The sequence below is a fragment of the Canis aureus genome, chromosome 29 (assembly GCF_053574225.1).
Source record: "Canis aureus isolate CA01 chromosome 29, VMU_Caureus_v.1.0, whole genome shotgun sequence".
Taxonomy (NCBI): domain Eukaryota; kingdom Metazoa; phylum Chordata; class Mammalia; order Carnivora; family Canidae; genus Canis; species Canis aureus.
Window position 1 is genome coordinate 4,038,012 of NC_135639.1, and position 72,089 is coordinate 4,110,100.

At 47.2% G+C, this 72,089-nt stretch overlaps 1 long non-coding RNA gene across 4 annotated transcripts; it reads right to left on the bottom strand.

Annotated features, from left to right (window-relative positions):
• Nucleotides 1-20,041: 20,041 nt before the first annotated feature.
• LOC144300758 (uncharacterized) lies at nucleotides 20,042-51,029 on the bottom strand. 4 transcript variants are annotated; one of them, XR_013367537.1, is made up of 4 exons: nucleotides 22,818-23,193; nucleotides 22,417-22,563; nucleotides 21,616-21,693; nucleotides 20,042-21,400 (listed from the first exon to the last, which is right to left on the bottom strand). It is a non-coding gene; the product is annotated as an uncharacterized LOC144300758 (long non-coding RNA). The 4 variants fall into 4 exon arrangements; XR_013367536.1 differs by lacking the exon at nucleotides 22,818-23,193 and having other exon boundaries at nucleotides 20,043-21,400; nucleotides 22,417-22,804; XR_013367539.1 differs by lacking the exons at nucleotides 22,417-22,563; nucleotides 22,818-23,193 and adding an exon at nucleotides 50,916-51,029 and having other exon boundaries at nucleotides 20,044-21,400.
• Nucleotides 51,030-72,089: the final 21,060 nt, after the last annotated feature.

Sequence of the window (72,089 nt, forward strand, 5' to 3'; positions counted from 1 at the left end):
CCATCAGGAAGAAGGAAAAGACAAAAGGAAAACACAGGCGCAGCTCCCAACTAGGTTAACAATCTCTAACTGCCTTCTCATTAGCTGAAACCAGGCAGCCCCTGGTTACAAGGGAGTTGGGAGAAGAGCCTTTGTCTTGGGCACATTGTTACCCCCAATAAAAATCTGGGTTCTCCTGCTAAGAAAGAAGGTGCACGTGGACGTTTGGTGGCATTTAGCAACCTCTGCAAGGTCACACCTAATAAGTAGATATATAATACTACAGTCAACCAGAGTGCATCTGACTCGAAGCTCAAGTTGGTTCTTCTATATGACATGCCCTAGGTCACCCCACCGCCATGTCCCATGGAAGGAGCTGACTCAGATCTGTTTGTAGAGCCCACACCACAGCCATGCACCTGTCCAGCACCCCACTCCCTCCCTGCAGCCCGTCACTCCTGAAATGCCAAGAGGGAAGAAAGAAAGCACCTCAACGTGTCTCAAGACCACCTTCTCACCAGTCTTGGGCACTTTCTTGGGCACTTTCCTCTGGTTGGTACAAAACACCTCCAAAAACCTGCAACCCAGAGAGGGCAGTGTCACCACCCCCACTGGCACATGAGAAAACCTGAGATTAAGAAGGTAAGTAGCCTTCACACCCTCGAGTAAGAGGAAGACTGGGATCCACCTTGTTCTGCGGTTCCTGAAGCCTGATTTCTTCCTGCATTCCAGAAAGCCACCACCTCTGATTTTTCTGCACAGGAAGAAGGTTTCCCATGGGCCCAGAACACTCAAGTGAGTCTTTGTGGTCTGACTTTCTGGAAGCCATGGAGAGATATGGGCAGTGTCTTCTGCTGCCCACCACCCTCCCGAGTGAGTGCTTCCTTTGAACGGGGCTAGTATGCTCTGGTGGATTCTTCTAATGTACCTGATGCATTGCAATGAGCCAGTGAATTTGCACTGAGCCTCAGAGAAGATTTGTCCTTTGTGTGTCTTCTTTCGTGAATGAGGCTGGAGAAATTAACTTTCTGGATAACTGAGGTTTCTGGATAACTATAGCAACTTAAAAAAATACAGCCATTTATATGGAAAACTTTATAAAATGTAGCATATGAGCCCTTACAAAGAACAATATAATTAAGCAGAGTATGAACATCATTTAACTTCCTCTTAATGACAAGGCCATAATTAGGAACATCAATTATAGTACTGAGCTCTGCTTTACGGGCGCCCTCAGGAGTTGCTGACGTGTGTAGGGCCGTTTGTCCCCACACAACATGGCCCCATTTGTTTTGCTTTCGTAAATCCTCTGGCTATTTTTTTTATTATTAATTTGGCCGGATGCCTCCCACCCCTGTAAATGGCTAAGACTTCTTGATGCCATCACTGAGTCCCGATAGCTCTTGGTTTGTCACGTTGCTTTCTTGGTGTTGCTAGGCCCTGGGCCTTCAGTTCTCTCTCCTCTGGGGGAAAATCCTGGGATTCATGCCAGAGCCCCATGCAGAGGCCCACTCTGTCTATTCCCTTGGCCAAAGTCATGTTCTGGATTTCTGAGACTGGTCCAGGATTCAAGGCTGTGCTGCAAGGAGCCCACTGACCTTGGAGGCCCCACTTGGATCTACTGTGGCTGCCGTTGACTGTTTCTCAATAGATGTGATCCAACAGGAACCTAAGCCAGAAATGAAGAGATGGGGCAAGGACATCAGCCACTTGCTATGGCCAGCTCTTTGTTCCCACGAAGATGCCTTGAATGTCCCAGTTACACTATCATCTGTATTTGGCTTTCCAACTCATGCCAAGGAGAGCTTTGAAAAGCATAACCAGTTCCCATCCTTCCTCCTTAATATGGATTCTTGTTATCTATGAGGAAGTAAAATTGAAGATAAACCTGGAATCTAAGCTTCTTCAAATTCTGAGCTATTCACATATTCATAAAACAGTAGCAATTTGCAAGCTCTTGCTTTTCCCTTGAAGCAAATGAATAGGTAACGATCCATCAATGTGCCGAGTTAAATACAGCAAATGCAAATCACTCTAATGATCATATTTACAAAATAAGTTACCTTTATTTGGAAATAATTACCATGTGCTTTTAGCTCTCCAAGTGAAATCAAGAAGGTTTGCCATTCAAATCTGATCCGCCGTAAGAAACAGATGATGGGAAATTGATACTGATCCATGTGTGCTCCCGACTCGCCCTTTCATTTCTTTTTGATACTTTGCCAATATTTGCATGACAATGAGATCTTTGGTTCTTTGGAATCCCTGGTCTGGGGGTTCGTTCCTTCACTGAGAGGTCTGTGTTGTGAAGTATCACTTCTGGGATATGCTGAGGTGCCCACCTGAGGATGATAAGGAGAAGGTACCGAGGTCCTGTCTTTAATCCGAAGTTGGTCACTAGTACTGCTGTGGCTGCAGGCAGAGGAGAAGGGGATATGGCTCCAGGGTGGCCCCAAAAGCTCCATAGCACACCCCCAAGGCCTGGGGCACAGTCCACGTGACCCAGATATGGAATCCCCAACATCTGGGTTCCTTTTAGCTCATGTAGGCATATGCACAGACATGTGGACATGAACATACTCCAGTCTTTTTCTTTTTAAGATTTTTTTATTTACTTATCTATGATAGACATACATATATAGAGAGAGGCAGAGACACAGGAGGAGGGAGAAGCAGGCTCCGTGCCAGGAGCCCGACCTGGGATTTGATCCTGGGACTCCAGGATGGCGCCCTGGGCCAAAGGCAGGCGCTAAACCCCTGAGCCACCCAGGGATCCCCGTACTCCAGTCTTTAATAGATGAAGGGATAAAGGAGAGGCAGTTTTAATCAGACTTCCTCCCTCACGCTACTCACCACTGGATTTTTTCTCATCCTTATCACCTAAATGAAACCAGCTTAGGATTCTAAATATATTTCTAAATAACAAGACAGGTTCTAAGTCATCTGTAGAGGAGAAATGTTACTGGTTTTGAAGGGCACCCCGCTTCTCCCCTGTGGTCTCCTTTCCTGGGCTGCACTGACAAGTGTCCAGGAAGCCCAGGATGATCATGGGGGCTCGTCTAACAGGTATGATGGAATCATGTGACACCTTCAACAGCCTACTTTCTAAACTAAAGTGTCATTTTGATATAAAAAAAAAGGACCAAAAAAGGCACATTAACAGACATCAGCAGAAATGTTGGTCATAGGAGAACTCAGGAAATTATTACATGATGAGAGAATGAGGAATGATGATTATTTCAAACAAACAAGAACAGCAGAACATTAGTCTATATCTTGCAGGAGAGGAAAGACATTTTTAAACTGATTCAAGATTTAACTATAAGAAATGAGGGATGAAACGTATTTATTGCCGCCTGAAAAGCAAAGCCATGACAACCTGGAGTGTCAACTTGCTTTGTGCTAAGTTGTCTTTTACTCAGAAAAGTCATCTTAAATTAAATATTAAAGATTAATAAATATAATACCCATAATAAATGACATTTACTAATTTAATTAAAAATAGATGGTGAATTTTACAAATGGGGCATTATCGTAATGATACTGAATGGACTTGTTATGCTAAAAATGTACAGTCTTGAAAATGCAATCTCCATGCACATTTTATCCTTATTGTGTCTCATTAAAATTTTAAAAATAGCTATTTTAATTGTCAAGCGTTTGACAGACTGCTATAAAAACTTGACACTTAAGTTTCAATTTTACAATATGCATTTTAATGACTTCTGTCGCCGCATGTTTTGTTATCTACAATCCAGTTTTTCAAAAGAAGAATTAAAATGTCATTTCCCGATAGTTTTTAGAGAACAGAGTCGAGCTTGCTGCAGGGCTGCAGGAAAACATGTTTAAATCTTTACAAATAAATATGAAAATTAGAACTATATTTTATTTCCACTGCAGCCTGTGGTTTAGTTGTTGATTTCAAAGCCTTCGGGGGACCAGGGAAGGAAAGGAAGAGACTCATGGGAGCCCAAGCCAGACCGGAGGGAGTGGGGACTGTCAGAGATTTTAGCACCAGCTTTTTACAAGGATTTCCCATTTCCTCCACTTGGGATTAAGACAAGGCGACAGAGATGACTCACAGTAGCCAGTGCAAACCAATCTTCTAGTAGGGAAAAAGGACCCTGGTGAGTGGAATCGTGGATGCCACTGCGGAATACGCCTATGTTACCCAGAAAAACAGTGTGAGTCCTTGAGGGCATTATGATTCCTTTGGGGTATTCGAGGAGGAAAATTGTGCAAGTTAGGGCTTTCCAATGCCCGACCACTAGAGGAAATTGAGTTTCCTAAGATCTCACCTGATAATATCCCGGCAAACAATCCATCTGTTGGCAATCTAGGAGCTGCTTTGGAAAAAAAAAACAAAACAAAACCATTATTTGGATAAGCGAAGGAGAAAAACATATATTGACATAGTCGCATGGTTGATACTGATGACGACTTGACTCGCATCCTCAGGGTACCAGGCAAAGCATGTGCTTCAGCTTCTTACCTTCCCAGCAACCAGAGACGTGGGTGTTCGTATTCTATCTCTAGTTGGCAATACCGTGGCTCACAGAGATAGAGCAACTTATCCAACAACCACATCAATAAGCGACCATATCTGGGTGCAACCAAAGCCTCTGACAGCAAGGGTCTAGGAAGCCCCTACCTGGAAGATGTTTTGAAGGTACGATGATGCCATGCATGGGCTGACATTGGGAAAACAGGTGTGCTACTCCCAACTCTCAAGTCTATGAGCTCATTCATCAAGGTTTTCAGCCACTGGTGGCTGGTTAAGGTCGGTGGGGACCTCACTTGACTATCCATCTACTGCTGCCTCACCACATTCTTTTCTAAGCAGGGATGAGTCCCTGCTCTGGGTACCACTATTAGAGCCCTGGGCTCCCTGGGGTGTGGGAGGTGGGCTTGATGCTCTGTTGTGGTGATGCACAGGCCATGTTTTGGCTTCCCTGCACTTCGGGTTCTTGCACGCATACCAACCACAGAAAGAGCATCATCCTAGGCCAGCACAGGGCTCACCTGTTTACAGCTGGACAAGGAGGGGGGCATTTGCAGAATAACAATAAAAAGGAAACCCACATCATGGCACTGAACTCCAGTTAGTTCTGCAGAATTCCTTGCAGGCCACTTTTTAAAGTCTGATGTGAAATGTGAGCACATCAGGGCTGCCCAGTGCTGTCTTAGAGACAGTGGGGAGTATAATGCGGAGCTGCTTCTAGAGATTCCTGTGTTGAGGGGTCTTCATCCCCTGTCAAAACAGACACTACAAAAGGGCCCAGAAACAACCTTCTTGGTTCCTGGCAGGATACAGGAACAGACGGCTTCCTAAGAAGATCCAGCTTCTCCTGCTGTGGGCAAGGAGAGAGCACAGCTTATATACACAGTACACAGTAAGCCTACCACCAAGATATGGGTGCTCCCCAGGCAAGGAGGTGGCCCCACTCCATGCCACAGATAAAAGGACGTTTCCAACCTTGCCATGGTGCCCTGGAGTCATGCAGAGCCCCAGAGCAGCTCTGCGCTTGGAGATCCACTTGCCGCCCTGCTCCCACCACCCAGGATTATTCTACTGTGCAACCCATGAATGTTGCCAGAAGCTCACTTTAAAACTCAAGAATGAAGTCAAGAACCACCATGGGCATCAGGCTACTCAAGGTGCCAGGATTTTGATCTTTTGTGCTTGTTGTCCTGTCTGGAATGCTTATTCGTCTCCTAGCTCCCCCAGAGATGTCCCTTTCCCAGGGGGACCTTTACTGACAGCTGGACCAGGCCAAGATCCTTACACTAGCAAATCCAGCCAGTATCTGGAAGTATAGTGCTCGTCAGAGTTGGTGATTGGTAGATAGATAGATAGATAGATAGATAGATAGATAGATAGATAGACACAGAGTGATGGTTAGATTTGTATGTCAACTGTCAACTTGCCTGGGCCATGGAGTGCCCAGCTATTTGGTTAAACACTATTTTGGGTATATCTGATGAGATTAGCATCCAAGTAGGTAGATTGATTGAAGCACACCACACTCCCCAGCGTGGATGGAACTCCTTCGATCTATGATGGCCTGAGTAGAAGAAAAAAGCTGAGGAAAAGACCATTTGCTCAGTGACTGACTGTATTCAGGCTGAAACATTGGTCTCCATCTGCCTTAGGACTGGGAGCGGGACTAGACGTTACAACATCAGCTCACCTGGCTCTCAGGACTTCAGACACAAAGAGGAACTACACCATTGGCTCTGCAGCTTTCTTACTGCAGATCCTGAGCTTCTATAACCACATGAGCCAATTCCTTATAATTCTGTGTTGATAGACATGATATAAAAATTTTATGAAATGTACTTTTTTTCCATTTGTTGGAATATGGTCTCCAAATGTGTGCTATTCCCATCATACTGTACAGGGCATGCGAAGGGCTTCTCTACGTTCCCACACAGAAGAGGGTCTCCCTGGTCACCACCTGTGTGTATCTACAAAATTTCTCTTCAGTGATAGTTTTGCATCACCTTGTGCAAACTTTGAAAGTTCCTCTGATCCATGCCTCCCCACCTCTCATTATTACAATTTCAGGTGTTGACAGTTTGCTTTTCTTTGCATTGGCCCTATTTTTAGTTAACATTTTTCACATATATATCATGATTTCTACATCCTTGACTAACAATTTTCTCTTGAGATTGCCCATTTTACTATTGGGTTGTTCCTAGTTTTATATTTGATCTTAAAGCATCATTTAAAAAGTGAGTAATATATATTGTAAATGATTCTTCCCAGTCTTTGGCTTAAGCTTTAAATTTCTTTATTTTGGGAGACTACATCCCCTTTAAAAAATATGATCAAATGCATCAACTGTTTTCTTTATAGCTTAGAGTTTTCACATCTTCTTTAAGAAATCCTTCCTTACCCCAAAATTGTGACAATATCTTCCAAGAGTTTCTTTTATTTTTTTATTATTTATTCTACTTTATTTATTTATTTATTTATTTATTATTTATTTATTTATTTTAATGATAAATTTATTTTTTATTGGTGTTCCATTTGCCAACATACAGAATAACACCCAGTGATCATCTGTCAAGTGCCTCCCTCAGTGCCCGCCACCCATTCACCCCCACCCCCCCGCCCTCCTCCCCTTCTACCACCCCTAGTTCGTTTCCCAGAGTTAGGAGTCTTTATGTTCTGTCTCCCTTTCTGATATTTCCTATCCATTTCTTCTGCCTTCCCTTCTATTCCCTTTCACTATTATTTATATTCCCCAAAAGAATGAGAACATATAATGTTTGTCCTTCTCCGATTGACTCATTCCACTCAGCATAATACCCTCCAGTTCCATCCACGTTGAAGCAAATGGTGGGTATTTGTCTTTTCTAATGGCTGAGGAATATTCCATTGGATACATAAACCACATCTTCTTTATCCATTCATCTTTCGATGGACACCGAGGCTCCATCCACAGTTTGGCTATTGTGGACATTGCTGCTATGAACATCAGGGTGCAGGGGTCCCGGCGTTTCACTGCATCTGTATCTTTCGGGTGAATCCCCAGCAGTGCAATTGCTGGGTCGTAGGGCAGGTCTATTTTTAACTCTTTGAGGAACCTCCACACAGTTTTCCAGGGTGGCTGCACCATTTCACATTCCCACCAACAGCGTAAGAGTTTCTTTTAAAAGATATGAAGCTTTGTTCTTTATAGATGAGTATTTAATTCTGCTGGAATTTACTTTTGTATGTATCTAAGGTGAGCATCTAATTTTATTTTAGTTTTCCATGGGAATAACCAGTTGGTACAGCTCTGTCTATATAATGATCTAGTGTCTCCTATTAATTTATAGTGCCCTACTATTGTATATAAAGTCCCCAGGGACATGCCATAGGGGTCTCTTCCTGTGTTCTCTGCAATGACCCACCGGACCATCCTCCCCATTACAGTTATCAAGATCTATAAATAGTCCCAAAAGCAGGCAGAGGGAATTATCCTACATTGTTCTTCTTCAAAATTATCTTGCCATTTCGCTTTATAAATATTTATTCTTTTTAAAAAAGATTTTATTTATTTATTCATGAGAGACAGAGAGAGAGGGGCGCAGAGACACAGGCAGAGGGAAAAGCAGGCTCCATGCAGGGAGCCCGATGTGGGACTTGATCCTGGATCTCCAGGATCACACCCCGGGCCAAAGGTGGCACTAAACCACTGAGCCACCTGGGCAGCCCTCTTTATAAATATTTGGATCAGCTTGTCAAATTCCACAGAGTATCATTTTAGAAGCTTTGTCAAAATTCTTATGGGTAGACTTGGTCCTTTTAAGAAATTTAGTTTTCCCATCTATAAGCATGAAATAGTTCTATTTTTATGTCTTTCAATATTTTTTATTGTTTTCTTCATCAAAATTATTTTTACTTTTTCTATCAGTTTACCCCTTTTTCTCAAAGCTTTTTATTTTGATTTATTCTAAAACTACAGAAAAAATGAAAAAATGTAGCATAATGTATACTCACATAGTCTCCACCCAAACTCATAATTATCAATAGTTACCACATATTCACTTTTAATGAACAATCAAAGTAAGTTGTAGAATCATGAAAATCACCCACAGATTTTTGTCTCTTTCCTGTCAGAGAGCTTTCTTCCATATAACCACAGCACAATTCTCTTTGCCAAGACATTGAACCTGATTGAATATTACCTGATATGTGATTCACATTTAAATTTCTCTATTGTCCAAAATATGTTTTATTTTCCTTCTCCTTGTGTCCAATAGAATATTACTGAGCAACATAGTAATTAACTCATTTTGAACTACAACATCACCTTACCATTTTTCATCTACCATTCATGGCACTAACACTATCCATTTCATAAGATATCTTTATCATTAGTTTTTACCCAAATTTTATTTTACATTTATTAAAATTGTGGTTTTCTTTCTTTTTAAGCTGTTAGTATGAAAATTATTCTCTTAATGTCAAAATATTTGTATAAATACATGATGGAATAACCTGCATGATATACATCCTCTCAATACATCTAAACTAGAAAATTAGACAAAATAGACAAACCAGCTCCTTTCAGACATCAGACAATGGGCACCCCAGATCTAAGAAGCCTCAGGAAAAAGAAATAGATAATCCCCACAATCACCTTGAGATTCTATCTCAAGGCCCTTTTTAGTTTGATATAGGAAGGCAAATGCTAAATAGAGCACAGGGGTCTTGCTGCATTGAGGAAACAGATCAAAGTTCCTTAAGGCTAAAGGAACTGAAATATGTGGGATATAGAGTCAAAGACAAAGGGGCTACACAGAGAAAGATTCTAGAACTCTGTACAGAACTCTTTTAGATTTTGCTCAATAAGATAGATAGATAAATTTCAGAGACTGACTAAGAAACTATAAGCATAACTATGCTGAGAATTCATACATGCCTGGGAGAACTCACAAGTGCTCCAGAGATCCAGATTATAGGGTCCCCATTGAACACTCAGAGTAGAGAAGGGTCCAGATGAGTTACACTCTGGTAACAGAGAGAAACTAGATCAGACTCTAACACAAGTCCATTAAAGTTTAAAAACAAGCTTTGTAATAATCAAGTTGATCCTTAAGTAACTTAATTTTCTGCAAGGAAAATAAAATCCCAACATTATTTGAAGGAAGACAACAAAAGCCAGTATGCAACAACACAAAATGTAGTGTCTAACTTAACATTTTTTAAAAAATTTGAAAATGGGAAGAAGCAGAAAAATATTACCCATATGCAGGAAAGAAATCAGAAAATGGGAATACAGACAATTGCATTCAAACACTTCCACAAAAACTACTATAAAAATATGCAACCTACAGATAATGAGAAAGAAAAGAATAACAACAAAACTTTTAGAGATAAAAATGCACTATCTGAATTGAAATATTCACTGACTGGATTACGAGCAGAAGAGATCAAAAGCAAAGATCAGAAACACTGAAGACAACAATAAAGATACTACCCAATCTAGGCAAGGAGATAATAAATGACTGGGGGAAAAAAACCCAGCTACAATGATATGTGATTTAATACCAACTGGTCTAACACACTTATAATTGGAGATTCAAAAGGTGAAGACAAAGGGAGATGGAAAACAGTAGACAAAACAGTAGCTGAAAAAAAATACCAAATCTGATGTAAAAGATATAAATCCAGGGACCCAAGAAGGTCAAGAAACACAAAGCAGAGTAAACATAAAAACACCAGAGGACATCATATGAACACTAGTGATATAATGACGTCCATAAGTACTGTTAGAGATATAAAGCATATTACATACAAAGGAACAAAGAAATCATGACCTCCAGGGTCCATATGTAACCCAGAAGACAATGGAATAACATCATTACAACAGGAAATCTAGAAATACACAAATGGTAAAGGGAATTTTCAGAAGTAAAGATGAAATCAAGATTTCCCCCAGCAAACTAAATCTGCGAGGGGAACCAATAGTCCTGCACTAAAATAATGAAGAAGGAAGTTCTTCAGGTGGAAAGATCACTATACCAGGTGGAAATATGAATCTACACATCAAAGGTGGAAATATGTGGGTAAATATCAAAGTTTTTCTCACTTCTGCAAAGACCAGCACTAAAATCCACTGTAACACAACTAGATGTGAACATTGATTAATAAATGAGTAACTCTGAAAACAAAGTCTCTATTTCAAATTAAAGATTTAAATGAAAAGTAAAGGGAACAAAATTTGTTTAAATTCCTAGGACAAAGTCAAGTTGTCATGAATTTTTTCTTGTTGGACTTGGTGTGCTGATGTTGAATATTTGGTATAATTTGCCCATAAAATCATCCAAGCAGATATGTTGTGTATTTCTTTTAAACAAACATTTCAAATTATTTAATATCCTTGGGTCTATTAACGTATCTTGTTTAATTCAGTGTTGCCATCATGTATCTAGGGGATTGATTCTTTTATGTAGGTTTTCAAATGTATTGTCATGAAGTTTCTTAATAACATCTCCCTTTCTTCTCCCTGACATTGTTAATTTGCTATTCATCTTTCTTTCAATCATCAGAATTTTCTCTGTTAGTCTCTTCTAAGGAAGAGCATTGGTTTTTACTGAGCATCTCTATTTTTTTTCTGTTTTCATAGTTTTATTTCCTTACTTTATTGTTTCTTATATTTTCTTTGGGTTTATTTGGTTATTCTTTTCCTTTTATAAACAGCTTTATTGAAATATAACTGACACATATAAAACTGTACATTTTTAGAATTTACTTTTTGATAAATGTTGACATATGCATACACCTGTGGAACTATCACCACAATCAATAATGAAAACAGAGTTACGGTCATGAATTTCCTTCTAATTGTAGCCTTACATGCATCCCACAGGCTTTAATATGTAGATTTTTTCATTCTTGCTTTGTCCAAAGCAATTCCCAATTCCCATCGTCAGTTTTTCCTTTGGCACATTGGCAATTTAAAAGTCTATTGCTGGGACTCCCGGATGGCTCAGTGGTTGAGCATCTGACTTTGGCTCAGGGCATGATCCCAGAGTCTCAGGATCGAGTCTCACTTTGGGGTCCCCGCATGGAGCCTGCTTCTCCCTCCACCTCTATCGCTGCCTCTGTCTCTGTATCTCTCATAAATAAATAAATAAATAAATAAATAAATAAATAAATAAATCTTTTTTAAAAAATAAATTAATAAAATGAAAGTGTATTGCTTACTTTGCCAACCCTTGGTGTTTTCTCCTATCAGAGAGAAATAGAGGCTACACATTGAGTCTCCTGGGACCCCAGCCTGTCCACTGCGGATCCTGGGACTTTTCTCAGCCTCTCTAATTGTGTGAGCTGACTTCTCACAATAAATCTCTTTACACACACACATACTCCTCTTGCATATGGCTGGTCACTCTGATCTTATAGGATTCATCTCACATGTCACCTCCACAGCAAAGCCCTCACTACCCACTCTATCTAAGTCAATCTTCTCAACCAGTTATTATATTTGTTTCTTTCAAGACATGTATCATGAGCTGTATTTGTTTCTTTGCTTACCTATCATTCTCCCCCTTCCCCCTACAGCACCAGTCGCATTGGGATGGGGACCACCTTCTCTTACCCATTGCCAGTCCCCATTATCTATGTCAATGCTCTTGCATGCTAGTCTCCATCCAAGTACCAGTAGAGTGTCGCAGAGGCTCTTTATTTTCCCTGGTATCCACACTGCCCTCTTCCTTTTAGAATTGCTAACCTCCTGCATTTTGACTGGGGATATGGCAACCCAGCTGCTAACTGCATTCCCCTGCTAGACTGGCATCTAGATATGGTGACATGGCTATGTGTACACTGTTGAGAAGCAAACAGATGTGATGTGGAGCTCCCTGATGACAATTTTATAAGCAAATTGCTTGCTCCCCAAGTGCTTTTCTATTCCTTTCCAAGACCTGGTAGTGGATATGGTGGTGGTGATCTGGGTTAAAACTTCAGCTGGGGCCACACTTCAGACTGAAGTAAAAAGGCAGAAACACCTGGGTCTCTGCACAACTCATGGAGCAGTACAGGCAGCCTACATTGAGGCCTCTGACCATTTGTACTGTTCTGTGAGAAAGGAATACTGTGCTGCATATCTGAACCAGTCAAACCCCTTATTACAGCCTAATATCCTACTTGAGCATTGAATGGTGGGCAAAGGAAGGTGAGAGAGTGTCATCGTCCCTTCTTCCAGCTGCAGAGTAGTAGTTCCCAAGCAGGGTCATTTGGCAATGTCTGCACACATGTTTGTTTGTCATAATTTGGGAGTTGGAGGTTTCCATTGGCATAACGTGTAGGGGCCAGCATTGTGACTAAACTTCAATGTATGTGACAATGAAGAACTACCCAGCCCCAGATGTCAACAGTGCCCACTGTTGTCTCACACTTACTTCTGGAAAGAGTGGTGTTCTATTTCTGCCCTCATCATGGGCCACTCATTCATTAGTCAACATCGTTATTTCTAGTGGTATCCTTGAAGGAGATTGAACTTTTCACCAAATACTCAAACTCAGTTCCAGGACCTAGCCCACAGTATGTGCCTAAGGATTGTTAGTCCCTCATACATTTACATATTTGTGGATCTCAGCCACAATCATCCTTCTCTGCCCGTCTACATCCGGCCAACTCCTTGCCTTTCTACAGGAGCCTGCCCCAATCCCGCTCCTAGCCCTATTACAGGTTATTAGGGACCACTCTTCCATGCTTCCAAAGCATTCTGTGCATTCCACGATCATAGTCCTCATCATGTATTGTTAGGCTTGTGTGTTTGTGCATCAAGTAAGATACAGACCAAGACTTATCTCATTGTCCTGTCAAATCAGTGGAGACATGAATATGTATGATTTTAAAAGAACATATCAAGAAAGAAACTACACGTTCTGTTTATTTTGCTGGTGGATATTTGTGGATTAATTTCTAGGTCATGGTGGGGCAAGCTGCTACATAACACCTCTTTTCTGGCAGGTAAGGCTGGTCCATGAGTGCCAATTTTGAAGCTCACCTGTCATGGGTAGGGAGGAAGTGGAGGAGACCTTATCAGGAAGCTGGAGGTTATAGGGCACCTAGATACACCAGTGAAGTATCACATATCTTTGCAGCCTCCCTTGAAAACTCAGGAGGTCAGCACGCCTCTAATAACTAAAACCAACTCCCTTCATAAACAGACATGTTCCCATCCCTTTAAACAGACACAGTACAGCTCTTAGGAACGCCTTTCCCTTAAACACTGAGAATCATTACAATAAGTCAAGGACATCTCCTTTCCAAACAAATACCCAAGACTAAAAACACGAGGCCCTGTTAGGTGGAGGAGCTAGTGTCTTTCTTATTGAGGAGCCACAGCACTGGCGTATAACACAATATAATTGGTTCTTTTGAAGTTTTTAATCACTTTCCTTGTAATCGAGAGTGATGCTGACAAGCAGGCTATCAGAACCCAGCTCCACACATCAGTGACACGGGGGACCTTCGCCAGTGCAGGCTGGCATCGGTAATTGTTTTAGAACTAAAACACCCGACATACTGGGGGCTCATTACAAAGATTCCTCTGGAATGGATGAGGAGGTCAGAATCTCCCATCCCCACAAATCATTTGTCGGTGAGCGTGTTATCAAAATATGAGGCGGCCCCTTCAAATATATTTTAAACACTGTTAATGTATTTCCACATGTCACCATCTGACAGCTCCACCATCCTCAACTTTGCCACCAGGGAAATTTACATGCATTTGAATTCACTGGGCCAAGCACGGTCTCCCCACACTGACAGCCCATTTAGCTCCGTGATAAGTTAATCTGTGTGGCGTTTGATAGATTTCTGTCTCTTACCCAAAACAGAGTTTGCAAAAAGGATTCAGGAACAAAATTTGCAAAACATTAGCGCTCCAGCTTCATCACCACGGAAGTCGGAACACTTAGAAATGCACAGCCGGGCCCCAGCTGTGGGTGACCTCGCCTGCCTGTCCTGTGCCGGCACTCCAGGTGCCTTCCCCCTTGTGTTATACAATCTTCACATATTTATTCAATGGGTCAACAACAGAATTGATCAGCCAATGTGTCCCAATGCAGTAAAAATTTTATTTATTTATTTATTCATGAGACAGAGAGAGAGAGAGAGAGGCAGAGACACAGACAGAGGGAGAAGCAGACTCTATGCAGGGAGCCCGACGTGGGACTCGATCTGGAGACTCCAGGATCGTGCCCTGGGCTGAAGACAGGCGCTAAACCGCTCAGCCACCCAGGGACCACAAATGCAGTAAAATTTTAAAGCATTACATTTTCTGCTTGTTTACTTTAAGCCAATGAGCTCCATGATACCACTGCCCCCCACCACCGCCTGCCCACCACCACCACCACCACCACCACCACCACCATGTTGGCTTATCATCGTATCAGGTTTTCTGGGGCTGCAGTAACAATTGATCACAATGTGGGTGGCCTGACACAGTAAGTTTATTCTCTCAGAGTTCTAGCCCAGAAGTCCAAAAGCCATGCGTCAGCAATGTTAGTTCCTTTGGGGGGTTCAAAGGGACAAAGCATCCCACACCTCTCTCCTAGCTTCTAGGAATGGCTGGCAACCTCAAGCAAACTCTTGGCTGTGGCAGCAACACCCCAACCTCTGCCTGTCCTCATGTGGCAACCCTCTTAGTCAACTTCCCCTCCTCCCTTTCTCCATTGGCAAACACACTAACAATTCTTGAATATGATGAGTAACCAGAGGCCCCCAAAGGCCCAGTGCATCCTTCTCTATGCTCTAGGCAATGTGCCCAGGTCGCTTCAGCATGGTGCAGCCAGTAGGCTCGGGGTATAGACCACAAGGGTGGTGGCACACGGTTGGTGCAAAGCCTATCAGGAGTCTGGGGTCCAAGCTCTCCTGCAGAGGAGCCATGAACTCCTGAGCAAATCCACAAACCTTCAGCTGACCCTTGAATGTCAAAAAACAAGTCACCCAAATCTAGACCTGGGAGATTGGTAGTGGGGGCGGGGGGTGCTCCGTGGGAGAGAAGAGGGTGTGAAGTGATCCCGCTGATGAGTGTGAAAGATGACAGAGGAGGGGGCAGGTGGGTTGACTATCTGGCTGATGTCATTTGGACTTTCAGTGGAGACCAGTCTCCATGATTGCGTGATTGTAGGCTTTGGCCGGTGGGTGACATCCATCTTGGCAGCTGCAGCAGAGGGTGAGAGGCCAGCAGGGTTGAACCAGGCCTGGAGCTTCCCCGGCAGGGGGATGGAGAGAAAGGAGGCGAGGATATTGGCCATGGACGTGAGTCACTTGAGTTGTCATCAAATGATCCACTTGAGACCACGCCTTCAGGAGAGCAGAGAGAAAAGGAAGGAGTTGCACACATACAGGGGCTCTCAGCCATTCTTCCTTCAGGGTTGGGGGGTTTACCCCACCCGGCCCCACCCCAGGCCGACCTCCTCTCAGACAAAGCTCTGGCCTTGGGCACCCACCCACGCTGCCATCATCCCTCTGCCTGGAGCAGTTGGCCTCCCTTCCTGCCAGGCCCCACATGCCACCGTTGCCGGGAAGCATTTTCTGAAAGCCTAAGTCAAGCATCCTTTCTGAGGAGCCCCTGGTGGGATGTGCTGCGGCCCTGCCCCCAACCCCCATTCTGTAACCTTCATGCACGTCCCTGGTGAGCTTGAAGCACCCCAAGAGTCGCATCCACGCCTCAGGTCCTGCTCACTGCTGGGCTTCCAGGTTTAGCATGGTCCCCGACGCACAGGAGGTGCTCGATAAATGCCTATCTGATTGAAAACATACTCCGTCTTCGTAGAGCCTGACGCCCTTAGGATGATGTAAACACAAGATTGTTAAATGTTTGAAGGCCCAAGACGAGCCAAGGGCGCTCTGACGGCGTCATACCTTCTGGAGGCCCATGCAACCTCCTCTTGCATCAAAGTAGCCAAACCCAACCTCGTTAAGGGCTGTGTTTATTTATTCAGGAAGCTGTGCCCTGGTAGAGCAGCTGCACGGAGCTGACGGCACCCAGGAAGAAACGCTGACAGCCAATTAGAGGAGGAGGGTGGCCCCCAGACACCCACGACAGCCTCTTCTGGATGCCTGGTGCCCGATCCAGATGTGCAAAGTTGGACCGCAGCCCAAGAAATGAGGGCATGAGAAGAAGCCTCCAGACCTCGGGCATCATCCTTCAGAATCGAAATAAGGTTGGCAGATGTAAAAGAACAGACGCAACAAAAATATAGGCTAGCCAGTTCAATTTGCGTCTTTTAGCTAAACTACGGGCAATTTTTAATCTGTGTCTATACGTCCCTCATGCAATGTCTGGGACATGTTTTTACTAAAAACTACTCATTTATCTCAAGTCCAAATGTACCTCGGCATCCCATGTTTCATCTGGTGACGGCACACACAAACCACTCCACCCTCATCCGCACCGTGCCCTCGTCCCGCCACAAGGGTCCCGTGAGGTCGGAGGTCACGCAGGCCGGCCCCAGGTCCCCAGCCCGCAAGGAGCGCTGGCCCCAGGCACAAAAGGTCTCATGGCTGCTGGAGTCGTCTCAGCCACGCAGGGAGCATCCAGGGCGGCCACAGAAGCACCACTGGTGTCAGATAGGAACCAACTAGAAAGCATGTAGGTACCGATCCAGGACGCCGCCAGCCGTGATTGCCAAGATCATATTTCTGAATCAGGACAGCCTCAAGAACAATTATCCGCACGGATCTGCGTGTAACAGTCAGCGCCCTGGGAGGCGTTGAGCCCTCTCTCAGGGGCTGCCCGGGGAGGGTGCCATTCACCAAGCAGGCTGCCCGCATGCCCGTGTGGAAGGAACAGTGTTCCTAGCTGTCCGCCACCAACCCAGCCACCTGCGGGGCCCCATGAGGGGTGAAGCAAGGACATCTAAGGGAGTGGACACCTGCCAAGTGGGGATCAACGCCGATGCTTTAAATGGGGTGATGCGGATCCCCTGGGATGGATTTGATTGGTGGAAAGAAGCCAGAGATCTCTGGTTAAGTGGTGAACGAGCTTGGCATCTAATGTTCGTAAGGACTGCAACATGCTTTTATTTTTTTATTTTTTTTAATTTTTATTTATTTATGATAGTCACACACAGAGAGAGGCAGAGACGTAGGCAGAGGGAGAAGCAGGCTCCATGCACCGGGAGCCCGACGTGGGATTCGATCCCAGGTCTCCAGGATTGCGCCCTGGGCCAAAGGCAGGCGCTAAACCGCTGCGCCACCCAGGGATCCTTGCAACATGCTTTTAAACAGTGAGATCCAGTCCACAGGCCAGATGTGGCCACAGGCCCGTGTCCCCTGGGCCAGCAATTCCCTTGACTGGAAGCTTCTTGTGGGGCAGGCCCTGGCTCCCCAGCTCCCTTCAGATGAGGCCTCAGCTGGCAGCAGCCCCACGAGCCCCACGAGCCCCACGAGCTCCGTCCTCTCCACGCGTTTCCCTTCTCGCTCTCACCTCCGTTCTCCGGATGCCGGGAGCCGAGAGGCGGCTCTGATGTGACAAATCGCCTCCAAGCCCTCCGTCAGTACTGGAATAGATCCGGGGTGCGTGGCACCGGGGAGGACAAATGCAGGCTGGCTGCGGATCTGTCAGCACAGACCTCCATATCACAGCCTCGCCGGCTCACGCCGTGCACACCTGCGGCTTGTTGACGGTGTGGAAATGAGAAATTCGGAGGCAATTGAACACCCCGTGAATTCACACAACCGACCCACACAAAGGTATTTAGCACAGGTGTTTCTGTAATTGTGATGCATTAGGACACTTCCCCGTGTTCAGTGGCCCTCGACACTCACACCTCCACCTGCTGGGGGAGGCTGGCGGGCAGGTTTGGGCCTACGTGGCGCCGAGACGAGATGCGGCTCTGCCAGCGGAGCCCGGGCGCCCCCCGTGTGTGCTCTCGCTCGTATCTCCCCTTTGGGGATCCTTGTCAGCCAAAGAGCACTTAAATGTCTGCTCAGCCCTCTCCTGGCCTCGCTCCCTTGCAGCTTACAGAGGGGCTGTGCGCGCCTTGCTGCAAATGCCCTGGAAGCAACAGCAGCAGACAAGGGAGGCGGGAGAAAAATGATCAAGCTCACACGTGGAGCGTGATAAACTGGGGAGGCTTAAAAGGAGGTCAGTCAAGTGAGCTGTCAACTGGCAACGAGGGCCCCGAGGTGGGGAGTTCAAAGTCACGCAGCAGCCTGAGCCGAGGGCCGGGGCACCTGGGACCCGGAGCCCCGACATAAATGGATGGGGCCGGAGGTGTGGGCAGCCGGGATTGCAGCGGGGGAGGCGGCGGCCAGACACCGGCGGGAAGGCTCCTTCCCCGGCAGGGCGCACGTCCCCGCCGTCTCCCCGCCCAGCCGGCGCGGGCCCCAGGCCGCCTGCCCCACAGGGTGGCCGATCGGGGGCAGCGGGGCGCCCGGTGCAGGCGGCGGGGGCCGGGGGCCTAGCGGCGTCTCAGAGTCTATCCATTATTTTTCAGTCTCACTCAGGGGGAGGGAAGCGTCGGCGGCTCAGCGCTTAGAGTCGCCCTTGCCATCCGCACCCTCCCCACCCGTGTCAGCAAAGACAGAGGGCGCAGGCAGGCACCGAACACAGTCCCCCGGCCGGCCACCCCGGCCACCCTGGCTGCCACAGCCACCCCGGCCACCCCGGCCACCCCAGCCTCCCTGGCTGCCACGGCCACCCCAGCCATCCCGGCTGCCACAGCCACCCTGGCCACCCCAGTCACCCCAGCCATCAAGCCCACCCCAGCCACCAAGCCACGAGCAGCGGGGACCAGGGCCGGGCACCACAGAGTGCAGCCGGAGTCCACGTCCAGGTTGCGCCCGGTGCTTTCGCCTTGGGGGGAGCCCCTGCCGTCCGGGGTGCCATTCAGCACCTCTTCATTCTGTACGTGGTTTTCAACATTATTTCCCTATTGCCACACGGTGAATCGTGTCCTTCCAAGAGCTGAAAGGGGACGGTCTCCCAGCGACGGGAGGGAGCCTGGGTGACCAGGAGCCACCTTCCCGGGCAGGTGTGGCGCCCAGAGGGAAACCGAGGCCGGGGATGCTCTGCTGAGGCGCGAGCTGGGCTGCCCCGGCCCCCGTGTCCCCTGCCAGCTGTCCCCACCACTCCCCGCGCTGAAGACAAGCAGGCCACGGTGGCACACACACTCTCACCCACATGCACACAGTCACACACAACACTCACACAGGCATTCGCATTCACACCTGCACACATTCTCACATACATGCACACACTCAATCACACACATAACACTCTGACACACATTCACACACACATTTACACACAACACTCACATTCATGTACACACACAGACACATGCATGCACGCTGTCATGCATTCGCACATATATACATTCACACAGTCGCATGTGTACACTTGCACACTCACATATGCGCACACATTTACACACACAACACTCACAATCATGCACACATGTACACAATCATACATACACACATGCACACTCTCACACATTCACAGTCGCATACGCACACAGCTGCACACTCACACATACACATTCACACAGTCATGCGTGCACACACATTTACATACTCACACACACACACACACTCACATTCATGCGCACATGCATCCTTGCTCCCTACGGGCGGGGACCTCCACTGCAAACCTGGAAAGAGACAACTGAGCAGAGAAGCCCCCAAAAGCCATTATTATCATTTATCCCCTTTTCACTTCTAACTCACTTTATACGGACTTTCTGCTCTGACTTTAGATTTGCACCAATGCGTGCATGTTATTGGTCGTGCCCTTATTTTGAAAGCACTAGTGCTTGGTTGTATTTCTCATTTCTATAATTTCTGTTCGTTTTTTTTTTTTTTTTTTCCCCTCTGCCTACTAAGGAATGAAGCCTCTGAAAGCTTCCGCTCTTTGAAGTTCATTTAGATTTTCTTCGGGGCTTTGTTTAGTGTCCATTTGCTTTTGTATTTGGATCAAAGGGTAATCTTTTAATTGGAAGATTTTATCATTTTTATTTATATCTTCCCTTGTTACAGAAAATTTTTCACAGAGATGAGTAATTCCTGCTTGGCAAGAGTCCTACATATGCCTGTTTGCTTTTTTTTTTTTAATTTATACTAACATCTTTCCCCCTGCCCTCATTTTATTTGTGTTTCTTGAATTAATGTCTCTCCTTATAATTATTATGGGGTTTTTAAAATTATTATCCAACCATCTTCACTGTTCTTTTCAATAGATTTTAAGATGCCTTGATGCTATATTATTTGACCCTATACAAAAAGTTTAATTAATGTCATGTATTCATTATTCTTAATATTTTTATCAAAATCAATTGACCTTTTATCTAATTTTGTAAATTAGGTATGCCTTATCTGTTTTCCTTCTGTTTTTAATCCTTCCTTTCTGTGTCGATGGATGTCTAGTAAGCAACACATTGTACAGTTTTAGTTTTTCATCAACCAGAGACTTGGCTTCTTTGGTAGGTGAACTTAAAACCCCGCGAACATAGTCTGTTGCCATTATCATTTAGAGAAGCTTCATCCCTGATGGTTTTTGACACACTCGGACTATGATCTGCCTGGATCTAACACTTAGAACTTATTTGGAAGACAACATTCCCTCCTTAACACTACTGTGATCTTAAGATCTCCTACATACATTTTCAAACCACTTAACAGCTACAGGATTTATTAGCATCACATCACCCTGTCCTTTTGTCTTCTCTGATGGAGGACAACGTGACAGGTGGTGTTCTCCACCTTCGTCACCCGCATCCACTCTTCTTGCAAGACAACAAAAGTCCTCGTCTGAGCCGTGAAATTCTAGCAGAGGAAGACAGGTGCAGAGGAGATGGACGGATGGCAGTGAGCACCATGGAGAAAAGCAGAGCAGGAGCGAGGGCTGTGTTCGGCTGTAGCTGGGGAAGCTGGTGGGTCAAGCCCTCATTTGAACCAAGACTGGAATAAAGAAAGGGAATAAGCCACACAGATAGCTGGTGTGGAGACTGTCAGGCGGAAGGGGCAGCCAGGGCAAAGGCCCTGGGGCATGTGCGGCTTGTTAAGGATCAACAAGGAAATGAGTAGGGCTGGAGCTGAGAGAAGGCAGTTGGCCAAGCCAGTGAGCTCGCTCTCTTCCAGAGAAGAGCTGGAATAGAAGAGGGAAGTCTTCTTACCAGGCAGAAGGTGACCGCAGTCCTGGTGGCAGCAGCAGACGGTGAAGTGTGGTCAGAGCCTGGCGATGCATCAAAGCCCTGCCAGCGATCGGTTGATGCATTGGATGAGCGGGGAGAGAAGAAAGGAAGCAGACGTCACTGTGGGCTCTTCCACTGTTCTGGGTATTGCCCATAGGTCACGCACCTGGGTAACCCCACCAGCCCCCGTGGCCCCACCTGCTCCGGCTCTACCCACAGCTCCCTGGCTCCCGCCAATAGGTTTACGTGTCTCTTAAATCGGTAGTTTCAGCGGTCGGCAAAGGTGTGTCCCTGCAATTATATTTTTATTCAAGATTTCCTTATTTCAGGTGCATAATAAAAGCCTCCCTGTGATCTCCCAAGAAAAAGGCACGTTCTGGAAAGGCAAGCTCTGGAAAGGGCAGGGTCCTAAAGGGTTTTTCTGTTGTTCCCGCGAGAGATTGAGAGTGGGGTTTACGTCACGGACTGCACTGTGTCCCCAGAGCTCCTGTGTTGAAGCCCTACCTCTGAGCACCTCAATATGGTTCTGTATTTGGACACAGTGGGCCCTGATCCGGTGACCTGATGAGGAGAGGAAGTATGGACACTCAGATGACAGGAAAGCGAGTGCACAGAGGAAAGACCCTCGGCAAGCCAAGGAGAGGGGCCACGGGAGAAACCAAGCCCGGGGACGCCTTGATCGTGGCCTCCCAGCCCCCGGGACTGCCACAGAGCAAGCTTCCATCGTTATGCCGCCCTAGGTCGAGGTCTACTGCCATGGCCTAGCCAACCTCACCAGCTTACATCCTTCCTCGAGGACGACCAAACCTTTGTTCCACTCTCCTCCTGCTTTGTTGCAGCTGGGGAGCTTGAAGCTACCTTGATTTTCACTTCCTCTGAACGGAGTTCCATTTTTCTTTTGAAGAGCTTAGAGAAATCCTTTTTTTGTTCCTGACAATTTAAGAATGTTACCATAACGGACCATAATCCGACCTGTGGCTCGCAAGTCCTTGTCCCCTCACACAGGGCTCTCTGCAAAGTGTCACTAAAGTCCGGGGAATCAAACACGGCTCCTCTTTCAAGAAGCTGGGGGCCTGCCAGGGGTCAGCCAGGGAAACATCGTGAGGCTTGACCACCGCCGTAGCGGAGGAAGGGCCAGGCACGCGGGTGGTGCAGGGAGGGAGCTGGCTGGGGACCCAACTTACGGAAGCAAGACTGCAGGGAGACTCGCCGAGAAGGGCTCTTGATCTTTGGACATACAAGTGGGGGTCACCTGGAGTATGTGAGAGGCTGCCGTGAGCCTGGAGAGGGCTTCCAAGAGTGGGACCTTTGCAAAAGCTCAGGGGTTCAAAACCGAAGCAAACAAGATTTGGTGTAGCCAGGATCCCCGAGCACCGGGGCGTGGGCCTGGCTAGGAGGTGGGGTCACATTAGACGTGGGGTCGGATGGTGATCAAATTTGCATTTGCGCCACAGAGACCAGCCCATGGGACAATCCAACAACTGCAGAGACAGAAATGAGGCAGTGAGGACGTTTTTTTGGCAGACCTGCCACCAAACTCAGGCGGCTTAAACAAGCCAAGAAGTGTGTTCATCCCAGTAGCGACAGGTCAGGAGCGGGCAGCTGTTCCCAGACTCCTCTCCTCCACCCCTACCCCTGCCACCCCCTGGGCACCCACCCTTCCCTTGGCGGTGGGCTTCATGCTTAGGCTACAAGCTTGGGCCTGGCATCCGGGCACAATGGGCCACTCGAGAGAAAATGCTCCTCGAGCCTCCTGGGCGGGAGCCTGGGGTGCACTGGGGGACTCCTTGGCCGACGCCCACTCCCAAGCATGACCTCGGCTGGCAAGTGGAGCGTGCAGACGGCCTGGGGCCACCAGGTGGCCCGTTCTGGGGCAACCGAGGCCCTGGAGGAGGGCAGACACCCCTACGGGACGGCGCTGTCAGGAGTAGGAAGGCGGGGGGCTCGGGAGCGCCGGGCAGGAGGTGGGGCGGCTCCGGGGCGGGGGGGGGGGGGGGGGGGAAGGAGCGTCCTGCGTGGAACAGAAGAGCCGAGACTGCCAGACCCCGAATCGGGGCTCGCAGCCGGACCCCGAGCCCTGGTGGTGCTTTCTGTTCGACCTCCCTGGATCATCACTCTCCCTGTTCCAATCCTGGCTTTCGCTTCTTTTATTCGGAGCTCCCCGGTATTGATTTTCTTTCGCTGAGTTTATTTCTCTAAACCCTAACGGGTCCTCCTTATGACGGGTTCTCCTCCGTGGGCTCGCCAAGGGCTGGAGGGCTCCACGCCCGGGTCTCGTCGCGCATGTGTCAGCCTCTGTTAATGCGGCGCCCACTCCAGGGGCAGCGCCCCAGCTTCAAGCTTTTAGAATGACCCAGGTTCCGTCCCCGCGCCGCCGTGCCCCAGCTTTGTGACACTGGCGGTTTACCTCATCTCTCTAAACCCCGGTGTTCTCGTCTATAAGGTCACGGCAATGATGACATTTGCCTGGCGGGGTTGCGGTAAACATCACATGAGGTGCCTGGCAAACAGGAGCCGCCCCACGAAAGCTGGCCGCTCCTGTATCTAGTCGGTGACAGCCTCATTGTCATCACGGTCACGAGTCTATTTTTGGGACCTCTGCGGTTTTCCAGCATCCCTCCAAACCCCCGTGTTCCCAAGAAAGGTCGGACTTCACCGGCAAAATTCAGCGTCCTCTGGTTTTGCGTCAGAGCCACGACACCCTCTCGTACCTTCCCGCGAGTGGCTCAAAGCCCTTTGCCGAAATCCTCTTCCGTGGCTCGTGGGAGGTCAATCCAGAGTGAGATTAGCCTTTGTGGTTTTTCTGGGTTGTCTGTTTGTTTGGGTTTTTTTCCCTCTTTCTTTGAAACAAAGGAAGTTTTGAAACGGGATCAACTGTTCTTTCCAATACGTAAGAGAGTGGGCCGTCTGGGAGGCAGCTGCGAAGTCTCCGGTTGCTCAGTTAACAACATGGGGAACTGCCAAGGACAGCCTTCATGGAGCAGGAAGGGGGTGACACTGTCGAAGGAACGGTTCCAGGCGGTTCTGTGGCCTGACAAAAGGACCCCGTGTGATGCCCGTATGGCCCGGGAGCAGTGCGTCTCCTTCCCTAACCCCAGCACACCCACCAGCCAGGCCCTGGCCAGCAGCCCCAGAGTTGGGCTGGACACTTGGGCCAGGTGCAGATGCGCACCCAAGCCCCCTGGAACCCCCTTACTCTCGGGGTGATTCACGCAGTAAGCTTTTCTGGAGCACCTGCCCTCGTGCTCGCGTTCTGGGAGCCAGGCAGCCGTCAGGGAAAAGCACCAACAGAACCCCGCTTTGCTTAGCCTCATTTAAGGGGTGGGGGCCCACACGGAAGCCACACTGGGGGCTGGTTGCTGGGGCCCTACCCGTGACCGAAGGCCCCCCGCAGCGAGTGGCCGGCCGTTTGCCCTCGCCGGGGCCACAGCTGCCCGGGTCAGAGACTTCCCAAGACACAGCCCCGAGTGTTGCCCGGCCCTGTGCTGAGTCTTCTGCTCGGCCCCTGGTGTGGAATATCTTACAAGTCTTTCTGGAATATTCTGGAATTCTAGCTTCGTTAGGGGATGCTCTTATTGAGAACGGTTTTTCTTTTTTTCCTTTTCGACCCCCTAGATGATTTCATGGGCATTTCAATGGGAAACAGGGGGTGTCTCTAATATCCCCTCCCGGCCTTTGTCATCTTCCCGGGTGCCTCTCTCCTGTACTGTCTCAAAACGCTCAGTTCTCAGTGAATTTAAGGTTGCCCCACTCAGCACCATGTGTCCTTTTAATGACATTTTTTGCTGGATTATGTACTCAACCTTTTTTTATATAAGAGGTGTTCCTTTGAGATGCCGCCAATCTGATCTCATTGGAAGTTTATGAGAAAATCCAATATGCTCCCGTCCTACTGCCGAGAGGGCGCGAGCCAGCTCGCCAGATTTATCCGCGGCTCCAGTGCAAACACGGCTGATCATTCCCCGGCTTTGTCCTGCGCTCACTGGTTCCAGAGTGGTCTCTGGGGCTCCGCATTCCTGCCAGAATGTTCATGACATCACTCATATTATTAATAATTACAGGTTATTCACAGATGGACGGGCAGATGGACACACGGCGACAGAGATTTGTTTAATCTCAGCAAGGCTATTTCCCCACACATCTCCCTTTGCCCACTCTTGCTGCCTCCCTGGAGGAAAAAATTAATGAAAAAACAAAATGTCTATGAAAAGAAAAATGAAAATCCTGTCGGAGGTTTGGTTGCATTTTCCCCCTTCAGGAGGAAAAAAATGACCCGTCCCCCTTGCCTCTCACAACGGAGTCTGTGTTACATGTTCCTTTGTGAGCCTTTGAACTATAAACATTCCCGAAGAAAGACATGTCCCTGTCCCTTGTCCGACCCTTGGATTGCTGCAGGCTTGATCTGTGATCCAAAATTCACAGAGGGGGAAGGAGTAGAGCTGAGTGCGTGTATGTGTGTGTGTGTGTGTGTGTCCGTTGGCTGGTACCCAGTTACTTCCTGGGTTTTCTGGAAGGAAAATGGAGCATCATTCAGTCTGAAGAGGTGCACTTGCTAAAGCCTGGACCCCTGGACGCCTCTCCTTGGTCGGCTTTAGAGGTTTAGAGGTGACCAGCCCCCCCTTATCAAGGCTGGAGGTAGTTCAGGCAGCCCAGAGCTGTGCTCGGCACAGACACAAAGGAGACTGCCTGTATCAGGAGGATGGGGAAGCTGCCACCCAGCTAACCCCATAAGCTGTGTGGGGGAGGACTCTCCGGAGCACGCTGTAGAGTAGGCCTCAGCACGGCACAGGCCCCAGTTGGGGCCAACTGCACCAACTGCACTCGGTACTTCTATGGCACGCGTAGTCCACGCACATCACTTCCTCAGACAGCTCATCCTTGGTCTCTGAGATTGCTGCCTCTGGTCTGTCAACCCCCTGACTCTTCCTTCCCTACCTCATCCAACAGGTCCAAACGGTGGGCCCCACTCCCACCCCCTACGGCTCAACACTGAGCCACGATTTAGTAAAACTGAGTGATGACTCTATGTCTCTCGGCTCAGCTCAGGTTCTCCACCTGAATATGAAATGTTCAAATCACCCTTTCTAGGATCTTAAAGAACAGATAGAGTCTTAAGACCTTTGCACATCATTGAGCCAGGCCCATCTGACCCTTGGATGTCTTGGGAACACCCATTATCCCTATGGACTCTACAACAGTCGTATTTGTGACCAGTGGATGAAGAAACACAGCTGCTTTATTTGTAGTTGGGACAAGCAAGACATAATCGTAGTATCATTCAACTGGCGGGGGGGGGGGAGGGGGCGGGGAGACATTTTCAGGGAACAGCTCATCTTATAAGTGTCTCTCCACACAAAATACGTTGGGGCGAAAGAGCTACTGATCATTTTTTAAACACCCAGGTACTTGACTGCATTCAACCTGTCTCGTGCTGTTTTCCTGCCAAATCTTTCCGTGTGTGCAAACACCACCTGGCCATCAGAGACTTGGCCACTGGGCTTTGATACAACTTGTGTAAACCTGGCCTCAAACTGCCAAGCATTTCTCTATTGCCCAAACTCAGAAATATTGGGTCTTCCATATTGGGGTCGTTGCAATCCCAAGCTTATCGACTGAATCTATATTTTGCTGATAAGACTCACCCTATTTAAAATGCTGGAAAGGTTGCCAATGTAGCTGTTCTGCAGAATTCGCTAATTCTCCATTGTGAGGCCTTAATTTGTGTAGAATGCCGGCTGCATGGGATCTGCTTAATAAATACATTCTTCTTAATAAAAAGATGCATAAATATAAAAACGTGGACTCTGTCTCCCTGAATGAAATCGCATCTAGCCCAGTGCAAAGGGCAGGGTCATTTTGAAATAAGTTAATGGCAGAGAGAGAAAGCAATCAGGCCTTCCTGGTTGATACACGCTGCACACACACAGCTTATTAAATATTGAAACTCTTTAGAAAGATCTACTGACCACAGAGCCCAAATCATCTGTGGTGATTGAAAATACATGATTTCTACAAATCACACCCAACCACCCCAACCTGCTCCACTGAAGCACCTGTCCCCAGGACGGGGTTATTTTTCCAATGGCCTGAACAGATTTATGCCGGAGCCTCCCCACCATTCTCCACCAGCAGAAATACACATGCAGACCAGTGGGCCAGGCTGGGGCTCTATTCTGAGGCCCGCCACAGCGGCCTGGCTAACTGGCCCACCTGGGGCTCCTACCTTTGACCTCGGCTTCATTAGCACAGTGCTTTTGCCCCCTGAGCCAAGGAGGCTGCTGAAATATAAATCAACTGCCTTCTCCCAATTCCCCATTCCACTAGCAGAGGTGTTAATGAACAGGGCAGTGGCCAAAGAGTGCAATGGGAGAAGAAATAGATTTGGGGAAGCCACAAATTGGATAATCTACCTCTGGACAATGGTGAAGTGGATTATGATGCTTTCTATGCAAAATCCATCCACCTTACTGGGCCTCCCTGACCACCCCCCCGCAGCACGGCATATCCGGGCGTCTCAGTGTCTCCAGGGCCTTGCGCGTCCTCACCCCCCATGTGTACCACCCACAGACATTCTTTTTGAAGGCTCCAGGCATAAAAACAAGATGGTGCTCCAGCAACCCCCCAAAGTCCTCATACATTTAAAAAAGAAAAAGTAAAACACACGGATGCTGTGATTAGAATCACTTTGTTCCCAGACAGCCGGCTCATGGAATGATGGATATTTTGGTCAGGGCTGGAGTCCATTTGTTGCTGCGTCTCTATGCCCTGAGCCGGGGCCAGTCTGCCTGTGAGTCCCCAAAACTCACACCCCATGGGGTGTCCTGACATCCTGAAGGGCTAGCAGAGCCCACACGAACCAGCTGCTCACATTGTCCCCTCGGACTGCTGTTCTCCAACCCCATAGTGGCCTGATCCCTCTCCCTAAGCCAGGACTCCTGCTCCCTTCTGAAATCCGCATTCATTTTGAACTCGTAACCTTGATCGCCCTTCAATAGAGTGGGTATTTTCAACACCAGCGCGTTGCCACTCTATGAGCTTCATCTACGTAGTGATGCCGAGGCCGGTGTGGCAATTCCATTTTTCTTAGCAGCGCTAAGCAATCATCATTTATCTTAAAAATTGGCACATTCCTCCAAATACATTCATGAGAAGGTTGAGTGTCCACTCCAATGAGAGTCAGAATCTTAAAGAAAGCATCTCCACCTACTTTCCCACATCCTAAAGCTAATATGAAAAAAAAGATAGGCATCCTGTGTTCTATAGAAGCAGAGATTTGGGGGAAACAGACATTGAAATGCATGAGGCGAAGTGCATCTGAAAATATAAGCTCAAAATGTCATTCCATAATGAAACAAATACCAAGTAGAGGGAGAAATTCTAATCGCATACATAGAGATCAAGAACGTATTGCATTTCTATGTAAAACAAACTGATTTCTTACAACTCGGAAAGAAATTAGAATTATTCATTTATAACTTCATAGATGAGGTTTTGCCTCTAACATCCCACTAATCCCTATTTTCATCACAACTGGGAAGGAAGAAGTAGTCAAGCTTTTTACTTTGGGGACACCTGAGCTCCTCGGAGGGAAGAAAGAGATGCCTTCAGCCTATTTTTTTTTTAAAGCGTGTCATCAATAATTCTGGGCCGAGGCTATGCCCTGGTTCCCAGCAGAGGAAAGTGAGATGCAGGTGCCTGCGCTCCCGTAGCCGCCAGCATCGTACACACTGGACCCTGCTCCACAGTGAAGGGGCTGATGCCAGCCAGTGACCAAGGGCATTAACCTCCAGATGCCAGAAGGTAACTCGTTGGCTTCGGCCAGCAGACATTTTCTGAGGAGAACCAAACTTCATTAGCGGATGGCTCACTGCATAGAAGAAAAAGGTCTCTCAGCGGTGAGGGTCTATTATCACAGCCAAAACAAATCTCACCATCTGCAAGTAGCATCAGCCAGAGAAAGCCACTGCCCATTTGTGAGGCCATCAGAGGTCACAGAAGAGATCGTCTCCGTGCCCAGTGAAAAGAATTAAGAACACGGCCCTGCCAGACTGACTCTAATGACAAGACCCCCAAGGTGGGACAAGGAGCCATCACTCACCTGTGCTGACAAAACATTGTCAACAGAGGCCTGTGGCCCTGGAACAGGGGTACACTGTGGCTTGCCTAGAAATTTTCGTTGTTTCACTTAAGAAGCAAAGACATTCTGTGTGTATGTGGGGGGGCATGTATGGGTTCCTGCATGCATATACCCCAGCAGGAATGACACAGTTGAGGACATTTTTAACTGGCCTGGGATCTTCACCTGGACTCCTATTGTCCAAGAGGATCCATACCTTCCTTCCCAGGATCCCTGATGGAGAATTCTGAGGGAAGGCAGCTCCTTCCTCCAGTCTCTGCTTTTCTTTTTTTTTTCTTTTTTCTTTTAAATATCCTCCAAAAATCCAACTGGCAAGACAGATTTCCCTATTCCTTCGATGGAATTCATGGGATGGTTTTAAATTCAGGGTCATGTCTTACATAGGTACAAAGACCAATTTCCTGAAATGAAAATGAAGCTGAGAATATCCATCCTGTGTGTGCTGCTTTTCATAAATATCGCAAAGACCCCCAAGGCCCGTGTCTCTGAAACCCCCTACCTCCACTGTCCTCAGGGATTCACAATTATCATTTGACCATTTCACAATTATGCACAAATTGTTCTAAATGGCGAGACAGATAATCTCCACTTAAGTCTTATTGATAAAAAGCTTCAAATAGTTCTAACCAAAGTCTGTTTTCCTAGAACTAAGTATCTTTTGTAGCTACAAAATTTATTTTATTTTGTTTTTTAGAGAGAGGGTGGGCAGAGGGGCAGAGGGAGAGAGAGAATCTTAAGCAGTCTCCACTCCAGGCTTGATCTCAGGACCCTGAGATCATGACCTGAGCCAAAGTCAAGAGTCAGACACTTAACCAACTGAGATACCCAGGTGCCCACAAAATCTATTTTATAGTAGTAATTAGGCACTAGAACTGACATTTTAAAAAATTCCAGGCTCTGACTAGACCAAACTTCCTTCAGGTGTGCTATGGGTTGAACTTCATTTCCCCAAAAAATGCTGAAGTCCCATCCTCCAGTACCTGTGAATGTGTTCCTTTTTGGGAATCGAGTCTTTGCAGCTGAACAAGTGAGAACACGGTCATTGAGGTGCATTTTAATCCAATGTGACTGGCACCCTTACAAAAAGGGAAAATTTGGCCAGAGATAGACACACATAGAAGGAAGATGATATAAAAACACAGGAAGAGGCCACTAGAAGCCAGGAGAGGGGCCTGGAACAGATTCTCCTCACAGCCTCGTAAAGACCCAACCTTGCAGACATCTTGAGACTTGTGGCCTCCAGACTGTGAGACAGTACGTTTCTGTTGTTGAATCTTCCAGTCTGTAGTATTTGTTATGGAGGCTGAGCACAAGGCCTTTGATCAGTCTACTCCCTTATCACCTCTACACTTTGGGCAGCCCATGCTTGCTCCATCCTCTGGGTGGGCAGGCCCCCCTCCCGTGTCCTCAGGGACCCTGAACTTCTTTGGGGCAGTTATTGGGTGATTAGTCTTGGGAGACTGAATACATGAATAGATGATGGCCAGACCTTTTACAAAAACAGAACAATGACCCTAAGCTCTATAGTGTCCAACCTAGGAAGCCAAACCACAGAGTCCATGGTGGTTGCCCATAAAGTTCAGGATGTGATCAATAACTGCCAGTTTCCTTATCTTTGCTGCTGCTTCCATCTCAGGACCAACCAGAGAAAACCAAATAGGCCGCCAAGTGAATCACGTAGGATACTCTGCTTCTAGTGGGCTGCCTCTCGCTTCTCCAGGCCAACGGCTCACCTCCAACCCGGCCCACCTGAAGCCATCCCTCCTTGTACTCTAAAGCTTTCCTGTTCCTCTGCCTGTCTTTGAGTTTCCACCAAAGGCAGGTGATGGAGGCTGAGTCCCTTGCCATGGCAAGCTCTGAGTAAATACCCTCTGTTTGTTCTCATCTGGGTGGTCTTCATTTCTTTCCACAGTCCAACTTCCATATTATGTCACAAATTCCATGAAGGGAAAGCACATTATAGGTTTCAGGAAATACTTTTTAGATGGCGAAAATGATGAGTGCTGCCATGACAACTAATAAATATTTGTTGAATGAGTGAGTGGGTTTTCACAACTTGTATAGCTGGGAGAAAAAATTTTGGAGAAAACGAAACACTACCATGCATGAATTACTTGGTAGCTCTGGGCTTTGGTCAAACTGGAAGAAATGGCCAGATTGTGAGTTCCTAGTTTTCAATACAATATGCATTATTCTTTCAGCCTTATTTATTATGGTATTTTTCAAATTATAATACATTTGCTTTCTTCTGAATATTCAGATGCTTCAAAAGGTACCCAAAGGATGCAATTAGCCCCTGGGGAAATATGCTATTATGTGCACATATCATGTTTTGCATAGGCTTTCCATCATCTACATAATTTATGTGCTTCTGCATAATTTTGCCTCTTTTTATGTTTTCTATGTATTTGTGAGATAATCTAGAAGTCAGTTTCCTACCATCAGAAACACAGAAAGAACTCAAGTCAGTTCCTTCACCCAATCTGCTTTACTTCCAGTGAACCCCCTTACAGAACCCTCAGGAGACCATTGCCTTTCATAGGCACCAAACATCAAGGCAGGAAGAAAGTAGAAGGTTCAGGGAGCTTTCAGGAATGAAACGGAACCTTGTCCATTTTCATATTCTTCTGGGTATTCACTGGGGTCTCTGATGGATGGTGCTAGCATTTTAAAGCTCTTTAAACTGTTTATAATCCTCACTTTGGTTTTGAAACAGAAAAATAATGCCAAAATTAATGGCTTTTTAAAGCTTCTGATGTGAGTTGGTTGCATACAAATTTCCCTAAAACTGAGAAAGTCCCTCATCTGGGGAACAGGTAAGTTGTGTGTAACCCTGGTTGGACTATAATTGATTTTTCTCTCCCAAAAGCTTTTCCTATTTCTCATATTTTTAATTTCCATCTCTCATGTGCTTTCTTTACTGCTCAAATCTTATAGAACCGTCATTAGATGCAGAATAGACTTGCCTTCTTGAGCATTTAACCCACATGGGGATCTGGGCTTGGGCTTGAGCTGGCTTTGTCACTAGGCCAGCCCTCTAGCCAGCCTCAACCAAATCCATAGCATGCCAGGATTTGTCCTAGCCTCCGTTTTCATGAGGAAGTAGTGATATAATTTTGACACAGCACATGACTCTCTTCTGGGCCAAAATACAGGGGGAGGGTGAATCACAGTGATTTTTGGAAATTACCCCACCTCTTACCTCATTTTCACAGATGAGAACTAAGACCACGATAAGTACAGAAGGCCCTCCTCAAGGCCAAGCAGTCAAGAAGGGTGTAGGGGTCTGGACAAATCCCTGTCTCTCCTTTCTCCTAAAAGAGCTATTTGGGAGGAAAAGCCCAAGGAGGGCAAGTACTACCAATCCACACACATCAGGTGTCAGACTATGACATACACTTCCAGGAAGCAGCCAGCCAAAGAAGAGGGTGCTGCCCCCATAGACTAGAGCAAAACCAACTGACCACAAGGTCTCAGGCCTCTTCCAGGTGCCCATGAACATATGCATCAGCCACTGCTTCCCTTTCCAGTCAGTAGTACCTCTAAGCACTACAACCTAACTTTAGAGACCACCAATGCCACCCCTGAGACACCCCACTGAATTTATCTAAAAAAACATTATAGAGACACACCTAGCAGTCACCCAAGAAAGGCCAGACAGTACCTGAAAAACAGGGTGGTCCCACAGATGGACCCTAGGACAACAATTTTTGAGACATTCTTAGCAAACAAAAAGATTTCCTATTGGAGCATATGGATACTTACATATTGAAAGTGGAGATCACTGAGTTAAAAGGAATGTGAGTTTAAAATGTGTAACTTCTGAAAAGAAAATTCATAATTTCTACAGAATAAATATCAACATTTGTGAGGGCCAGGACAAACCCATAGAACTGACAAGAATAAGGCATCCAAATGAAAATTAGATCCTCCTTGTCCCAACGCAAAGCAACTCCCAAAAGATCAAGCAAGGAAGAAAAAAAAAACATTATGTAAATTGGTATTGTTAAAATCTTGTATCTGAAAATCATGCCAGCTAGCAAAACCAGAGGCATGAGGAGATCTGTCTTTAGAACTATGGAATACAGTGCCTTTGCTTTTACAGTTTCCTGCAGAATTAGCACAGATGTGCCAGCTGAAGGACTGCTATTTCCTCTGAGGGTCCTTCCTCATGACACTGACCACCAGACCTCCACTTGCCACTCTGTCCTCCTAGATGTCACCTTGGACTTTTGCTCTCCTTCCCTCTCCTGTTTCCTCTTACTTTTCTGCCTTTTTATTCTCTTCTTCTGCTCTTCTCTCTACATGACAACTTCATTCTGATAGAAGCTCTTTCTTAAGTAAACAACAAAATATCCACAATCCTTTCTAACTTTAATACCCAGATCAACTGCCCTCTGTTTATGAATGAGCAAAGTGAGACACAGAGAGAAGAGGTAAGAGGCTAGGTGAGAAAAACGCAGAGCAAACCACAGTTCAGTTAGCTCCTCTATACATCTCCTAGAGTTCTTCCAAATGAAGGGTCATTGTCTTTGGCAATAATGAAAAGGTGACCACAGTCTCCTCAGTATAAAAAAAAAAAAAAAAAAGCAAATTTTTTGAGTAAAGTTGTGTCTCAGAACAAAGTGTCTAAGTATTCATCTCACCAAAACGCCACCCAGAGTACAAAAGGAAACTATAAATAGGGAAGAAAATGTGTGTATGTGTCACCCATCCATACCCATTGCATTTGGTATGCTGAGGGCAGGCTGAGGCTGTGTGTGACCCAGGGCACAGTTAAGGAACATTCCCTTTGGAAAGCACCACTCCTTGGTACATGGAAATTTTGAAAATGCTCTCTACTCAAAAGACCTATGGTTTATTCAACTGCTTTACCAAGTAAAATTCAACAGAGGAGAAGAGTCCTACCTGTACATACAAGCAGAATATAAGTGGCACCAAGGTGTCCCTGAAGGAATTCTATTTCCATCAAGAATGCATACCTGGTCAAGGAGTGGGAGGGAGTCCAGCCAAGAGCAGAGATCTGAGTATCCAAAGCTAGGTTGTGGTATAGCAGCTCGTGTGACCTATAGTTCTATATAATTGAACTATGTAATTCATTTGTTATATTTGTTCCTTCTATGGTAATATACACTCCATGCAGGCGGGAGCCATAACTGTCTGGTTTCCAGGCTCAGCACCAACTGTACAAAGGACATGCCAGATCAATACTAGATGAGGGAATCATTGAATGGATGAGTAGAGTGAGACCATCTTCCAGGAAGGAACACACCTGTTGGACTGCCCAGGGCTCCCTCTCTGCCCCTCACCCCAGCCTGCTGGTCTCACCACCTCACCTCTTATGAACATTTACCAGATCTGGAGAGACCTGCTTTCAATAATAAGTGAAGAGAAAAACAAAATCCAAAGATACTGTGATATAAAAGGACAAGAATCACACTATTAAAAAAAAAAAGAACAGTTTTTAAAAATATGTTGAAACGTTACAAAAATGACCAGGGAAGTTGGGTAGAATCTATTGGAGCTCTCAAAAATGTCCTTACAAAATAGAAGAACTCTCAGAAGCAAGAGATGAAGGATGAACGAATAACCAACAGAATGAAAGGCAGTAAATAATTAAAGGGAGTCAATCAAGAACAAATTAAAGGAAAGAAAAGATGTCAACTCCGAATAAAACAGGACCAGAGGCTCTAAGTGAGGGAAGTGACCCCACAAGAAAACATCAGATCAGCGAGTCAAGGATTTATGACCTTCCAAAGGGCGAGAATGCAGGGAAAAGAGCCAAACAATTAAAATAGTAAGAGAGAACGTGACAGCTAAGAATGGCAGAGAACAGAGACTGGATATGCAGACGATTGCTTTTCATGAAAAAGTGCCCAGAATAAATGGAACAGAAGCAACAGCTGCAGAATATATCTTCTTCAAAATGGTGGGGGGGGGGGGGGAGCTTAGATCTGAAATCTAAAAGGGCTCCTTGCCAGCAAAAACCAGATTTGCACTTAAAAAAAAATAAAAAGAAAAGAGAAACCTATAGGTATGTCTATACTGATAAAAGTTTGAAGTTTTAAGGATTAATAAAACCATATGGCAAGCACCCATGCAGCAAACAAAAGCAAAAGCAAAAAGAGGTTGCTTACAAAAAGCTAGTCAGGTCGGCCTCAGGTTTCTCCTCTGTGATATTAAATGTCTTTATGCTTTTGGAGGGTTTAGAATCCCAGAAGGATGGAAAAGAGTCTAAGACTAATTAATGTCTTCCGACTCTAGAGCTGGAAATCCAAAGACCATGTTTTATGCTTGATATTAAAAATATATATACTTTAAATATATGTTTTAAAATTAAATTTAATTTTCAAGTTAATTTAAATGTTTAAGTACAAAAATTTAATTTAAGTGTTAAAACTTGAAAATGCAGACACTTCCAGAATTAAAGCGTATCAGTCAATAGGGAAGATCCAGAGGTAAGATTCTGTTACCTATAATGGTGGCTCAATGATTGGAATTAACTGATTGAAAACAATGAAAAATGCTCCACAAGTTAGACATCCTCTTAAAAGCAGAGAGTTGACATGGTCATAGGGAGCCTCAAGTTATATTCTGGAATTACTCAAAGAGGGAGGAATCTGAACTCTGAGGACCTCTGAGGAGCCCACACTCTTGGACATGGGCTGCTTTTAAGGATGAGGGAACCATGGAAGAGAGGCCCTTGGATCTGGCCAAAGAAGAAAAAGAGCTGGAAAGGTGTCCTGTCCCTCAGAGATGGTGACCCTGGGCAGGCTCAGGAGCGCAGGTGTATCAACAAAGCCCAGAGAGGAAGGTGGGTTGAGTTGAGCCCCAAACGGCCCCTAGAGAAACAACCACAGAGCCTCTTCCAGGAGGGCACAGTCATACAAAATTTTAGAATAAATGCTCACAGGGCCTCATGAGGAGTTAGGCTAGGTGAGCAAGACGGAACAGAAAAAGCCAACTGTGAACCAACCCTTGCAAACTCAGTTTTGGAATTGAATTGGGCATCATTACTCCACTATCCACTATGCCTCCCCTGTGGAGGGAATGAGCCACCAGCTCGAAATCTGCAGAGGATGAGAAATAGGAAAAAGGGACTTGGCGGATTTGGAAAGGGCCAAAGAATGTCTCGAAATGAAAGATACATAGACTGGACAGTCAACAAAGCCAGTAGGGACTTCTGGCAGCAGAAGGGACAAGAGAGGAGGGGGGGGCCGGGGAAGAAGCTCAACCTCAAGGTCGGGGAAGATGCCCTTGTGAAGCTCTGAGATGGAGAAAGAGCTGGAGTTGGTGCCAGAAGCTGCTGTGTGGGGTTCTTCTCTGAGACCCTGGACTCTGCAGGCCAAGGGGTGACTTCAGGGAAGAGCCCCGGGAACCAGCCCTGGTGAGATCCAGAGGGAGGAGGTGAGCCTGGTGTGGCTGTGGAGGGGCTGCGGAAGATCCAAGGGGTCCTTCAAGGGGAAGGCCCTCCTGAGATGGTGGGACCCAGGCCAGGGGACCAGGCCATTATCCCCCTGCAGCAAGCAGCCATCAGGGAGGTGGGGGGATGTCCCAAAGAGCAGCTTTCAAGGGCAGTTTGCAGAAAAGGACTCCTTTGTGGGCCTTTGGTATGAGCCAACAATTCTAGAAGCTGAGGAATGGGAGCCTCCAACCTGAAGGGAACGTGGCATCCAGGTGGGAGGGCATAGCTCCCATGTCTAGGGAGAAGAGGGCAGATCTCCCCCAGCCACCCCCACACAGACTAGCTCCAACCCCCAGCTCTGATGGGGGGCGGCCCACCTCTCCTGGTTCCCCTTGGCCATGGCCCAAGCCTAAGCCCAGTGATGGAGTCCCATTTCTCCTTCAACTTTCCTACCTCAGACCCTACGGGGCGGGACACTGGTGACCTCCAGAGGGTGCCAGGCACAGCATGCTCTCTGCCAAGGGCACCCCGGAAGCTGTGTGGCACAGAGACTGAATCTGGTGACTCAGTCTCCTGGGATAGCTTCCCCCTCAGGCGAACAATTTCTACGGGGCAACCTTGCCCACTCCGGTGCCATTCGCTTATCCAGAGCAAGTGTCCCAGTGTCTCAATAGGGTCTTCATAAGCACCATGCAGAGGCCATCAGGCTGCAGGCCCTCCACCCGGGGCTCCCTGAGAGAAGCTCAATGCAAACAAGTAATTAAGATGCTTTTTGGTTGAACATCTCCCTCAGTTTTGTTTAGATTGTTTCTTTCAAGTCTAAATGCAAAGTTTTCTGAAGGAAAGGGCTCATTCTGAAATCCTTGGTGCTGGGATTGTTAGCATGAGAGGAAGGAACCCTAGAGCTCCCCACCAGAAGTGCCTGATGGCCCAGAGGGGGTGCCGCAGGCCCGGGGGACACAACCTGACTCTCCTGCCCTTCCCCTCCAGGGGCCGGACACACAAACTCTCTGTAAATATGTCCCTCTGCTGAGACCTCAAAGTTGCCTGAGATTTTGGCTCAGTTCCAACTGCTCACAGAGAAGGATGGAAGGGACACTTCCCAAAGTTTCTGGGACAAATTACCACCCATTTGGCAGAATGTCCAGGGACAACTCATAGAAAGATTCCCTGTGTAGAGCCCACAGGCTGCTCAGCAGGACCCAAAAAACATGAAATGATTTAAAGAATTAAGTTTATTTGTGGAACGTAGAAGACAGTACCTGCTGCTTCTCTTATCTTTTATTTATTATAATTAATATGTTTAACTCATGCATCATGCAGATACATGAAACAAATAGCTGAGAAAATAATGAATATGTTTTATTAAAAGTTCAGATGAAGTTGAGAAACTTGGAGGATTAATTAATCACCCTGGTCTCTAGTTACATAAAAGCAGATAGGCCAATGCTTTAAATTCAGTTTTAAAACATGAGCAAAATATCTAGCTACTATCCAAAGTCTTTCCCATGGTCTTCTTGGGGTAATAATTTTAGTCTTTCTTGTATATTATGTCCAACCTGGAAGATGTTGGAAGCCAACACTCAATTTGTTCATGATACTTTGCACATATCCTAAAACATAAATGCTATGATCTCCATAAATCTGACATCATTAAAATTGTGTACAATGAGATTAATGGTTTGAAATAATATTTCTCATCATTGTGTCCAGGACCAGGGTTTCACAAACATATTCCAGGGAGTTTTATGAGTTACTTGAGAATTTTTAATTTTTTTCTATTGTCATTGGCTGAAGGTCTAAAAAATTATTTTTGTAATATAAAAACCTCTCTTTTACCATGATAATTTCCCATCAAAATCCATATCCCTGGAATAAATTTTCAGTTTCTGAAGTGACTGTTTCTCTTACCGAAGCCTGTGGAATCCCCCAGGGTGTCTCAAATATACTTTTGGGATTTTTCCTTGGCTCCTTCTCTTATAGAAATATAATTGGATTCTGATGCCACAACTTAAGGAAATAATATACTTCAAATCGACAGGCCCCTCAAGAAACTGAAATCCTTATTTGCCGCTTTTTCTTTTAAGAAAAAAGAGAGAACATTTAGTCCTACACAAAAAAAAAAGAACTTATATTGGATATTTAGTTATTCAAATTTTTTTAATGACAAAACTTGTCATGTCTGGGGGTATGTGATAGATGCCCAGGTGGCCCGTGGTCCTCTCCAGCTGCTGTTCACCCTGTCCCCCACCCTCAGCATCCCTCTCTGCCCTCACCGTGTGGGCAGACCTGTGACTTGCTCTAACCAATCAAATGTGGCAAAGTGGAAGCGTGCGTGAGATAACCTATGTGTAATTATGTTGCATACGATTATAACATCTGCCTTGCTACAACGTTCTCCTTTTGACTGGTCTTGTGAGCTGACCAAGGAGAGGGGCCAACACACTGAGGGTGCCTCCAGCCACAGCCGACAGGAAACTGACTCTAGATCCTTCAGCTACAAGAGAATGATGCTGCCAACAAACACATGATTTTGGAAGCAGAAGCTTCTCCAGCTGAGCCTTCAGATGAGAGCACAGCCCCGGCACCAACACTTTTTCTCAAGTGGAGGAAAATCAGGGTCATGAAATGAGTGATCCAGGGCCACTGCTGGTGAGTGATGCTACTGCCACTATAGCTCGGACTTTGGGAAAGCAGATGTGCTCTCCTTCCACCTCTCCTTCCCTGGGCATAGTCGGTTTCTCTCTTCTTGCTTTCACTTCTGCAGGCGAGCCCGACAGCAAGAATGCTTCTGGCCTGATTGCTCAGGGGCTGTGGACTGTGCTGAATGTCTGCCCTTGGCTTTCACATCCACTATCTTCCTTGCTCCATGTACAGGAGGTAGACGAGGTATCTTCTTTATGCTTCAACTTTTAATGGGGTTTAATCAATGAGAAGCACCTGCAGGAGACCCCGAGGGTTGGGGAGAGTGGGCTAGGGAGAGTGGGCTAGGGTGTTAATGACCCCAGATCCCTCCCTATCAGGTCACCTTGGGGCGATGCCTCCCTTCACCTACGACCACAGCTTGTCAGGCAGCTGTCTGTTTGCAATTCTTTCTCTGGATTCTGGGGACCACTCTCCCCTGCTACCCAGCCTAAGAGTGACAATGCCCCTGGGGGCACAAACCCAGGGATACCTCCCTCTCCCTTGAAGTTTCCCCAAACCTTGCCCACATGGATTAACAGCCCCTTTCCTAAATCCTGCTCAAATTTCCCAAAGTGAGTGGGGTCTCTCTTTCCCTCCAAGTCCAAACTGATCAGGACACCTCTCCTCTCTACAAGATGGCTTCAGTCCCTCTGTTTCCACCCAAAAAGAGCAGCAGTCACCCCCTCTGGAGGGGTCCTTCCTCCCTGCAGTGCTCTTCTAGGACCCATCTAGCCTGGTGCTGCCTGGCTCGGTGCCACCTGCTGCCAGGGCACCTGCATCTTCTCTGGTGCATCATCAAATGTTTCACTGCAGCACAGGACACTTGTTGGCATGTCTGTGTGCTTGTGTGTGGGTGCAGAACCACCTGCCTCCTCCTCTTTATGGCAGAGAGCATCATCTACATCTCCTGGCTTGTGAAAGAGGTGTTTCATTAATTATTATCTGCTGAAGTATACTTAACATAACTCCAACTGATCCCAGGAAACATGATCTTAAAGAAGAGCTTGTACAATAATTAAATGTAGTATTGAGAACATCGTTAAAGTCAATGACCCAGTCCATTAGCAGTTTAAACACATTTTACCTCAACGTGATTATATTCAATGAAATTCTGATGATGTTAGATGAGTGAGAACATATATAAAATCAGGCAGTGCTTTCATACTTCCCAGATCCCCCGTAATCGGGTGGCCGAGCTCCCTCATACAGGTGGCAGTATGGCAGGACTCCAGTGGCAAGCCACAAGCAGCAACACCAGTTGCATTTCCATGCATACTACAAATATTTTTTTAACAAACTCAAGTGGATTCAACAAATAGAGGGGTTCCTATTGCTCTGTAATAATACTTGTTGTCTGCAATTAATGGTCACCAGAGGGGAGGTAGGTAGGAGGGTGGGAGAAATAGGTCATGGGGGTGAAGAGTACACTTACCATGATGAGAACTGAATAATGTGTAGAACTGTCCAATCACTATATTATACACCCAAAACTAATATAACACTGTATGGTGCTTATGCTGGAATTAAAATTAAGAAAACAAACAATTTAAAAAGATGTCTGTTCTCTGAATTGCTGGGTAGAAAGTTGACTGCTGATTCTCAGCCACCATAGCAAGGGATTTGTACTTCATGGGATGGACTTACATTCAAGGGTCTCCTCAGAGGTGTGGACCATGAGGGTGGCCAGAATTGCCATCATTGACAATGTGCCATTGAGTCGCCCCCGGATCCCAGGAACACTGCCCCAGCCTTGCACCCTGGAATTGGCAGGGATGACCATGAGGACAAGGAAGCCCTGGTCCCCTACTTGCTCAGACTGACATGAGTCAACCGGGATGGTGAAAGCAGCTTTGAATTTCAGTGGAGGGATTTGTTCTTGGGAAATGACAGGTCTTTCCTCTGGAACATGACATTCAGGAACAAGAACACGGCCTGGTTTCAAGGGGGAACCATGCTTATCCTAATTTAGGCAACATTCTGGAAGATGTTATGTACCATTTCTCAGCAGTGAAAGACTCAGTTCACTATCTTCCTAGACGAGCAGAGAAAGAAGAAGAGCTACAGGATAGCCTGTGACTTTGACCCAGCCCTTGCAATTTGGGTGCTCCCCACTTCCTAAAGACACCAAGTATTGCTCCTTCTTTGGGCTCCTGTTAGACTGCTCATCTCCCAGCTCCCTTTACCTGTAGGTAAACACATGGTCTGTATGACCGTGTTCTCCACTGTGGAGCACAGGCCAGTGTGGGCAGTAATCTGGGCTTGGCACATAAACCTGTGCTAGTCTGTGCCTGGCCCCTTTCAGGTAGCTTCCACACCTAGCCTTGGAGTAGCCCAGATACAGACCTCACATAGACACCACCCAGATTTCCCTGGGCATTCTCTCGGGATCAATATGAGAACAAGAAATCAACTTCCACTGGCATAAGCTACTCAAGTTTTGGCCATTTGCCACTCCAGACTAGCTCACTGGGGCCATGACAGTGCCTTTCACTCTATGCTGAGATCGAGAAACCCGAATTATTTAATTAAATGCATCACTGAGGAGGGCCAGGTCTTCACAGTCTGCCCTTCTGTCCCAGCAGTGTGCCCTGACCCACAGAGCTCTCTGAGCTCCTGTCGGCTGTGGTGTCAAGCCCCGAGTCCCTGACTTGGGCTGGGGGCACAGGGACACCCAAGGGCCAGCTTGGAGGGTTGGGGAGCTGCCAGCTGAAAGCACATTGGGATATGAGCGCCGTCTTTGCTGCTCGCTCTACCTCATGCAGGAGGCTGTCTTAATGTCCTTGCATGTCTACTCCCAGGATCTCGTGCCCCGGGGCCCCTCAGCCAAAGGTGTGACAGTGAGAGACACATGAGTCATTCCTAAGTAGCTGTTCTCCTGGACCAAACATAACAGAGCAAGGCAGGCCTGCTTCCCTCCAGGAGATGAAGAAATAACCTTCACACTCCAAGCCACTGGGGTGCTTAGACTCCAAGATCTGGGTGCTTATTACTGCTGTACAGCTTGGCCCATCCCAACCGACCCCTCCTCCCCAGGGAGCACTTACCCCACTCTGATCCACGCACCCAGACTCACCACGCTCCCTTCTCTCTGTGCAAGCTGCACACTAAACATACTTATGTGTCTATCCCCCTGGCCTTTACCCATCCTTTTACCCCAGGACCTCAGGGAGGGTGGGATGCAGCAGACACTTGCTGTCTCCTTCTCAGGGCCCCAGCAAAATGGCCTCTTGGGCACCACGGGGGCCACCGGTTAGAACGCATCCAGCTGCATCATCTCCCGTCTTGGCAGGAGCCTCAGAGACGTTCATGCTCTGCCTTGAAACGTCAAGTTGTAGGTGTCTTCTGTGTCTGTCTGTGCCACAAGCGTGGCAGAAAATGGAGACACGGGGAACGCGACCCGCCCCACAGAGCCCAGAGGCGCCCATGGCGAGAACAAGCTGCGGAATGCTCGGGAATAGGCCCAAGCCGGCCTCAGCTGTGCCAAGCTCCTCGGGTCACTCCCAGTGCCCCGCACTGGCGCCCGGCCATGCGCTGGGGCAGGACGTTACTCTCCATAACAGGGACACTGAGGCCTGGGAAGGGTCCTCAAATGGAAGCCTGCGCGAGTGAGAAAGGTCCCAAGCAGCTGTTGGCAGCAGGTCAAATGCCAGCAGGACGGCAGCTCTGTCCTCGGCTGAGCGGAGCCTACACACTGAGGCCGAGTTGGCGTGGGAGCCAGGCCTCCTTCCAGATCTGCGGGAAGCCACACGCAGCCCGCGTGGTTGATGATTCCAGCCATGTCCACACGGGAAAGTCTGAGAAGTCTCGGGGCTCTGATGCTGCCACACACACTCTACTCAGTTCAAGGCAAAGTCAAGGCTCCGAAGGGTCGGGTCCCCCCAGTCCCGCAGGGATCACAGGTGCTAGGCCCAGGCCCCCGTGGTGCGCAGATGACAACAGGTAATCAGAGGACCAGTCCTGGACCGTGGGCCCCAGGAGGGTCCTGTTCTACCAGCTCGTCACCATCAGGGGTGAGGTGCCACAGCTCACCTCTTGCTAGTGGCCATGTGGCGGGGTGAAATCTGTTATCTCAACAGCTGGCGACAGGTTGACAAGACACCAGAAGACATTGGTGAGTCCCCTAAGGGGAAGAAGAGACTCCCAGGGCATGAGAAGCTCTGAAGAGTCTGTCTGGGGACAGAAAACAGACAAGACGAGACAGAGGGGCTCAGAACAGAGACAATTGTGGGTGCGACAGTGATGTGACCCAGTGAGCTGAGCTCCAAACCCCCAGCCCTGGCAGCTGCCATCCTTCTGGAAGAGTCTTTGGGCTTCCAACAGGCATGGAACAGAGGTACTTTCAGACACGTAACTGCTGATACCCCACAGAGTAGCCAGCCTCCTGCTGCTGTGAGATTCCAATAATGTTGTTTAAATCTGTTAGAAGGGGGTCAAGTTTCCGCTGGCCACGGAGGAGTCTCTGGCTGATGACACCTTGGGGGATGCTGGGTGGGGAGGCGGAGTGTGCAAAGTGTCCACTCAAGCTAAGTGAGGGGTTTTGTGCTTAGAGCCAGGATCAGATATCCAGGAAAATCTTCAATGTCCTGGTGCACCAAATTCACACTTTTTTCTTTGGTGGGGAACATCGAAAGGTGGTTCATTATCATTAAAAAAAAAAAATGTCCAAAAAAAAGATCTGCATCTCCTAAACGACAGCCGTGCAGAATGAATCCATTGAGTTCACCATCGTCCTTCCTGGTTTTCCAGGTTTCTCCTCCCAGAACTGACGGAGGTCTGAGGACGGGTGTCTGCTACCAACCAGGATACTCTTGGAGTCATACGTGGGTTTCCTACACTGGGTCCGGGAGACAAGGGGCACCTGATGGGGGCTATCTAGAGAGAAACCCCAAAACCAAGGGATGGCCCCCACAACCGAAAACACATAAAACTTACATGGCATGTGTTTTGTCCATTTCTCTCTTCAGGTAAAAAACAACAAAGATGAGCCAGTTTCATCATTCTGAGGCAAGCAGGACTCCCCAAGGGTTTCAGGGATGTGTCCCTCGGAGCAGCTTGTCTTTGCAGCCTGGGTCCTGAGGTCACACTCTCCAGCAAGGGATGGTCAGGACCTCCCACGAGCCCCCCGTGGTCTCCCCACAAGAGCCCAACCTCGCTTCTTCATGACCAATCAGTGAGTTCTGTTTCTGACATCATCCCCAAAGGCCTGATGCAGGTTACAATGTTTGGCGAAGCTCGTTTCCTCTCACCTACAGAAAACCAACCACCATCACCACCAAATCCGCCTTCTCAAAAAGGGGTGCCGGTCAACAGACGCCCTCTCCCCAGGCTTCCAAGTCCTGCCATCACTCTCCCAGGACACATTCTCTGGCAGCGTTTCTCTGCCTGGAGCACACCCAAGACTCCTCCGGGTGCCTTACTGATAGCAGATCCGGATATAGTACCCCTGGCTGGGGTCTCATAGTCAGCAATTCTAACAAGACCCCTGGTGATGCTGGTGCTATTAGCCCATGGACCACATTTTCATCATCTAAGATCTGAGATCTATAGCACACCCACACCTGAAATCACGGATAACCTCAATCCCAAGTTTATCTTAGGCCAAGCGCTCCTTTGAACAGTGCTGCTGTACCATCCCGACGAGAACATTCGTGTGACTCCATGCTGAGCCACTAAGATACCCAACACGACCACACAGGGTTTCAACCTTATTTCATATTTGCCTCACACATAACTAGGACCAAGGGTATACCGCAGGGACCATCAGATACGGTGCCTGCCTCCTGCCTATGAAAGTTCTAAAGAAAATCTAGCATCTGCTAATGAGGGTAGATCTGAAAATAATACAGAGGACTTGATATCTCTTTATACTGCCCTGCGTAATGGGATCTTTTTGAAGAATATTTTACTCTGCATACACATTTAAAATGTTATATTATCACACATGCACAAACACAAGCCTATATAATGTGTGTTCATTGTGGAAATTTTTAAAAATACAGAAGGATAAAAACAAGTCAGAAATCATGTCTAATTTCACCATCCACCTCATTGTCATGCATAAAAATCTTGAGGTCATAGTATACATGGTTTTATAGCCTTCCTTCTTTTTTTAACTTGATATTTTATCAGTATCTTGGCCCCATTAGAAATTAAGTAAACCTCGGTTTTGATGGCCACATAGCATTCCATTATAAATGAATAATTCACCTTTTCACCCAACAGTTAGGTTGCTTTCTTTGGCAGGGTTTAATGCTGTAGAGTTTCTTTTTTATGATGTATCACTCTCTACATTTTATTCAGTTCACTGAGTTTGAGCTTCTCCATTGAGTCAGGTACTGATCTTTTTTTTTTTTTTTCTTTTTTTTTTTTTCCTTTTTTTTTTTCTTAGGATGGCTTCCAAGGTCAGGAAATTCCAAGCTAAATAGTAAGGAGATGCACATAGTGCATCACCCTCCAGGACGTTGGTGTCAATTTGACACAGCCAGCAACAGTCCCGAGAGAGCCCGGCTCAACCCGACTCCTTCAGAAGCTCTGAGCTTTATGAGTTTTTACATTTTAAAAACCATTTTCAAGGGAGATATTCACATGCTTTGCCAATGGCCACGTTTGGCCTTGGCCCAGCTAAGAACGCTCACGCGAATCCCCACCCTGTCCTCGGGAGCAGAAAGCGCTATGTTCTCATGCTGGCACCACTGGAAGCAAGGTCTTGAGCCAGCAATAAATGAGTGAGGGGAGAAAAACCCATCTTGTAATTGATTATTTAGTGCAAAAGAGGAAGAAAATGATCACAGGTGGCAATGGCAGATGTGTCCTGCCCAGGATACTTGGCAAAGTACGGCACACATTCGATTGCTGGTACGATGGCTTCTAAGGTGTTGAATGTCCAACCGAAGCTCTGTTCTCCCCCCTTCCACCCTTACCTGGAGCAATGAATTACTGTTTTTATTTTCTTCACCTACTTTCCTCTCTCTTTTCTCGATACCTACATCAGTGGCATCAATAGCAGGTGCCGTGTGGAATTAGACGCCTAAGCGCGGCTATGAAATTCTCTCAACAAACAATGCCAGCAATTCAATGTTTCAAAACAGAGCATCACTGTCATATCTCAAAATAGATGCACGACAACTTTGAAAGATAGCAGCCATAGATACCAAGTCTGGCAAGGAGCCCGAATCAGCTCTCATTCCAGGCACCAATTCAAAATGCTATTACTATTATTCTTAATTAGTGCATACTAATTACTTTCTAACTTTCTCTCTGCCTAAAAAATAAAATAAAATAAAATAAAATTTCCTTTTCCCTCCTGGAGTTTCAAGGATACTCACTGACAGTCTAATTTGATAATGAATGCACCCTCATAGAAAAGGCAGCCTGCTCACCAGCCAGGCTCCTGCGTGATCCCGCCACTCCTAAGATGATCACCCTGGCGCTGAGGTTTGGGAAGACTTTGGCTCCAGGAAAAAAAGTCAGAAATTGCTATCAGGCTTCTAATACATCAAAAGCAACTTCATTTGCATTTCGCCACCACAATGAGGATTAATAGGCAAATGGCGCATCATCTGCAGCCCAACTGAGTTGAAAGGTGGATAAACATTCCACGCTGAAGCAAGAAGACGGATCGGGCTGTTCCAGCCAGGGCGCCAGACCGTCTACACCTCAGCAATGCTGATGGAATAGCAATGAAGACTGTAAAGGGAAAGTCCCAGCCAGCCCCACCCTCACGCATATTGTTATGACTTCTCTCTCACCCAGAAAGCCTGTGTCTCACCAAGGAGTTCTCTTTATCCCCAGCAAAATATTAAGGAGACAGGGAGGAGTGGAAACGAAACTGTATTAGCCCCTCTAGCAAAGTCAACTACAGGAGAGAAGGAGAAATCAAAACAACAAAAAACACAAACAAAACACACACATGCACCCAGGCACACGCGTGCGCACACACAAGACAGAGGTGGTACCAGAGTCCCCTTGGAAACTTTTCTATCTGCTCTGTGCCCGTGGTTCCCATAGATCGCATTTGACTTGAATTCTCATAATCCTCAAACTGTTAAAAACAAAGGCATCATTGCTCATTTGCTGGTGAAAGAACTGAATGAGGTTTCAGGAGCTCAGAAGGCTGGGAAGGCTCTGAGCCTCGTACTTCCTGGCCTCAATGTGTAGACTCGTTCATTGGACCGCAGGCTGCCTCTCTGCAGGCTGCACCCTCCCCTCTCATGGGCTGCTCTGGCTCTCTCAGTCCCCATGTGCAGTATAAGCTATGCTATTTAAAGCCAGTCTTCAACAGGAGAGGTTGGTCATGTTGGGTGTAGACGATGGCTTGTGACTGGAGCCTTGGCTTCCCTGGAGCCATCTTTATTCTTATCTGTGGCCACAGCCAAGCTCTTACAAGTGTGTCGCCCACTGATCTGTGATGCTAGATGAGTGGTTATGGAGGAAAAGTGAAATCTTCCATCACCAGGGCAACCCCAGCCCACCATTAGGAGGTGAGGAGCATACATTTTGTACCCAGTGTTTAATTAAGATCATGAAACATGAGAATGAGAGAATACAGGCATCATCTACCATCTAACTTCCAACCACATCTACATTAAGTACAACTCTTCTGATCACAAAGCACAGATTACACAATGGAAATTGACTTGAGCCAAAACAAAGGAAGAATCATCTCATGTAGCAGAGGGTCCAGAGATACAGGTGGCTGGCCCTGGGCTTGGCTGATACTGCTGGGATGCCTTTCTCAGTCCCCCTTCCCTGGATTCTCTTGATTCTCAGCTTCCCCACAAAGCCCTGTTAGCTTCAGGACCACATTGTGGAACAGAGAGCACTGTGGTTTCTACGTGACATTCTTGTTACATTTTGTCATCTCCAAACACAAATTAGTCCTGTGTACATTTCCCGATCGTGTATCTCACCAAAGCCCATTTGTCCTGATCATCATTCCCCCATCACTATTCAGCCAATATTCCCCTCACACCTGCTGCAGCCCAGGTACTGCGCTAAGCTCTGGGCATCCAGAAGTGAGTAAGAACCAGTGCCCACCTTCAAGGAAGTCAGGTTGTAGAGAAGGACTTCACGTCAGCTACTAAATGATCTGAGACAAAAGGGATATCTATTTGTCCTTTCCAGTCCTATGTGACTCTCTATAAATGGGTAGAAACCAAATAACAAGTTTTAGAAAGGCAAATAGATAATGAAAGAAATACTCCTTAGCTCAGTGTCATTCCACAGATACAGGATTTATGGTATTGGTTGGTCAGTGTTTTACAACAAACTCTAATGGGAAATGATGAACTTTATGCAAACACAATGAACTATGTATTTTTCTTTTGCTTCTTTGGGTACTATCCACTGTCCCCCCTTCTCCATGCAAGCTCTGCCCAAGGATATGGGCTTAGATATCTACATAAGTAGGCATTCTCACCCTTTGGCTTCTGGAGGGGCTCATCCATGAGATTATTGGAAGGAGATCAGAGGAACAGAGCAAAGAAAGTAAGATCTGGACCTGTTTTGCCGTGGGTCCCTTCCTATCAGGTCTCATGGGTTGACTGGCCTCCACTGAAGGCCACGTTGTTAGGAGGATCTTGTCACACAACTGTCTTCTCTAAATCAAGTAACACTTCCCTTCAGATGATTTCCCTTCAACTTCCTCACATCTCTGCAAATAGTCCTTTATTTAATTCTCTTCAAAATACTCAGTTAAAGTGTCCAGTCTAGTTAGTTTCTACCAGTTCCTTGACTGATTAGACTACTTGAGCCACAATTTCTTCAAATATCTTCTATACGTATTTGGTTTCCTTATGAAAGTTTCCAAAATGGCACGTGAAACCTCCTTGCCTCACTGTCCTCAAGGATTGCACCACCCTCTGGTCTCACTCTCTAGATGAGTTGTGAGCCCTCTGCTAACTCTACCTTCCAGATTAACCCCACCCATAAACTCTGACCATTGTTTCAGAAAGGCACCCAGTTTAATCTCAATACTTACTGTCCTATTCTTCCTAGTTGCCCTGAAAGCACACACAAACATACACACACACACACACACACACACACACACCAACATTAAATTAAATGTGAGACAAAGCCAAGTGTTGGCAAGGATGCAGAGCAACTGAAGCTATAAATACACTGCATACAGGAGGGAAAATTAGTGCAGCCACTTTTAGAACAGGATTTGGCAGGGTCTACTAAAACTAAAATATATCTACCCTATGACCCAGCAATTCCACTCAGAGGTACACCCAAGAGAAATGAGTTTATATGTTCAAAAAAGAATCATACAAGAATATCCAAGGCAGCACTGCTTATAATAGCTCTGAACTGGGAACAGTCCAAGTGTCTATCAACAGGGTGATAAACAAATTGTGGGATTTAACAAAGAATGAGCTGCTGGTACATACAACAACAAGGCTGAGTCTCAGTTCTCATGTTGAAAAGAAGAAGCCAAACACAAAAGACTATACCTTGCGTGATTCTATTCATATGAAAGTCGGGAACAAGAAAAACTAATGGATGGAGGGACAATTCAGGACCGCGATTCCCTTGGGGAGGACTGTATTGAGTAGAAATGAGAACGAAGACAACCCTTGGGGGCTGGAAATGTCCTACATCTCGATCTGGTGTAGACACATGCAAAACATCATCAGACTGTACACTGAAGGTTAGTTGTCCCCTGTACGCGTTCTGTGGCATGTGTGTTATACCTGATTAACAAACTAAAATTCAAAGTTAGACCTGAGGACAATAATATAATACGAAATATAAATGTTGATTGAAATCAGCCGTCCGAGATTCTAAACACAGTTTTGTCGATGTGGCTCTCCAAGCCCATACTGATACACAGCTAGTATTTTTTCACCTACGAAGCTTAGGCAGGTAGCAGATAACCAAGGAGTGCTCAGTGAGAGGTTTATAATAACTCGCAATTCATGTGACAGCTGTTTTTCCAGCCCAGGCTCTTTTTCAGGATAACTTCTATAATCACACAGGGTGATAAGCCCAAAGCATGGAGAAATGAGTCATTTTGCAGACCCACAGGCAGAAGAGGTTTGGCACACTTACCAGAAAGGCCTGGTGTCTGTCCTCTATAATGGGAGTCTAGTCCTAAGGTGGATACACAGGTGGGAGTAAAAAAGCAGAAGATCACACTAAGTGAACTTCCCAGAGAGAGGGAGGAATTATTTTTAAAGTCTAGAGAAAATCTCTTCAGGAATCTTTGGCAGAATAACACTATCTGGGTAATTGAAGAGGGGACCCAGCAACGTCCCTGGGACTTCCACTTCTACAGCAGCGCTCTAAATTGCCTTGTGGCTGTCTGCAACTATAGCAAGAGATCAATCTGATCACCTGCAAGCCTTGTCTAAGTAGGTCTACAGCTTGGCGTGAAGGGTTTAACACTGACCACGTCCTAGCCATGCAATGCCACCATCTCAAGTAGAAAGCCATTCTTGAGGCCTGGAGCATCTGAGCTCCTCAAGTAACCATCCAGCCACCACTCAAGTAGGCTGGAACCACTCAGACTAAGCTTCAAACTCCTGTGCTCCGGTGATACTAGTGCTTCCCAAGGGACCCCCAACACAAGCCAACCTGCAGGGCCATAATCTGGTCCCACAGACTGCTCCTCCCTCACTCATCCCTTGGCCCCCAGTGTGCCTGGCCCTCGTCCACCTCCCAGCCCTCAGGTCTTCCTGCCCCTCTCGCCCTTTGTGGTCAATTCCTCCTTGTCAGGCCTCAGCCTAATTCTCCTTCCCTCCGAGGGCCCTTCCCTAAAATCCCATTTGGACCAGATCCACCTTGATATTCCCTCATGCGACACAGACTCTTTTCCTTTGTGGAACACATCATGATTTATAACTGTGTCATTGTATATGTACTTACCTCTCTAGTTTCTGACTCTTAGATTGAGCTCATAAGGAAAGAGCCCAAGCTGAGTCCAGCACAGGGCTCCAAACGCTAGCAGAAACAGATAGTCACGCAGCAAAAATGATACAAGGATTGCAAACACATGGGTCACTGCTCCAGTCCGCTACCTCGCAAGGAAGTGCTCATTAAATTGATAGGCATAAAAATCAATTAGAAAGTAAGTGTTAATCCTAAAACCCATGGTGATGAGGCTGCAGGAAGAGAGAAATAAACTCATTGCTGATAGTGGCAGAAAGCAGCACGACACCTGTGGCCCAGTAACAATTATTTGGTACCGGGAATTAATTCAAAAAAACAAAACTGCTTTTACAAAGATACACACATTTCCCATGTTTTCATAACAACTATAGATGAAAAATAACCTAAAATATTCAACAAAGAGGGAACTGTTAAATATAGCATGCTGACTGGAAGGAATGTTTGCAGCTATTTGAAATTACATCTGTATCCTAAGATATTTTTTTGTAATATCTAAAGGATGTTAGGATATATCCTAAGATATATCCTAACAATTATTATTGATCATTTGTTCATATTAAGTAAGAAAGCATGACAAGCACAGTCTACAAAACATTTATGCCACCATGCACAGATCCATGAATAAGGACTCTAAGGAACAAACACCCAGCATTAACATCTTTGTGGGAAAGAACAGAAAAAAAATACTTTTAAATTATCCTTGAATGACAAATGCATGAAGTTGAATAGCACCGAAAATTCTATCCGGATCTCCATATCCAAAAGCATTTGTCACTGCTGGTTGCAGATGCCAATGGCTCCCAGCTCCACCTGTTTCCCCCAAACCCTCGGTGACTTTCCTTCTTCCCTCACCCTGTTGTCTCTTGCAGGCCTGCCACCCTTGCATGCAGTGGCCGCTCCACACACAGAAGCCCCGCTTGGAGGGAGGTGGGCACCACAGTGCCCCTCTCCACACTCTATCCTTGGAACTTGGGCTTCTTTCTCTGTCTGCAAGACCTGCTTAAGCACATGGTTCCCCCCATCAAAAGAGACTCGCGCTGAACTCTACACAGTCTTGGAAAGAGCGAGTTTACAGAACGTCCCTTGAGGATGCCTGGGAAGGGAGTTTCCGTTCCACACCAGACTCCACAGAGGCCCAGCTGAGATTGTGGTGCGCTTACTATTCCCTCCACAGCAGAACAGACGCCCCTCCCTCCCCGAGCTCTTGCTTTGAGACTGGCCCATGTTGGACAACCAAGAATAGGGCATTTTTGGTTTTCCACTTTTTTTTTTTTTCTTATCAATTGGCCCTCCCCCGCCCCCAAAGTGGATCAGGAAAAGACCATCTTGAAATTCCACGCTTGACTCATACCAGAGAGTTCAGTGGCTTTTCAAGCTGTTCACGTGAAGACGGTTTTCACAGGGATGAACACGAAGTGAAGAAAATGTACCAAGGCACATGCAAGAGAAAATGACGGATTGTTTTGTGTTCTGTGTCCTTGGGTAGCTCTTTACAAAGAGCTAAGTAGATTAGCCAGCTAATTAGGAAGAGTCAAGCTTGTCATGTCTTTATTTTTACCGTCCTTAAATTTTGATCAGAAACTAGACCAACCCGGTTTCCACAGGTCTCCGTGGGCGAAAGGAGGGAGTCCGCTGCGTGCGGAATGGCCTCCCCAGGGCGACACTTGCCGGGCCCGGGCCGTGCATCGCTCCTGCTGGGAGCTGGACCCTCATTTCTCTCAAGCTTCCTGAAGGCTCATTTAGGCCTTGGCAGGATGATGGGTACAGAGCAGCTGTTTGCTCTGACTCTTTCCCATCATTTGACCGGTTTTTAATCCGCAACAACGCTTCCAAAATTGAAAACGGAACCAGGTTGGCTTCCCGACCAGAGCTGACCAAGTGTGGGGCTGGCTGGGCGCATCACAGCAGGTGCCAGAATGAAGATGAATCTCCGTGACCGCCTGCACCCCCGGCGGGGCACAAGGCCGGTGCCAGGAGCCCTCGGCGAGCCGCGGGGAGGCCAGCCGCCAGCTCCGGGCACCGTCCTGGGCAGGGCCCAGGGACACTTTGTCCTGACAACTCCAGACAGCCCCTGACCCTCACCAGGAGAGCCTCGGCTGCCTCTCAGTCACGAACAGACCATCTGAGAGATTGGGTTAATAACCGAGAGGCGCTGGCATGAGGGACGGGGCGTGATCAGGACACGGTGGCAGCCCGCCATTCGGGAATTCATTCTAATTTATATTCGTTTAGAATATCTCCTATGGGGGCCCTGGGGGGCTCAGTTGGTTAAGCCACCGACTCGTGATTTCGGCTCAGGTCATGATCTCAGAGACCTGGGATGGGGCCCTGCATCGGGCTCTGCGCTCAGCACGGAGTTGGCTTCTCCTTCTCCCTCTGTTCCTCCTCCTGTTCTCTCTCTCTCTCTCTCTCTCTCAAATAAATAAAATCTTTTAAAAATAACAAATATATTTCTTGTGAGGATTTTGTCTGGAAATTCAGGTTTCTTTTTTTTTTTTCAATTGTGGTAAAATGCGCTAAACATACAATTTGCCATCTTAATCATGTTTAAGTGCCCGGTTCAGGGGCATGAAGTAGAGTATGTGCAACCATCCATCCCTAAAACTCTTCATTTTGCAAACCTAAACCCCATACCCATTAAACCATAACTCCCTGGCCACACTCCCCACCCTCCAACCCTGGCAACCACCATTCTTCTCTCTGTCCTTGTGAATTTGACAACTCCAGGAATCTTGTGTAAGGGGAATAATACAGTATTTGTCATTTTGTGACTGGCTGATTTCACTGAGCATAGTATCCTCAGTATCAATCCTTGTTGGAGCATTTTTAGAATTTTCATCCTTTTTAAGCTGAATAATGTTCAATGTATGTACCTAACCTCATTAGGTTTATTTGTCCATCCTTCGACAGACACTGGGTTTGATTCCAGTTTTTGATTCTTATGAATAATGCTGCTGTGAATACAATTGTACAAATATCTGTTCAATCCCTGCTTTCAATCCTTTCAGGTATACACCCAGAAGTAGAATTGCTGGATCATATAGTAATTGTATCTTTTAGTTTTTTGTGGGGCCTCCGTATCATTTTCCACAGCCACGGTACCAATTTACATCCCCATCAACAGTGCACAAGGGTTCCAACTTCTCCACATCCTCACCAACACCTGTCGTTTTGGTTTTATTTTGTTTTGTTTTTATATAGTCACCATCCTAACATGGGTGAGGCCAGGTCTCATTGTGGTCAGACTGCCTTTTACAAATTCAAAAAAAAAAAAATGTTGATCATTCATAAGTTTTCCACAGGTGAATTCCATCTGCCTAATGATAATGGGAACCACACAGCAACCTCAAGAGCAGGGATTGTTCCTCACAGGGGAGTCTTCAGGCCTGGCATTGAAGTGGTCACTTTATACAGATGCCTTGGTGTCTAAGGAGTGAGGTGATGACTTGGTGACAGATGGAAGCGTTGGCCACTATGTGGCTAGGAGGAGAGTGGATTAGGGAACCAGGTGAGAGGGGGAGAAAGATCTCTCAAGAAGGCAGAGGGAAAGAAGGAATGAAAGGGGCTTTTGAAAGATCCAGTGCTTTGGAGAGAAGCACAGAAACTTTGATGTTGCCCCGTGTGAGCTTGTGGAGGGTCCTCCTCATTAATTAGCATCCGTGTGCATATGGAGCTCGGGAGGACTGCTCACTAGCCCAGCCAAGACCGCTAACTCAGCAAGTCATCTGGAACAGAAGCCAGCTCTGCAGAGCCGCACGCTGAGAGTGGGTCATGGATCATCTTTTGCTAAATAAGAACCGAAGAATGCGTCCTATTAATGAGATGCCACCCATGACAGACACCACGCAATTAAACCAGGAGAAGCCAAATGCAGGAATTAAAGAGAACAGATGAAAATGGGGGGTGGAGGGAGACAGAGAGTCAAACAATAGTGTAGCCAAACTCCTGAAAGATGGAGACTGTGCTGGGGTCGCAGGAAGTGTTGAAGGCAAGGGCCACCCCAAATGATTTTTCCATGAGTTTCTTGGAATCCATGTGTTCCTCCCCCAGCAGCCACGAATCCCGCCGTGCAGACGGGCTTGCACCACTTCCCCGATGTTCCCTGCACTATCCTGTCCTTTCTTGTATTCCTGGCATCTGGCTTGAGGGCCACACACAATATACCTGGTTCTGCCTCCTTCCATCCCTGAGTGGGCTTGGCGGTGAACACAGGCCATGCCCCCCACAGTCCTGCCTGGGGCCCTACAAGCCGCCCAGCCTTGACCAGCACCACCTCCCTCTAGTCACCAGCCAGGAGGGGCTGTGCCTCCAGCAAGCAACATTCAGCCCCATCCCTTTCCACAAGTCAGGATAATGAATGGATTCCATCCAAATGTCAGAGGCAATTCCTTTTCTTAGAACATTCTGAAAGCCTCAATATGCCGGGTCCATGTCTACCATCTTCACTATCAGCCAAGGGTCGGATGCCACTTCATTTCAATCTGCCAGCAATCTGGGATTGTGCAGGATCCCCCAACTTAGAAAAGTCTGCTCTCCTGCCACTGTCTTGAAATTGTTGATAATTATTTAACAGGGGTCCAGAAAATTACATAGCAGCTCTTGCAAAGAATTTCTAACATTCTCCAAAATTAACCACGCTCTAAGCAAGTGCAATTTCTCTAGCTCTCAACTGTGATCCCTCCCCTTGTCTTCCTTCTTTTCTCCTAACCTCACTCCCACTCTATGCACAGCACCCGTGCCTCATGGTCCAAACAACTAAACATGAAAATAAATTAAGTATCTTGGCCATCTTTGTTAACTGTCTCTACTTTCAAGAGAGAGTTTGCATGTAGGAAGGAAGAGAGAATCTGGTTATTTAAATATATAGTGAAAAAGCATGGTCTATAAGGACACGTCCATTTGAGGGCAGAAATAGCCTCAAAATAAGAAACACACACATGAGGCACGTGGGGGGCTCAGTCGGTTGAGTGTCCAACTCTTGGTTTCGGCTCAGGTCATGATCTTGGGGCCCTGGGATCCAGCCCTGCTTCCAGCTCCATGCTCAGCAGGGAATCTGCTTGAGACTCTCCCCCTCTCCCTCTGTCCTCTCCCTGCTCATGCACATACTCTTTCTCTCTCTCTCTAAAAAATAAAAAGAAAAAGAAAGACCCACTTTGTAACTCGCGTCTATCATTAGGTAGATTCATAAGAATAACTGGCTCTGAAATTTAAGGTGCTACGTTCAGATGACTCCTACCGGCTCTCAGGTCGTCCTCATTCTTCAACTGATTTTTAAAGGTACCTATCATTGTTTTATGTTCATTGTTAAGAATAAGTAAAGTGCATACAAACCAAGTAAGTGAAAAAAAACAGATCATACCCAGAGACAAGCACCGTTGGCACATCGCATTCACTACATAAATCCCTGCCGTGGCTCCTCTAAATGCTCAACACTCTTTTACGTATTGGACACACTACGTGTTGGACACCAAAGTGTCACTACGTGGCTTGTGGAACTTGCATTTCAATGTAGGAACTCAAGAGTACAAGAGCACTAGGTCGTATGGCAATATGCTCCAAATGCTCTGCAGGATAGCCTAGAGAGAGCGAGACGGAGGGAGGCCCTCTTAAGTTGGTGGTCTGGGGAAGGTGTCTCTGATAAGGTGATGCTGAGCAGGGGGTTGAGCTGACATGTAAGGTTCAGCAGAAACAGCACATGAAGAACAAAACAGAGGAGCACAGGGGAAGAGAGGAAAAAATAAGACAAGATGAAATTAGAGAGGGAGACAAACCATGAGAGAGACTCTTCATCATAGGAATCAAACTGAGGGTCACTGGAGGAGAGGAGGGGAGGGAGGATGGGGTAAATGGGTGATGGGCATGAAGGAGGGCACGTGATATAATGAGCACTGGGTTTATTTAAGATTGATAAATAAAAAAAAAGACTGATAAATCACTGACCTTTACATCTGAAATCAATGACATATGTTTATTAATTGAATTTAAATATATATGAATTTAAATATATATTAAATTTATATATATAAATTATATGTTTATTAATTGAATAATATATATTATTCAATTGAATAATATATATGTTTATCAATTGAATTTAAATATATATTATATGAATTTATATATTTAATTTATTTATATATAAATTATATATAATATATATTATTTATATATTAAATTCATATAGTTTATTATATGAATTTAGATATATATTTAAAATATTATTTTAATAATAAATAGAATATTACTTTATTATATATATTTTAAAATATATATAAATATATATTTAGATTCAGTTGATATATATATTATATATTATTATGTACAATAATATATAATAATAGAGCATATATATATATATATATATATATATTAAGCTATAAAAAAGAATAAAAGAAACAGCACATGCAAAGGGCCTAGGGTGGAATATACCAGGTTGTCTGAGGATAGGTCGGAGTCAGAGGGTCCCGAGCAGGGTGAGCCAAAGGGGAAAGTGCTTGAAGGTGAGGTTTGTCCAAGAGGCAGCAGGGCCAGACCCCAGGGTGTCTGAGGGCTGTGTGAGGGGCTGCCTTTTACTCTAAGGGAGACAGGAAAGTGCTACAGGAGTTTGAGCAGAAGAAGGACAAGTTCCGACATAAAAAATAGAGACCATCATAGTAACAGCTAATCATACCTGGAGTGCTCATGATGTGCCAGGTACTGTAGCATCGGGGGTCAGTGATGTATGTATATTAAAGAATTGTAGAATCCTTGTACCGAGAGATAAGCACCGTTAAGACATGTCACTCATTACACAAACACACACACACATATCTATACATACAAATAAATATACTTTAATATATACACTGAAATATCTATAATCCCTGTATGTAGTATATATATTTAATCATGGATATTTTGTGCCATATATAAAAATATATTTATATATAAGTATTATTTTATATATATTATATATGAGATTAAAGGAATATATATAGGGATCCCTGGGTGGCGCAGCAGTTTGGTGCCTGCCTTTGGCCCAGGGCGCGATCCTGGAGACCTGGGATCGAATCCCACGTCGGGCTCCCGGTGCATGGAGCCTGCTTCTCCCTCTGCCTGTGTCTCTGCCTCTCTCTCTCTCTCTCTCTGTGTGACTATCATAAATAAATTAATTAATTAATTTAAAAAGGAATATATATATATTAATATGTATATAATGAGCATCATAAACATATAAGTATAAATATGCATTTAAAAATATGGGGACAGGGATCCCTGGGTGGCGCAGCGGTTTGGCGCCTGCCTTTGGCCCAGGGCGCGATCCTGGAGACCCGGGATCGAATCCCACGTCAGGCTCCCGGGGCATGGAGCCTGCTTCTCCCTCTGCCTGTGTCTCTGCCTCTCTCTCTCTCTCTGTGACTATCATAAATAAATGAAAATTAAAAAAAAAAAATATGGGGACAGCCCGGGTGGCGCAGCGGTTTAGCGCCGCCTTCAGCCCGGAGCGTGATCCTGGAGACCCGGGATCAAGTCCCACATCGGGATCCCTGCATGGAGCCTGTTTCTCCCTCTGCCTGTGTCTCTGTCTCTGTCTCTGTCTCTGTGTCTCTCATGAATAAATAAATAAAATCTTTAAAAAATAAAACAACAGAACGGCTCCTGGGACAACTTTCCAAGCACCTAAACATCACTCTACAACTATGGACTTAAACCTTCCTAAAGTGATGAAAGTTTTGTTCAAACTAAGTCTTTCATGTTGGTTAAAAAAAAAAAAAAAACAAATTGGGAAGATAGTTCCCACAGAGGCTTACCTGCCAGACCTGAAGGAGGTCCCCAGGGAACCCTCCAAGAGTTGCCAGGTACACAGATTGAGAATCGCTCATCTTTGGTAATACAATGTTTGCTTCGACATGAACACATTGTTGTTTGGTAAGTAATCCTGTGTTTCTGAACAAGTCAGTGGTTTCCAATGCTTCATTGTCAAACGTTGCAGCAAACACCTGTGAGCCTGTTCCATGGCGGTCTCTGTGAAGCTTCCGGAGTGAATCCTTCACCCACCATTCCACATGCAATTACAAGGTCAAGGGTATGTCCATTTGTAAGGTGTTTGGGACATATTGTCCAAATCATCCTCCACACATGCTGTATTCATTAACATTTCTACCAATTCTTTGAGACTGGAAGCCTTATACACACACACACACACACACGCACACACACAATCTTAACTCATTTGAAAGATGACAAATCTTGCCATAATATGACTTATTGAAGTATAAATATTTTTTCTTATGTACCATCCATTTGTGGTTTCCATTTTCTTTAGGGCCTGTTTACCACCTGCTTTTCTATGAGCATCTTTATAGTTTTCTCATTAATTTGTTCATTTATTAAAATATATGTGAGGTCCCTGAAGCTTCCACTGATCGTACAAGTAGCTCACGTTCCCCGGGTTCATACGGGCTGTGCAGCTAATGTAAGGTGTCTGAGAGTGTGTGTGGGGGAGGATGTTTGACATTTAGTCAAGTCTATCAGTGGTGCCTTTTGGAACATCTGCCTTTGGTGTCTTGCATAGAAATTTTGTCCCCACTCCCAGATCGTATAAAACATTGTTCTATAGTCTCTTCTAGCACCTTCGGGGAGTTATATTTTTACTCTTGATCTTTAGCTGATTTTCAGGTGTGTTTGGAAGCAGAGGCAAAGGGTTCCTGACCCATGATTCCATGCCTTCTCTCCTTTCCTGATCTTGCATCATTAAGTGTGATGTTTGCTGTGGGTTTTTCTTATGTGACTTTTATCATGTTGGTATTATTTGCTTTTATTCCTCGTTTGAATTGTGTTCATCATGAAAGTGTTCAATTTTGTCACATGTCTCTTCTGCATCAATTGAAATACCACGTGGGTTTTTTTCCTTCATTCTGTGACCCTGGCATATTACACTGATTGATTTTCATATGTTGAATCATCCTTGCATTCCAGAAGTAAATCCCATTTGGTCATGGCGTGTAATCCTTTTAATATGCTGCTGGATTTGACTTGAGAGTATTTTGTCAAGAATTTTTGCATCAATGTTTTATTTCCTGTAGTGACTTGGTCTAGCTTTGGTATCGGACAATGTTGGCCTCATATGATAAGTTAGGAAGTATTCCCTCCACTCCAAATTTTGGGAAAGTTTGAGAAGAATTGATATAAGTTCAATTCATTCTTTAAATGCTTGATAAAATTTATTGGTGAAACCATCAGATCCAGGGTTTTTCTTTGTTGGGAGATTTTTGGTTTCTGATCCAGTCTCCCTGAGTTACAGGTCTATTCAGATTTCCTATTTCTTTGTGATTTGGTCTTGGTAGGTTGTGGGTTTCTAGGAATTTGTTTCATGTAGCTTGTCCAATTTGTTGGTGCACACTTGTTCATAGTATGCTCTTCTAATCCTCCATATTTCTTTAGAACAGGTAGTAATGCCCCATTTTCCTTTCTGACCTTAGTAACTTGAGTCTTCTCTTTTTTCCAGCCCATCTAGCTAAACATTTGTCAGTTTTGTCAATCTTTACAAGGCATTAAATTCTGTTTTATTAATTCTCTCTGTTGTGTCTCTATTGTCTAGTTCATTTATCTCTGTTCTAATGTTTATTATTTATTTTCCTTCTGCTAGTTTTGGGTTTGCTAAGCTCCTTTTAATCATGTGAGTATTTCACACAGGTATTTTTAAAGCTTACTGCACAATTGCCTTGAAAATACTTTATTTTACTGCCTTGGCATTAATACACAGTCTCATTGTCAAATTCACCTCCTTCCTAAGCTGCAAATACCTTCTTCTCTCTTATAAATGCAAACCTAAAAAGACTCTACTGCTTCCAACTTGTATCGAAAGGCTTCATTTGAAGAACATAATTTTCAAAGCAAAGCATCTGGCTCATTAAGAATTTTGTTTCTTCCTTTCACTCCTCTCATTTAAGCGAGTAGATACCAGCAAGGTTATCCGCAGAACCCACACCCTCCTTGACTATTGCCCCAAGTTTGGTGGGTTTTGCTTCCACCAACAGGATTTGGGGCATCGACTCCACTCCACAAATTGGTTTCCAGTCCCATTCAACAGGCAAACATTCTGAGTGGCATGTGTGATCTGGAGATTGTTTTAGCTGCCCGCCCCCCGCACCCCGATCTGGACTGGCCTTCAGAGGGTGCATGCCTTGATCAGAAGCATGCATGTGCAGGCTAACCCAGCTCCCAGTTGTCCAGAAATTACATGTAATGACCCCAGAGTAGAAATAGTGCTTTGTCTGGCTCAACAGCAGCCCCATTCCCCTGGTGACAGAAAAGGTTAAAATGAATCCAAAGGGCAGACTTCTGAGCCCTCAGCCTGCCTCACCTGGCCGCATACCCTCTGCAAACAGGTGGCCCAGTTGCTGTAATGGACACCCAGTGTCTGCGTGTGGCCCAGTGGCTGAGGCGCAGCCAACAGCGCTATCTATTTTAGTAACTTGCCCTTTTGCCGCTTCCAGCTTGTCTACCAGTTTCTTGAAGCATAAACTTTTCAACGTGCCTGCTGTGCCATGGGCTTACTTCAAAGAGACAGCCAGGCCGGGTTAAATCCATTCAGTAACAAGGTGAAAATTATTGCTCTCTATTAAGATTCTATGTCTTCCTCTGTCACCAACATCAAGAAGAAGGGGGGCAGAAGGTGGGGGAGGTAGGCCACCGGAAGGACTTGTTTATTTCTACGAGTCAGACCCACAAGCTGCTATTTCTGCCCCAGCTTGTCATCGGCAGGATGAGCCATTTGCCTGGGGAGGCTTGCAGGAGACCAGCAAGCCCTGGGTTCTGCCGATTGGCTGCTGGGCACCCCTCCTATCCAGACACCTGTAAGGGGCACTAGAAGGCCGCGATGTGGCTGCACAGGGCCCTGTGAAGGCTGACACTTGCTAGCACAAATGTGTGTTTAATTTATTATGTGACCACTTCAATTGGATTGCAGATACCGGGTGAATGGCTGGCTGTATTTGCATACCTTATATTTACAACTGGCAGATAAAAAACTCCTCTGAGGTAGGGACTGCGGGTACAGCTATTAATAAATCACTAGCAGGGGAAGGAAAAATCAGAAAAGAGTTTCAAGGCTCATATTAGAAATAATTATGCTCAGAAATATAAAAGCCCAGCTATACGGGGGAGATGACTGCCAAGCCCACAGGAGGAGTCCTGGTTCTCTTCCGTACGTGAGGGCAGAGGGGACCTCCCCTCGCCACCTCCCCAGGGGAATGGTGGTCAGTGGGGGGGGTGGGGGGTGACCTGGGAGGCACCGGGGGAAGGGTCCATTCAAATAGCTGCCCCCAAATGGAGACTGCCTCGTCCAATAGGTCAGGCAATGGGTGGTATCCTGCGAATGAATGCGGCACCCACTGGCCCGGCCCCTTCCCAATGACGCGGGAAGATGAGAACCAAGCTACACACCTTCATTAAGGGCCCCCATGGGCTTGGGGTGGTGTCAGGAGAGTGGACAAAGGAAGATGTGCTTGAGCCTCCGAAGGTCACTCGTAGCCCTGCAATAAGGAGCTGTGGGGCTCTCGGTCTTATATCACAGTGAAACCAGCTCACTTCCCCCTGCGGTCTCCATCCCCTCCCTGGAGGCCAGGATGCAACTGGCCTTTGGAAAGTCCAAGTGTCCCTTTTGTGGCAGTGTGGGCCCACGGCCCCCTCATTCCAGATGCTCCCCACCTTGAGAAGTTGGGAGGAGAGGCAGCGGCCACAGGCTCCTCCACTCACAGTGTTCTCTGACCTTAAGGACGAGTCTTCGTGGCCCTGGGTGCCCGGAAGGCCTGGGGCTAAAGGTCAGAACAGAGTGGAATGGCCCACCTTGGGGCCTGGCCTCGGTCCCTCTGAGCAGACTGGGAACCCACCCATTGCACGGAGCTGGGCTCCATCGCCGGCCTTGGAAGCAGCAGAAGGAAACAACCGCCAGGTGGGGAGAACAGGCTCGGCCAGGAGCTTCCTGGGCATACACCCTGTGGGCACAGTCAAGTGAATCTTCACGGTCAGCACCGCGAGCACCAGGGCAGGCTTGGTCTGAAAGTGTCTGTGGCACCGCACAGCCCGTCTCCAAAGCCTTGCCCACCTTGGCCAACGTGGAAAGGCCACCTGTCTCCACTACCCAGGTTTCACCTGCAGACGAAAGTCAGAAATGAGAACAAAGCTCCAGTACCTGAGCCACTCTGCTTGCACGTGCTCATCTAACCACAGCTGCATGTATGTTTCTTCTAGATGGTTCTACTTCAGACCAGGACACAGAAGCCCCCAGTTTGTGTGTCTCATAAATCCAAGAATAAGAGGCCACATTATGACTCTCACGTCCTCAAGAGGCCCAAAATAATGCTTATTCTCCGATCTCCTCTATGAAAATCGCATTGATATGTCTCTATGCCTCTGTTTATTTTTTTAATTTTATTTATTTATTTATTTATTTATTTATTTATTTATTTATTTATTTATGATAGTCACACACACACAGAGAGAGAGAGGCAGAGACACAGGCAGAGAGAGAAGCAGGCTCTATGCACCGGGAGCCCGACGTGGGATTCGATCCCAGGTCTCCAGGATCGCGCCCTGGGCCAAAGGCAGGGTCCAAACCGCTGCGCCACGCAGGGATCCCTATGCCTCTGTTTAAATCATTCGAATACTTGAGAGAGAAAAACCTTGGCACAAAGAAAAAAAATTCTGTAGATTTTTCTCTCAAAAGTGAGAAGGTTCAAGAAGAAAACCATCAGGAAAAGCTCAGCGTTGGTACCTGTGACGCCCCGTCGCCAGATTCATCTCCGCACCCCGCTCTCCCGGCCCCGAGCGCATAACTCCCTCCCCACGAGGGAGAAGGCAGGAACCGACATTGAATCCACTCGGAGGATAGCTGTCATAAACTATACTAGAAAAAAAATTCTCTATATTAGAAGTCAACTCTGATACTTCCCATTTTTTTTTTCCAGGCTAGGAATTTCATTACTGATGGTCCATTTATGTATTTATTTTTTCCAATCACTTTCAGGATAGAAGGTCACCAAAACTGTTAGAATTAAAAGCAAACACACACACAAAAAAAACCAGCAACCACAAACTTCTATAAGAACGGCTCCTCTCGGAAAGGGTTCAGGGTAACCTGCCCGGAGAGGAGGCTGATCCCAGAGGAAGGACACAGCAGGCCCGGAAACGGAGCGCCCCAACGTCCCTTCTACCTCCCAGGAGCATTTGCTCAGAAAAGATCCGTGTCGTGTCGTGTCTTGTCGTGTCGTGTCGTGTCGTGTCGCCTCCTTGGGCTGATTAGGGGTGGCCTCAGCATTTCATGGAGCCTGAGAGAGACGGAGGCAAAGTTTCCTTTGAAACAGGGATGGGAGCGAATCTTGACCATGGATCCTAACGAAGGGTTTGGAGCAAGAAGAAAACATCGCCAAGCACATTCCCCGCCGTGGAGGGAAGGGGCCCAGCCCGGGAGCCTGGAAGGAGGGGACGGACAAACCCTGGGCCAGGAGACTCTGAAAGGAGGAGAATGTTCTCACACTCGCTCCGGGTTTTCACCAGCTTCCGAGCCAGGGGTAACTGGCGGCCAAGATCAGGATCCTCTGCGCAGCATTTATAGTTCATCACCTGCGAGACTTCAGAACGACCAGCTGTGGTTCTCAGAAAAAGGCAAACTAAGTCTTCCTCAAAGGGAGATGACAATGATCATTTTTTACCTTGCTTCCCCCACCCCCACCAGATTTTGACCTTTAGGGCAAACTCCCAGACGTAGAGGGATGCCTGGTCCAGGAGAGCAGGGGCAGCCGACGCGGGAACTTCCGAAGGGGCCTGCTGGAGCCCCGGACGGGGACCCTGAGCCAGAGCTGCCCCTGCCACCACCTGCCGCCGACCGGGGGGACCGTGTGGACCGGTGGGAGGCCCCCAGCAGCCCCGGGGAGCCCACAGCGCCGGGTCCTTAGCTCGCGGCTCCCCATCAAGCAGGATGTTTTCAGCAGGCATCCCCCGCGGTATAGACGGAATACTTAATTTTCTTTTTTAATCATCACGTTTGAGCCGGAGGCGCGCACGCTTCCAAGCACCGAGTCACTGAGAGATGTGGAAGACGAGGCTCGAGGCGTTCGGGAGCTTTTCCAAATTAAGTCTTTTCATTTCCCTTCCGTCATCCTTACCTGGGGTCTCCTGTCACCACTGATCCACGGGAAGCTGGGGGATGGTTGGAGCCTTGAAACACCCCCTCCGCTCATCCCTTATCCCCGAGGAAAGACACGGAGCAGGAGCGACAGGCGGGCCCCGCTAATCTTCCAAGGGGCCATTTGTAGAAAATCCGGGGGGCAATCCATTTTTTACAAAAATTCTCTGCCTCTAATAAGTAGAAAATATCGAATATTCAAGCCGAGGGAATACCGATCGCGACGAGGGCAGGATGGATGGCGAGGCCAAGGTCGCGGCCAATTGCCGGCCGGGCCCAGGCCACGCGGCCTCTGCGCTCCTCTCCTGCCTCCGCCCCGCCCGTCCAGCGCGTGGCTCCTCATTTGTTACAACATAAAAGTCCCCTTAATATTTTTTATCATTTCCCATCACAGACATGTAATGACACCCACAGGAACGGCCTGTCCACCCGTGTGTGTTTTCAGTATTGCTGGCGTCTCCTGCAATTTTGTGAAGCCGGGAATGAGCCTTCGCTGTGCTGCGGGGAGGTGACAAATCACTCACGGGTCGTCACCCCCCCCACACACACACACACACCGGCCCCAGTGGTGGCTCACACCCCGGGACGGGTTGGGCTGTGCGGGGGGGCCAGGGCAGCACCATGCTGTCCTGCGTGCCCCTCGTGTGTGGCTCTCCGCGACGCACGAAGCACAAACCCTCTGGCCTCATGGGTCCCAAAGTTTTATAAATAGGGGTCCTCCAAAAGGGGAGCCCTCCTGCACTGTTGGTGGGAATGTGACCTGGTGCAGCCACTCTGGAAAACCGTGTGGAGGTTCCTCAAAGAGGTAAAAATAGATCTGCCCTACGACCCAGCAATTGCACTGCTGGGGATTTACCCCAAAGATACAGATGCAGTGAAACGCCGACGCCGGGACACCTGCACCCCGATGTTCACAGCAGCAAAGTCCACAATAGCCAAACTGTGGGAGGAGCCTCGGTGTCCATCGACAGATGATGGATCAAGAAGCTGTGGTCTATGTATACAATGGAATATTCCTCAGCCATCAGAAACGACAAATATCCACCATTTGCTTCAACGTGGATGGAACTGGAGGGTATTATGCTGAGTGAAGTAAGTCAATCGGAGAAGGACAAACATTATATGGTCTCATTCATTTGGGGAATATAAATAATAGTGAAAGGGAATATAAGGGAAGGGAGAGAAAATGAGTGGGAAATATCAGAGAGGGAGACAGAACATGAGAGACTCCTGACTCTGGGAAACGAACTAGGGGTGGTGGAAGGGGAGGAGGGCGGGGGGTGGGGGTGACTGGGTGGCGGGCACTGAGGGGGGCACTTGATGGGATGAGCACTGGGTGTTATACTATATGTTGGCAAATTGAACACCAATAAAAAAGTAAATTTATAAATATGTAAAAATAGGGGTCCTCCAGAGTACGGCCTCCTGGCAGAAAGTGCTGCACGGTACTGATCCTGGGGGGAAAGAATCCACAGATTTCCGGCAGCTCTTTCTAGTCATCTTCAGAGATACCCTGCAAAGAACTTATTATATATATATATATATATATATTTTTTTTTTTTTCCTTAAACCTATTTTGCTTAAGGTAACAAAAGATGCTGGGGCTTTCCTAGGATTTTGATGCTAAGTGATGGTGCAGTGTTGCTACAGACTCTCCGAGCCTCCTGTCGGCTGATTTGTCTGGGGCACCCAAGGTGGATCCCAAATGATGCACTTTGACATTCATCACCTGAGACCAACCGGCACCCACGTATCTTCTGCTCCACAATTTTCCACAGGTGCTGCATGCAACGCTGCCTCTCAGGGTACAAGGCAGGCACTTCCCGTCCCTTCCTCGGATCACCACTCTGGCAAGGAATTTCAACGGGACGAAGTGGCCCTCTGCATGCAGGGAGCATCCTTTCGCATCAGAGGCCCCCCGTCCCTCCGGCAGACCTGTGCCCACCCTTCACCTGCGCCCGCCAGGCCAGGCTATCGCTGGTGAGCCTGGGATGCCTCCCAGCCCATGACTTTGTTCCAGGGACCTGCACACCGAGGGGGCTTCCTCTGGTTCAGGCCCTGGCGCAGAGGACCAGTGCGCTGCCTCCTGCAGGAAGTCAGGAAAGACAGGAGAGCCACACGCAGGATGGAGACCTATCAAGACGGGGAGTGATGGTTCCTGCCATCCTACAGACCACAATGATTGAAAATAGGGGGGAGAAGAAAAAGGAATGACTCATTTCTCCTGCAAAAAATGTTGCCAGGAGCCAGGTGTGCATATGACACAAATGACCAAATTGCAGGTTAAAAACGCCACAAGGGGCCCCAATTAACCCGAGAAGCTTGGAAACTGCGTGGTTCCCTCCCTCCGTCCCTCCCACCCAAGAACTTACCGAACTTGCCGTTAAAAAGAGGTGAAAAGCAGGAAAAGAATGACAGGAGCAGATACGGAGAAACACATAAAGCATGCAAGATCACAAGCACATAAAACACATCAAAATAAATCTGTCATATTACTATATTCACTTCTTTGTCCCTCTTCTGGCGGGCTGGCTGCGTTATAAATCTCCCTTGGAGGAAGGGGAGGTGGCGAGCGCAGGTAACATATCCTGAGATTTCAAACATAAATATGGAGTTGTGGGGGAAGGCAAGCAGCCCGTACTGCGTCGGCCTCTTTGATAAGTTAATATGCCCTCATAGCAGAAGGCCCAGGCGAGCCTGACATTTGAATCATTTATGGCTTGGGGGGGAATGGCAGCAGCCTTATTTTTTTCTGGAAAGGAACCCACATGTCTTTATAAGCAGTGAGAGTGTCACTGATGGCGCTTGGGAGCTTTTGCATTTCGGCCATAAACCATGTGTTTGGGAGCCGGGCCATCTCTGTCGAGGAGAGCGCGGCCGGGGCTCTCGGCCCAGGGCCCGCCGCCCACCTCAGCCCCGCGTGGGCCCCGCGAGGCCCAGCCCCCTGCCCCCCCCACGCCACCCGCCACCTCTCCTTCCATCCGAGGCACACTCGGTGTGGCGAGGCTGGTGGCCCGGGGGAAGCCACCTGCGAGGACAGTCTCCAACACCACCCCCCATTGCTTCGTTGGAGCCCAGGGGTGGCCCCAGCCCTGGCCCTGAGCTGTCTCTTCAGGACGCGGCCTGACTGTGTGGCACACGAGCCACCTCCACGCTTCCGTGCACCAGCGATTGTGTCGGGATCCACCCTCCGTCCCGGCCGGGCTTACACCAGCCCTCTTTCCCTCCGACCCTCCCCCAGCACCGGATCTGAGCCCGGCCTGGGACCCGCCCCGGGTGCCCGCAAACGGCAAACCACTGGAGCAGCAAGCAGGCCACTGCGGCAGGTGCTGGAGGCTGGGAGGCCAGGGAGGCCAGGGAGGCCAGGGAGGCCAGGGAGGCCAGGGAGGCCAGGGAGGTGGGGAGCAGTGGGTGAGGCCGGCTGCATCCTCTGGCCCCTGACTGTTCTGCAGGCGTCAGCAGCGGCGCTGGCCCCAGGCGTCCCGATGCCCGGACCAAGCCATCTGCTCCGTGAACGCAGGAAGCGAAGTGAGCCCCACAGGGTGGGCGTCAGCCCCAGCTCTCCCCTGGGACCTTCTCCCCCTGGATCTCTGCCTTAGACCTCCCTGCTTCCCCCAGGGAGCCCATCATTTCCCTCCACGTCCTCCCCAAAGTCCATCTCCTCAGTCGTCCAGCTGTCCCTAAATTCTGCAGGCCCCTCTACTCCCCCCAGGCCCGGATGGAGCCAGCCAGCCTGAGGGGTCTCTCTTCCAGGGGTGTCCGTAGGGGAAGCCCTTGCCTGCCCTCCGCCTGCCCTCAGCCTCTGATGCTGAGATGCCACCTTTTATCTCCTGGTCTGAGGCAGCCTCGTCATCCCCCAACCAGGTGGCTCCTTCACCCCACCTCTCTGGCGCGCCTCTCTGCACCCCTGGCTGGGCTTGCTGGGGAGCAGCAGGGTCCAGCCTGCCTTCCCCCGCCCTCCCCCCACCATCTGGCTTCCACGCCCCCGGCCACTCCCTTGGTGCACCAGCCAGTGCGCACGGCGTGGCTCTCACTCTCGCCCCCTCCACAGAGTAGGGTCTGGCAGCAAGGCCACCTTCCTGCTGTGCCTTCTCCTTTGGCTTCAAGATAGGGCCTTCCTGGTGGGACCTCTAGGTTCTTCTCATGGCAAGACTAACCCTCTGAGGCCTTGCCTCCCCACGTGTGGCCCAAGCACCAGCGGGGAGATCTAGGAGATGCAGAATTCATGCCCTGCCTGACATGCCGAGTCCGAGTCTGCATTTCAGCAGGATTCCCAGGTGACCTGAGCACACATTAGATCCTAGGAAGGGCTGTCTTGGGCAGCACCTCCACTCTTAATCCTAGAAGTCACCTGGGCTGTCGGGAGGTCTCCCTCCCTAGAGGGAAATGGTGATCCCCACCTGGTGCCGTCCAGGCTCTCACCCCACTCCCCCTGCACCTCCTGCTCCCACGTCCCCAGGGTTTCACCAGCCCTGCTTGCTGAGGCTCTGCAGCTCGCATGTCCCTCTCAAATTCCATCTATTCAGCTGTATCAGTTTCCTTGAGCTGCCTCGACAAAGGGCCACAGACGGGGTTGCTGAAACAATAGAAATTTGCCTCAAAGATCTGAGACCAGAAAAGCAAGGTGTCGGTAGGGCTGGTTCCCGATCCCTTAGCTCCTGGCCGCGGCCGGCAGTCCTTGACTTGGGTCCAGTCTCTGCCTCGGCGATCACGCGGTGTTCTCCCTGGGTCTGTATCCAGGTCTCCCTTCCCTTTCCCTTATAAAGCCACCAGTCACTAGATTAGGGCCCCTCCAGCCCTGGACAACTTCACCCTCACTTGACTGCACCTACGAAGACCCGGTTTTCAAATAAGGTCGCACTCACAGACCCCAGGGGTTTGAGTTTGAACCCATCAAGTGGAGGGAAACAATTCAACCCACAGCACCATCCACCTGTGTTGGGTGATCTCTCGAGCTCCTTAAACTCAACAAGTCTGGAGGTGAACTCAGCGCTACCTCTCTGGGTCCTGCTCTGGTTTCTGTCCTCTCGTGCCAGCAAAGGGACCTGCCATCCACCAAGACCTGGATGTCAGTTCTGACACCCTCCCCACCCCTGCCCCTGCATGCAGCCACCAGGTCCTATTTCTCTCTCTCTCTCTGCTCCCTCTGCCCCATCTCAGGTTAAAGCCCCACCATCTGTCACCAGAACCACTGTACCAACTTTTTCCTGGTCTCCTGCTGGCCCGGCCAGCTCTCTCCACTCCGTTATAGACACAGCTCTCTTGCTAAGCACCCATCTGACCTTCTCACTTCCCTGAAAACCATCTTCCATGATTCCAATGAAAGACCAGACTCCTCCACGGGGTTTTCTAAACCCAAGATGCACTGCCCAGACCCCATCTGCTGCAGACCTGCCTCTCCCCGGCTTCACCTCCTCATATTCCACACCCAAGGCATGCACACTGCCTCAGCTCCCCACACAGATCCTGTCTTCCGGAGGCTAGCCCTTCCTCATCTTGTAGTTTCCAGTGTGCACATCACCTCCTCTGGGAATCTGTCTGAATCACTTGGGCATCTCTTCATTTCGCTTCTGAAGCACCAGGAATTCATTCCCAGCACAGGGCTTCCCCCACCTACTTACTGTTTTGAGCATCTCACTATGTGTCGAGGTGCATAAGGTCAAGGGGTAGCCTCATGCACCCAGGACCTCTGTGCCTGGAAGGCACCTGACCTGAGAGGTGCTCTGATGATTGTAAACTGAATTGAAAGAAAGGAAACAAAAACTGTCTCTCCTCCCGTTCATGGGCAAGTCTCAGGCTCAAAAGACTTTCCAGAACAATGAGCCTTCCCAGGGAATATGGACTTCCTGGTTGAAATCAGTGGCTCGATAGTTAATTGCCTTGTAAACTGTTTTCTGAAGCTTGTAGCATGGGAAATGTGCTTAACTACCCTGTTCATCATTTACTCATCAACCCCAATGGAAAGGTGATAAAGGGCTGTCACAATAAAATGCCCTGAAAATCCCGATGATCCCGAAATGTGTTATTTTTTTAATGAGGAAATTATTTTATTGAGTCGTTGGCCTTACAAAGTTTGATGTGATAAACTGACCACTCTGGCATCTGTTCTTCTTCGAATTATTTAAGAAAAAGCAAAGAATCTGATTTTGGATTGGTCCTACCCCTAA